Source organism: Ranitomeya imitator, chromosome 3 (assembly GCF_032444005.1).
Source record: "Ranitomeya imitator isolate aRanImi1 chromosome 3, aRanImi1.pri, whole genome shotgun sequence".
NCBI lineage: Eukaryota > Metazoa > Chordata > Amphibia > Anura > Dendrobatidae > Ranitomeya > Ranitomeya imitator.
The window spans coordinates 495,198,919-495,271,007 of NC_091284.1; the positions used below are offsets into that span (position 1 = coordinate 495,198,919).

Genomic DNA, 72,089 nt, shown 5'->3' on the forward strand with positions numbered 1-72,089 from the left:
AACCCTAACCCTAGCCCTAACCCTAGCCCTAACCCTAGCCCTAACCCTAACCCTAACCCTAGCCCTAACCCTAGCCCTAACCCTAGCCCTAACCCTAACCCTAGCCCTAACCCTAGCCCTAACCCTAACCCTAACCCTAGCCCTAACCCTAGCCCTAACCCTAGCCCTAACCCTAGCCCTAACCCTAACCCTAGCCCTAGCCCTAACCCTAGCCCTAACCCTAGCCCTAACCCTAACCCTAACCCTAATCCTAGCCCTAACCCTAGTCCTAATGGGAAAATGGAAATAAATACATTTTTTTTTTATTTTTCCCTAACTAAGGGGGTGATGAAGGGGGGTTTGATTTACTTTTATAGCGAGTTTTTTAGCGGATTTTTATGATTGGCAGCCGTCACACACTGAAAGACCCTTTTTATTGCAAAAAATATTTTTTGCAATACCACATTTTGAGAGCTATAATTTTTCCATATTTTGGTCCACAGAGTCATGTGAGGTCTTGTTTTTTGCGGGACGAGTTGACGTTTTTATTGAAAACATTTTTGGGCACGTGACTTTTTTTATCGCTTTTTATTCCGATTTTTGTGAGGAAGAATGACCAAAAGCCAGCTATTCATGAATTTCTATTGGGGGAGGCGTTTATACCGTTCCGCGTTTGGTAAAATTGATAAATCAGTTTTATTCTTCGGGTCAGTACGATTACAGCGATACCTCATTTATATCATTTTTTTATGGTTTGGTGCTTTTATACGATAAAAACTATTTTACAGAAAAAATAATTATTTTTGCATCGCTTTATTCTCAGGACTATAACTTTTTTATTTTTTTGCTGATGATGCTGTATCGCGGCTCTTTTTTTGCGGGACAATATGACGCTTTCAGCGGTACCATGGTTATTTATATCTGTCCTTTTGATCGCGTGTTATTCCACTTTTTGTTCGGCGGTATGATAATAAAGCGTTGTTTTTTGCCTCGTTTTTTTTTTTTTTTCTTACGGTGTTTACTGAAGGGGTTAACTAGTGGGAAAGTTTTATAGGTCGGGTCGTTACGGACGCGGCGATACTAAATATGTGTACTTTTATTGGTTTTTTTTTTTATTTAGATGAAGAAATGTATTTATGGGAATAATATTTTTTTTTTTTTTTCATTATTTTGGAATATTTTTTTTTATTTTTTTTACACATTTGGAAAAATTTTTTTTAACTTTTTTACTTTGTCCCAGGGGGGGACATCACAGATCAGTGATCTGACAGTTTGCACAGCACTCTGTCAGATCACTGATCTGACATGCAGCGCTGCAGCCTTCACAGTGCCTGCTCTAAGCAGGCTCTGTGAAGCCACCTCCCTCCCTGCAGGACCCGGATCCGCGGCCATCTTGGATCCGGGGCTCGAGCAGGGAGGGAGGTGAGGAGACCCTCGCAGCAACGCGATCACATCGCGTTGCTGCGGGGGGCTCAGGGAAGCCCGCAGGGAGCCCCCTCCCTGCGCGGTGCTTCCCTGCACCGCCGGCACATCGCGATCATCTTTGATCGCGGTGTGCCAGGGGTTAATGTGCCGGGGGCGGTCCGTGACCGCTCCTGGCACATAGTGCCGGATGTCAGCTGCGATAAGCAGCTGACACCCGGCCGCGATCGGCCGCGCTCCCCCCGTGAGCGCGGCCGATCGGCTATGACGTACTATCCCGTCCAGGGTCAGATAAGCCCAGGGCACCTCGACGGGATAGTACGTCTAAGGTCACAGAGGGGTTAAAATATAGAGAAAATCATGATCTCCCATGAAACGCAGACACCATCTCCTATTAACCTGCGATCATTTGATCACGTATTTTATATTTTCAGTATTGCAGTATATACTTCAGCAGAGGCAGTCAGAGATTGCACAGAGTCCCTGGGCAAGTAATGTCCCTGGGCCTCCTCTTCCCCAATACTGACAAAGTTACCCATGACACCCATTGCTGATCATAAATTTTGCTTAGGATTTGTACTGTCCATATGTATGGCATAGTATTGGAAAGCGTTAACCACTTAAGGATGGGGCTTATTTTGGCCTTGCAGATTATTTTGTATTTTTTTCTTCTTTAAATAATAAATAATCTTTATTTTTATATAGCACTAACATATTCCGCGGCGCTTTACAGTTTTCACACATTATCATCGCTGTCCCCGATGGGGCTCACAATCTAAATTCCCTATCAGTATGTCTTTGGTATGTGGGAGGAAAGCGGAGAACCTGGAGGAAACCCGCGCAAACACAGGGAGAACATACAAACTCCTTGCAGATGTTTTCCTTGGTGGGATTTGAACCCAGGACTCAAGCGCTGCAATGTTAACCCCTGAGCCACCGTGCTGCCCATGTGCTGCTTTGATTGTTTTCCAAAATCCCCTCACTTACTATCCAGTAATCACTATTTATTGCTGGTATGTCAACTAATGTCATAAGTCTGCTTATGGTAGAATCACTTTTAAAGCAGAGACAGACTGACGTATTTCTCGTGTGAGAATCGCACTGCACGGACTGGCCGGCACCTCTCCTGACCTGAGCAAGACAGCGTGAAGGATAACTATGCAGCTGTCAAGCTCAGGTCAGGAGAACCGACATCCAGTACGAGGTTTACGATGTGATTCTCACACGAGAAATATGGCAGTCTGTCTCTGCCCTTACAAGTCAGATTTCCATTCTCACTGATAAAGTAGGGTCTTGAGTGTGGATTACCCACAGAGATGCCTATATGATTAAAAAGTTTGGAGAGTAAATGTTTTCATTTTTATGCAAAATGATGGATGGATGGATTGATGGATGGATGGATGGGTGGATGAATGGATGGGTGGATGGATGAGTTGATGGGTGGACAGATGGATGGGTGGGTCCATGGGTGGGTGGCTGGATGCACAGGCAGTATTTTAGCCCCTGTATTTCAGGTATACTGTATATAATGAAAATCAAGGTTTCCTATGATGCCCAGCTGGCACTAGCTCGGTGTGAAGTGGGCTCAATTCCTGAACTCACTCTGTATACTGGCACTGTCATCCATGACAATGGTTGCCTAAATAGATGCTCACCAGGACCCAGCAACTCAGATTAGCAATTAACTGACTTACCATATAATATTCTGACAAATGCAAAAATAACTGCATTTACTGTTCAATATGCCTTGAAATAAGAATTCTGTAGTCAGAGAAAATTCTCTCTCACCCCGTAGTCCAGTCAGTAGGTCACTGATGGTATTTTTGCCTTTAACACTACAGGACCTGGGTTTGAATCCCACCAAACACAAGCTACAATGAGAGGCTGTAAATTAAATGTGTAAAGGCTTCCCGTTAGCAAAAATAGCACAATGGAAAATATTAGCATTTCGTTTTTTCTTTATTAGAAATTATAGACAAAAAAACAAGAGATTCATCAGAATTTGATTTTCTCCTTGAATTATTCAAGTATCCATCAAAGATGTGTCTGAGGATGGTCAGCTTCTCAGTCATGTTGCTGCAGAGAATCTTGCCTGAAGGTGGAGAATAAGAGACACCATTATATACTGAACCACTATGTAGCAAAGCAAAACAAGATGTGGTAATTTGGACCCGTGACAAGTTTTTAATATATTATGATAGGCATCCTATTAAACTACAGCCAGTCTTGCTGACGGGGCTAGCTGAGGGTTACTGTGGGAAAACAGCTCTATTGTAGGAGAAAATATAGTGAAGTACTGCAGCAAACTAGACTTTGAAATAGTTTCAAGAATCCTTTTTTCTTGGCAGTGAAATGTTTACAGACATAGGATACAGCACAGAGCGGAGTTATGTGTGCAAGTTTCTCATCACAGATTTTAAGTGCACAATATGCTCTTTTACATATTTAAGGCTTCCGTATTCATCTCTGATTAAGTTCTTATAAATGTAGAATATTAATGCCGGATATTTCTTATGAATGAAATCATCATAAAGGTGAATGTACCAAGTGAGAAAAGTTTAGTTTAAAAAATATATACAGTGTATATAAAAATTCCACATACTCCTGCTAAAATGCCAGGCTCTTGTTATGTAAAAAAATACCAAGAAAAGTCATTTCAAAATGTTTTCCACTTTCAATGTCATCTATGAGTTTTTCTAATCCATTTGAAAACAAACTGAAACCTTTTTGGGTGAAAAAGAAAAAGAAAGCGCTAAAATTATGTAGTTGCATAAATTTGCCTACAGTTAAACTAATACTTTGTTGAAGTACCCTTTGAATTTATGACAACATTTAGTCTTTTTGAATAGGAGTCTATCAGTATGGTACATCTTGAATTAGCAATCTTTTCCCACTCATCCTTGCAGTAGTGCCACAAAACTGTCAGATTGTGAAGTCATCTAATGCGTACAGCCCTCTTCAGGTCACCCACAGATTTTCAATCCGGAGCTTTTTTCGTTTTTGCGTTCTCATTTTTTCGCTCCCCTCCTTCCCAGAGCCATAACTTTTTACATTTTTTGTCAATATGGCCATGTGAAGGCTTATCTTTTTTGCGGGACAAATTGTACCACTGAACGACATCATTGGTTTTAGCATGTCGTGTACTCGAAAACGGTAAAAAAATTCCAAGTGCGGTGAAATTGCAAAAAAAGTGCAATCCCTCAGGCTGCCGTCACACTAGCAGTATGTGGTCAGCATTTTACATCAGTATTTGTGAGCCAAAACCAGGAGTGGAACAAATAGAGGAAAAGTATAATAGAAACATATGCACCACTTCTGCATTTATCACCCACTCATGGTTTAGGCTTACAAATACTGATGTAAAATACTGACCAAATACTGCTAGTGTGACGGCAGCTTCACTTGTTTTTTGTTTTTTTTGCAACATTCACTAAATGCTAAAACTGACCTGTCATTATGATTCTCCAGGTCATTAAGTGGTGACAAAAAATTCCAAAGTTCGCTAAAAAAAAACAACGCCATATTTCGATAACATAGCGTCTCCATTTTTCGTGATCTCGGGTTAGGTGAGGACTTATTTTTTGCGCGCCGAGCTGATGTTTTTAATGATACCACTTTTGGGCAGATACGTTCTTTTGATCGCCCATTATTGCATTTTAATGCAATGTCACGGCGACCAAAAAAACGTAATTCTGGCGGTTTGATTTTATTTCTTGCTATGCTGTTTAGCAATTAGTTTAGTCTTTTTTTATTGATAGATCAGGTGATTCTGAACATGGCGAAACCAAATATGTGCATGTTTGATTTTTTTTTTATTGTTTTATTTTGAATGGGGCGAAAGGGGGGTGATTTTAAACTTTAATATTTTTTATTTTTTTATATTTTTAAAACTATTTTTCTTTAAGTTTTGGCATGCTTCAATAGTCTCCATGGGAGGCTAGAAGCTTCCACAACTTGATTGGCTCTGCTACATAGAGGCGATGCTCAGATCGCCTCTATGTAGCAGAATTACAGCCTTGCTATGAGCGCCGACCACAGGGTGGTGCTAACAGCAATCCAGCATCAACAACCAGAGAGGTGTCAAGGAGAACCCATGACCACGATCATGTGCTGGACCGAGGGCCGGAAGCGCGCGATAAATGCAGCTATCAGAGGTTGACAGCAGCATTTAACTACTTATTAGGCATGGGTGGATCACGATTCCACTCGCGCCTATTGTGGGCACATGTCAGCTGTTCAAAACAGTTGACATGTCCCGACTTTGATGCGGGCTCACTGCTGGAGCCCACATCAAAACGTGGGTACTGCCATTGGACGTATTATCCCTTCCAATGGCAGTAAGGGGTTAAACGGAAGCTCCTATGGAGCTACTGATGTATTACTCAAATGCAAAGTGAACCCATCCGTAGACTAACTATTCTCAACCTGTGGCATAGAGGATACATAAAGTTCAAGATATTATTGTGTTACCATCAGTGGATTGGTCAGTCACAATGAACAGTGGATTGCAAAAGTATTCACCCCTGTGGCTTGTTATCTACTTTGTTACATTACAACCTGTGTTTAAAGGTTTGATGTGTGTGATGCATCAGCACGAAATAGTCTAAGTTGGTGAAGTCAAGTGAGAAATATGCAGGCAGAAATGAAATTTATGGGATCAAATAACGAAAAATTGGCATGTGCATATGTTTTTACCGCTTTTGCGATGAAGTCCCTAAAAATTAATGGTGCAAGCAATTACCTTCATAAGTCATATGCTTAGTGAAAAGAACTCCATCTGTGTGCAATCTAAGTATCACATGGTCTGTCAGTATATACACACCTTTTCTGAAAGACCACAGAGGCCAAAACACCATTAAAAAGAAGCCCCACTAACCAAACAACACCATGAAGACATAGGAGATCTCCAAACAAGTCAGGGACAAAGTTGTTGAGAAGTAAAAATAAGAGTTTGGTTACAAAATAAAATCCCAATCTCTTTTGATCCCTAGAAACACCATTAAATCTATTATTATCAAATGGAAAGAACATGGTTCCACAACAAACCTGCCAAGAGATGGCCGACCACCAAAACTGTCAGCGCGGGCAAGGAGGGCATTAATCAGAGAGGCAGCACAGGGACCAAAGGTAACCCTGAAAGAGCTGAAGAGTTTCCAAGCAGAGACTGGAATATCTGTCCACATTACCACAATAAGCTTCATAGATGTGGCCTTTATGGAAGAATGGGAAGAAAAAACTTTTAGTTACACACAAAAATAGTAAGTAACTCATTTTGAGTTTGCCAAAAGGCACATGGGAAACTCCCCAAATGTATGGAGGCAGGTGCAGTGGTCAGATGAGACCAAAATTTTACATTTTGGCCACCAAGGTAAAGGCTAGATCTGGTGCCAATCCAACACAGTTCATCATCCCAAGAATACCATCCCCACAGTGAAACATGGTGGTGGCAACATCATGCTGCGGGAATGTTTTTTGGCAGCAGGAACATGGAAAATGGTCCAACTCGAGGAGAAGATGGATGGTGCAACACTCAAGTGTTTTAAAAGGAAACGTAAATGTTTTGGAGTGGCCTAGTCAAAACCAAGACCTTAATCTAATTGAGAATCTATGGTTATACTTGAAGATTGCTGTTCACCAGAGGAAGCAATCTAACCTGAAAGAGCTGGAACTGTTTTGCTATGAGAAATGGGCAAAAATCCCAGTAACAAGATGTGGAAAACTCATAGAGACTTATCCAAAGTAACTTCAGCTGTAATTGACACCAAATGAGGCTCTACAAAGTACAGACTGTAGGGGGGTGTATAGTTATGCACATTGAAGTTTTCAGTCATTTTCTCCTATTTTTTGTTTGCTTCACAAAAAAAAGAAAACTAAATGTTCACAGCTGTAGGCATGTTCTTTACATGAACTGATGCACACCCTCAAAAACCCCACAGTGAAATTCTAGGTTGTGTGGTAGCAAAACATGAAAAATGCCAAGGGTGGGAGGGGTGAATACTTTTGCAAGCCACTGTATGTCTGCTATGCAGCCTGATGCACTGAATGGCATTGGCAGCTAGCTACAATGAGTTTTATGACATAATAAAGAAGAAAGTTAATGTCCAAAGCTTAAACAGATATGTATTAATTGAAATTAAAAAATATCTATGTGAAACTAATGTAGTGGGGTGAATTTTTGGTGCTTGATACAGTGGCATTCCTAGCATAAGTTTACACATGACTGCTGCTACATTAGCAGTACACTTATGCCATTTATTTAGACTAACAAGGGGCATTGGAAAAAGAATATCCTACTGGGTTACAAACACTTGGCACATCATTGGGTGTGAATCTGATGATAAATCCCTTTCACCTTACACAGGGTGTTTCAAGATTTGTCCATAGACTTAAAATTTAACAAAATGCTATAACAATAAAGGTTTTTTGTTGCTGAAGAAGAGCATATACCTCACCTTTATTTTCCTTTGAACATCCACTTGTAAACCCAAGGCGATTAAGACTGTTTTTCACTTTTCTGATTCCAAATGCCATTTTTTTTATTCACTTGTTCAGCGGCTTAAAAAAATAAGAAATGTGTTAATTTTTTTATATGCAAGGAAAAAAATGAAGAACTTAAGTGATTACTTAAAAAAAATAGAAATAAAAATCACATATAATGAATACCATTAAATAAAGGTGATTCGCTGAATTTGGCTGATTTCCGTTTGCTTGCAAATTATTTGCGCACCTCTTACTAAATGGGTGCAATTTGTAAAACCTTGAACTATATCTGTTATGAAGCCTCTTTACTTCATAATTACAGAACAAGCTCCACTTTTTCATGCAATTGAGTCAAATTGTTAATGCAAGTTCCTACAATCTCAGTAAATGTATTTCATAAAAACAACTCCAAATGTTCAAATTGCATCAATTTAGTGTTTGCAGGTCTCCAAACGTCTTGTAATTATCCACACATACAACCAGCCATCTTGAAATACAGTCTACTAGTTTTCTTAGGAAGAGTTGACTTTTTGATGCAATTTTTGCAGGTATTAATGCCAAATACAGATGAGCAAATATATTTGAGTAGAATCGAATACTACCCAAAACATTTTGTTATTCTCTTCCGCGTGGATTCAGCAAAATGACGGCTGCAGGACGCCATTTTTCTGAACCATAAATGTCAATCAAAAGGTTAAAAACTAAAATCCTTATACTTACCTCACTTCTCCGACCCTACTTTTTCTCATCACATCTTCATAACACAGCCCTTTGTGCAAAAATCTATGGGCATCCTCATCCTGGGCCAGGACTTCCAAATCTGATGAGATCTGATACTGTTTTGTGCATGAGCACATAAGGTGACGACCGTCACGAGCTTATGTAGAACCCACTCGGGACTCATCAGCTCAGGAAGTCCAGTGATTTCAGCATGAGAGGCGGTGATCAGAACATGCAGCGAGGACTGGGCGGGAGTCAGTGAGGAGCAGAAGGGCCGAAGACATGAACAATAAGGTAAGTATAAGGATTTTTTTTATATTTTTTACATCTTATATTTATTTTGCTCCGGAGCCTGAAGAGACCCCAGTGCATAATAAGGGATGAAAATTGATGGAGAAAAACTTCTCCGGGAAAAGTTGTGCAAATTTAAATTTTGCCTCCTCTGTAAGGTCAAATCAGCTTGATGTAATATGTTCCAGCCAATGCTGTACACTGGGTGCACCACAATGCACTTTTATCTGGGACTTGTATCCCTGATCTTTATAGTATTGTCTCAAAGTACTAGCTTGACTTTTTCATAAAAGAGTTTTGATTTCAAAAGTTTCCTGCAAAAAAGTGTTGCAGCAAGTAGATGGGTGCATGAATCTAAATTATAACATTGCCTTCTTGTTTGTAATTGGACGATTGTGCCTTCACATTGTGCACTCTTATGCTGTAATCTATTTTGCTGGGACAAACTTTTTTTGCATTCTGTCTACCCGTTTATTTATTTTGGGTCAAATTACTGAGTGATGTATCAGTTTTTACTGGTGACTATTACTCTTTGAGAGACATCTGAATTATCATTTTCTGTTTTTTTTTAACTTTTTTTGATTATTTTTTCTTTTTCTTCTTACAGCTACCAGGGTGTTTTTGGGACACTGCTCTTTTCTATCTCTATTGCAGGGATTCTAAGGGACCCTAGGGTCAACTACCGTTGAGTGGGGGCACCTATCGTTAAAATTTAGGGTGTCGACCTCCACTGCCAGGCAGGTGTGACTACAGGGAAGTGCTATAGGGCTCACCAGTATTCCTGTATTGCAGGGATTGTTTAGGGATTTAAAGGGTGAGCCGTCAAGGAGTGGGTGCGCCTACCACAGTAAATTAGGGTGCCAACCTCCACTTTCAGGCAGGATATATTGTAGTACTACTTAGGGTCCTAAGAGATACATAATTTGTCTTCCCAAATTTTTAGTGTTATTAAGAAAAATAGTCTTTTAACTTTCTCTATTTAAGGTTATATTTTAGGGATCCTTGTTGTTTTCTTGTTTTTTTTGGTGTTTTTCTAGGATTCTGATTTATTATATGTGTTTTTTTTAACTGTTCAGAGACACCTGCATTAATATGGCCTTCATTGAAAAGTCATCAGAAGAAAACTTCTCATGTGTCTTCATCATAAAAGTATTCAAAAGAATATCTAAACAGACCTGTTGGATTTTGGAAAAAAGTCTTGTGGACCGATGAGGTTAAAATAGAACTCTTTGGCCACAAGAATCAAGGGTATGTGTGGAGAAAAAAGGGCACAGAATTTCAGGTAAAGAATATTTGTTTATTTAATTATTTATTTATTTATAATTATTTATATAGCACCATTGATACCGTGGTGCTGTACATGAGAAGGGGTTACATACAAATTACAGATATCACTTACAGTAAGCAAACTAACAATTACAGACTGATACAGAGGGGTGAGGACCTGTCCTTGCGGTTTACATTCTACAGGATGGTGGGGAAGGAGACAATACGTTGAGGGTTGCAGGAGCTCCGTTGTTGGTGAGGCGGTTGCTTTGGTAGTGGTGAGGAGGCAGCGGGGTCAGTGAAGGCTGTAGGCTTTCCCGAAGAGGTGGGTTTTCAGATTCCGTCTGAAGGATCCGAATGTGGTTGATAGTCAGACGTGTTGGGGCAAAGAATTCAAGAGGATGAGGGATATTCGGGAGAAGTCTTGGAGGTGGTTGGGTGAGCAGCGAATAAGTGTGGAGGAGAGAAGGAGGTCTTGGGAGGACCGGAGATTATGTGAGGGAAGATATCGGGAGATTAGTTCAGACATATATGGAGGAGACAGGGTATGGATGGCTTTGTAGGTTAGTATTAGCAATTTGAAACGCTGAAGGAATGGGAGCCAGTGAAGAGATTTGCAGAGGGGGGAAGTGGAAGAGTAGCGAGGAGAGAGATTAATTATCGGGCAGCAGAGTTAAGGATGGACTGGAGAGGTGCAAGGGTGTTAGCAGGGAGGCCACAGAAAAGGATGTTGCAGTAGTCAAGGTGGGAGATGATAAGGGCATGCACAAACATTTTAGTAGATTGACGGTTGAAGAAAGGACGGATTCTGGAGATATTTTTGAGCTGAGGGGGACAGGAGGTGGAAAGAGCTTGAATGTGCGGTTTGAAGGATAGGGCAGAGTCAAGGATAACTCCGAGGCAGCAGACTTCCTGTACGGGGGAAAGCGTGATGTCATTAATTGCGATAGATAGATCAGGTGAGGAAGATCTATGAGATGAGGAAAGATGATGAGTTCAGATTTGTCCACATTGACTTTGAGGAAGCGAGAGAAGAAGAAAGAGCATATGGCTGATAGACACTCCGTGAATCTGGACAGCATGGAGGTGATGTCTGGGCCAGAAAGGTAGATCTGAGTGTCATCAGCATAAAAGTGGTACTGGAATCCATGAGACTTTATGAGTTGTCCCAGGCCAAGTGTATAGATTGAGAAGAGTAGGGGTACTAGAACAGAGTCTTGGGGGACTCCAACAGAGAGAGGGTGGGATGAGGAGGTAGTGTGGGAGTCGGAGATGCTGAATGTGCTGTTGAAAAGGTATGAGGAGATGCAGGATAGGGCGATGTCTTTGATGCCAAAGGAGGAGAGGATCTGTAGTAGGAGGCAGTGGTCAACTGTGTCGAAAGCAGAGGACAGATCTAGAAGGAGGAGTACAGAGTATTGTCCGTTAACTTTGGCTGTAAGTAGGTCATTAGTAATTTTGGTCAAGGCTATCTCAGTTGAGTGATGGGGGCAGAAATCAGATTGTAGATTGTCAAAGAGCAAGTTAGATGAGAGGTGGGAGGAAAGTTCAGCATGGATGTGCTGCTCCAGGAGTTTGGAAGTGAATTGGAGCAGCAATATTGGGCAATAGCTGGACATAGCTGTTGGATCGAGGGTTGGCTTTTTAAGGATAGGCGTGATTGTGGCATGTTTGAAAGCAAAAGGCAACGTGCCAGAAGTTATTGATAGGTTGAAGAGGTGGGTTAGGGATGGGATAAGAGTGGTGGTGAAGTTGGGGAGGAGGTGGGATGGGATGGGGTCAAGCGCACAGGTGGTGAGGTGCGATTTGGAGAGGAGACAATTAAGCCCCCCTTCAGTGATGTTGGATAGGGACGTTATGGGGTTTGGGCATTGGTCTGTTATACAGAGGGGTTGTGGTGGTTGAACAATGAAGACCTGCCTTGTTTGGTCGATCTGATTTTTAAAATGTGTCGAAAAGTCTTCAGCAGAGATGAGGGAGGTTGAAGGGGGCAGTGGGGGACGGAGGAGGGAGTCAAAGGTTTTGAATAACTGCTTGGGGTTGTAGGATAGGGAAGATACAAGGGTTGTGAAGTAGGCCTGTTTAGCCGAGGTGAGAGCAGATTTAAAAGCGAGTGTTGCCTGTTTGAATGCAGTGAAGTCATCTTGTGAATGTGTTTTCTTCCAATGACGCTCTGCAACCCTGGACACTTGCTGGAGCTTTTTAGTTATGCTATTGTGCCAGGGTTGTCTATTGATACTTTTGCCATGAACGAGAGGGGCAACCGTGTCAATAGCTGATGCGAGAGTGGCATTGTAGAAAGCAGTGGCACTGTCCGTGACGTGGAGTGAGGATATGGATGCCAGTGGTAGGACAGAGTCAGAGAGTGTGTGGGAGTCTAGGTGTGCAAGGTTTCTGCGGGGTTGTGCATGTTGCTGGACATGGGTGACCAGTGAGGAGGACAGGGATGAGAAGGTGAGCAGATGGTGGTCAGATAGAGGGAGAGGGGAGATGGTGAAGTTAGATAGAGAGCAGAGACGGGTGAAGACCAGGTCTAGTGTATGTCCGTCTGTGTGGGTGGCTGCACATGACCACTGAGTAAGTCCAAAAGATGAAGTAAGGGACAGAAGTTTGAAGGCAGTTGACTGAAGGGTTTCAGTGGGGATGTTGAAGTCACCCATGATGATGGTGGGAATGTCAACAGAGAGAACGTGAAGAAGCCAGGTAGAGAATTGGTCAATAAAGGCAGTGGCCAGGCCCAGGAGTTGGTGTATGATGGCCAATTGGATAATATATGGGGGCACACAGGGGCCAGTAGTAATATATATGGGCACACAGGGGCCAGTAGTAATATATGGGGGCACACAGAGGACAGTAGTAATATATGGGGCACACAGGGGACAGTAATAATAATAATAATATTTATTTACAATCTACAGTTGAAAAGAGGATGGCTTCTACAAATGGATAATTATCCTAAACACACATCAAAAATCCATAGTAAACTACCTCAAAAGGTGCAAGCTGAAGGTTTTACAATAGCCCTCACAGTCCCCTGATCTGAATATTATAGAAAATCTGTGGCTAGACCTCACAATAGCAGTGCATGCAAACATTTTCTAAGGAAGAATGGCTGAAAATACCTCAAACAAAAATTGAAACACTCTTATCTGGCTACAAAAAGTGTTTATAAGCTGTGATACTTTCAAAAAGGGGGAGCTACTGGGTACTAACCTTGCAGGGTGCCCAAACTTTTGCATCTGCCCATTTTCCTTTTTGCAATTTTTAAAATGTAAAAGATGTCAATATAGAGATGTGTGAAAAAGTGTATTTTTACATGAAGTTCTTTATTATTAAGGGAAAAAGAAATCAAAACCTACAGGGACCAGTGTGAAAAAGTCATTGCCCACTAAACCTAATAACTGGTTGAGCCATCTTTAGATTCAACAACTGCAATCAAGCATTTGTAATAACTGGCAATGAGTCTTTTACAATGCTCTGGAGGAATGTGGCCCACTAATCTTTGCAGAATTGTTGCAATTCAGTCACATTGGAGGGTTACCGAGTATGAACCGCCTTTTTAAAGATCATGCCACAGTATCTCAGTCAGATTAAGGTTAGGACTTTGACTATGCCACTGCAAAGTCCTGCTTAATTGTCCTGCTGAGTAACTCAAGTGCGCTTCAGCTTGAGGTCACTAACAGATGGCTGGATACTCTCCTTCAGGATTTTTTGGTAGGCAGCACAATTCATGGTTCCATTTACCACAACAAGTCTTCCAGATCCTGAAGCAGCAAATCAGCCAAAAACAATCACACTACCACCACCACCACCACCATATTTTACTGTTGGAATGATGTTCCTTTTCTGAAATGCTGTGTGTTAGGGCTGGCGGAAGGCACCGAGTAAATAATGAGATTATATAGGTGCGTTCGCAGCCCAGGGTCCACCATGCAGGAGTGGAACCTGCTGTTAGTATATGGTGGCACTATATGGCAGTACAACGCCTGAATAGACACGGGTTCAGACACTCGGTCTATATAGGAGCGAGCTCTGTTGCTTCACAGAGTCACCGGGATTAGGATAACACTGTGCCCTGTTAACCTCACAGAGGATCACAGCTAACTAACAGAGCAGGTAGCATACAGTGGTCATACAGTCAGCATAGCACACAAACAACTCCTCTCCAGAGGTGCCGGAATTCTAGTGGCTATACGCCAGCCCTAAATTCACATACACAAACTCCTCTCCAGAGGTGCCGGAATTCTAGTGGCTATACAGCCGATCCTGAACACACGCAGACACAGACCACAAGGTAGCTAAGTTCATAAACATAGGTTGATACTAGCGCATGGCCGTGCAGCCATGCAAACCTTTTATAGAGAGAGCTCTCCAGGACCTTCCTAGTGGTCCAATAGGAACCGCTTCAGGACCTGAGCATGTGACCCCCGAACTCCAATGAGAGGTCATCAACTGGACATGCTTAGTAGCAGAAAAGAAGGACTTAGTCCCAGGAGCATCTGCTCGCCGCAAATCAGTGCTGGTTACAATGGCTGAGCCTGGAAGATCAGCAGTAACCAAGTGCACAGTATCTGCCTGAACCAGACATTGGGACCGACATCTCCTCTGAGCAGGCTCCACTGCAGCTGAAGAAGAATGGGAGACCGCAGTGGAGGTGGCTCGAGATTCCCCTTGTGCAGCGACATCTAACACTGTGTTGCTTCTATATCAGATGTAATGGGACATAAACCTTCCAAAAAGTTAAACTTTTGTCTCGTCAGTCAACAGAGTATTCTCACAAAACTCTTGGGGTAATTTTTGGTCAGCTGGTCACTCCTGGGAAGGTTCATCACTCTTGCATGTTTTCACCATTTGTGGATAATGGCTCTCACTGTGGTTTACTGGAGTTCCAAAGCTTTAGAAACGGCTTTATAACATTTCCAGACTGATAGATCTCAATTACTTTGTTTCTCATTTGTTCCAGGCTGACCTTGCGTTCCAGAGAGTGCAGTTAAAAGAGACAGAAGGCATGCAAGGAATATTAATGAGATCTGCAGCCTTCTGAATGATGGAGGGATTCAACTTGCTAGTACAAGAAGGGCCGGGGATAGGAGAGATATCTCCTGGGAGAAGGAGAATAGAGAGAGTGAGCAGATGGTTAAATGATTTGTGAGAGCGTCTCTTGTGTTGTATGGTAGAAGTGAACGGATCACTGTGGTTCAAGATTGTGAAAAGAGCATGAGAGCTGTACATACGAGAATACAGGAGAGAAGCTGATATGCATTGAGTGCACAGAGTGTCAAAAAGGGCAGTAGATGTGAGTGATTATTACAGCAGCTAGAAAGTAAACAATACAAACACTGTACATGTGAATTTATGTCTACACGTACGGTGAATATGCAGCGACCCAGAGATCTGGTCGTTGCAGTAACATCGCTCTGCCACTAAGGGGAGTGATGGTACGTCTGATGGCACTAAAGGAGTTCTACTGACCAGGTATCACCAAGCACACACTACACTTCACACTCCGGCCACTAGGGGGAGTAAAAGGCTTTATTTATAGGGCCACTCCTCACATTGGTAAAACTAGGAGTTGGACAGGAAGTTAGGCAGAACGAAGCCTGGGAGAGCTCCAGGGAGGACCTGTCAGAACTGGGAAATCTGGTAGGTACCTAGCGAAAGGACAGATTGTTACGGAACCGCGCCTGCACTACCTTGCGGCGGTATCCTAAGAAAGAGACACGAAGCGAAGGATATTGTGGAACAGTGAGAAACGAGATCAGCACAAAGGAGATCCAGTAGGAGTCGTGCCCCGAGAACGGCAACATCCTACTGAGGCGCATAGCCGGTGGCCGGAGCACCGAGGAAGTAACAGTCTCCATGCATTACTTCAAACAGCGGCAGGACAGTTAATTACAGGTTGGCTGTCTACCATACAACACCTAAGAAGGACATAGGAGGCAATCGTGCGAGAGGGGCGACACTAGGGTTCCAGAATAACTCCAGGCCTACCTGTCATAAAGGTGCGTCCTAGCCATAACATACCTGGGGGACGGAGAAGACAAAGATCTAGAAAGAACGAGAACAGAAGTTGTGAGGACTATCCTGAATGCTCAGCAGAGAAGCACTACAACACACAGGCGCTAGTGGATAGACACTGATTTCAACCTGCAAAGGGAACTCTGGATGTGCCTTCGGACCGGCCGATCTCAGACAGCCCTGTTGACAGTGCCCTGGATTGAGGATCCTGAAACCTTCAGTAAAAGGTGAAGAAACTGAACCCTGTGTCCTCGTTATTCCTCGCACTACGCACCATCACCCTTTATTGGACGCCCCTTAGCAGGGTCACGGACCGGGTCCAGCCACCGTGACATCCCCAGAACTGAGCCAGCAGAGGACCGGTACAGAGTAACCCGTGGCCCTGCGTCTAGGGGCGATCCAAATATATTTTGCAAATGACTTGGAAACAAATTTCTTTGAATGTTTTGCATCTTACCTGCCTCCTCCCATGTCTATCTGCCATGTTTAGCTGTCCTGGCACTTTAAAAAATATTAACTGCTCTGGCACTTTGAAAAATATGGCACTTGGATAACGTCAGCATAAGTGCCCCCTGCATAAATGCTTCCCCTTAGCTCTGTCTGAATATATAGGAGGTATGCTCTTATATTTAGCACTAATTTAACTCTTTAAGCATTAATCACATAACGTAAGACAGCAGGAGGCTATAAAATGCAGATACAAACAAACAATCTTGCAGGCTAACATGGATCATCAATTGTAAAAGTAAGTGAGATGACCACAACATCAGGGATGAAAGAATTACATATACTGTATATACCATTGAATAGTGGAGCTTTACATACATGGGAGTGGGATGCATGCCTCAGAAGGGTTAAAACACAACAGATGAATGCAATATATACATATATTCCATTAATCTCACCAAATGATGGAACATATGCGCTTCCTCAGTGTCCGAGGCCTTGGTGTAACTGAAATCTCTGCTCGAATTATAGCTACATATAAATAAATAAATATATATATATATATATATATATTAATCAACCCAAGGCTATGTTCACACATTGCATTTTTGCAGCGTTTTCTTCATGCCAATTTTAAGTTGCGTTTAAGCTGCTTACAAAATGCAGGTTTTCTTAGTATTTCTGCATTTTGCAAAATGCAGCTCTTTGACAAAACAGTCAGGAAAAAAAAAACAAGGCATGTGCATGAGATTTCTGAAATGTCATAGACTTTGCTAGTACTGTGAAACACAGCTGAAAATGTGCTTAAAAAATACTGAAAAGGAAAAAAAAGCGCTACAAAAACGCAACATGTGAACATAGCATGGTCAAAGTCATTTGAGCACACAATTCTCCAAGGGTGGCCAAATTTTTGCATCCGACCATTTTCTTTTTTGCAATTTTTAAAATGTAAAAATGACATTATATTTTTGGGGGCTAAAATACAAAAGAAATGTGTCATCTTTAACTTTAGGCTCTTTAGAGATCATTTCATCTTCAACTTGCTTAACGGTTCACAATAACAATAACTTTGACCATGGGTGCCCAAACTCTTACATGCCACTGTGTTTATATATATATATATATATATATATATATATATATATACATATATATATATATCTAATATATAAAGCTGAATGTGTGTGTGTGCATGTGTGTGTGTGTGTATGTCCGGGATTGGCATCTGCACCGTCGCAGCTACAGCCACAAAATTTTGCACAGTCACACGTCTGGACCCCGAGAGCGTCATAGGCTATGTTGTTAGGTGAAATTTTAACCCCGCGCTTTCCAATTCACCAAACAATTTTGCCCCTATCTACATAATGGGGAAAAAGTGAAAGGAAAAGTGTTGGAGGCGTCGCAGCTACAGCCACAAAATTTTGCACAGTCACACGTCTGGACCCCGAGAGCGTCATAGGCTATGTTGTTAGGCGAAATTTTAACCCCGCGCTTTCCAATTCACCAAACAATTTTGCCCCTATCTACATAATGGGGAAAAAGTGAAAGGAAAAGTGTTGGAGGCGTCGCAGCTACAGCCACAAAATTTTGCACAGTCACACGCCTGGACCCCGAGAGCGTCATAGGCTATGTTGTGAGGTGAGATTTTAACCCCGCGCTTTCCAATTCACCAAACAATTTTGCCCCTATCTACATAATGGGGAAAAGTGAAAGGAAAAGTGTTGGAGGCAAATTGACAGCTGCCACATGTGAACAAGAGCGATGGCACCAAAGAGTGTATACCGTACAATTGCTAAGGTGGGGCCCCGACATGGGATACTCACCACACACGGGGATAAGAACACACACACAAAATGGGCCACACACTACCACGTGCTTGAACACATATACCACCCTCAGCACACATTTCACCACACATACACCAACCTCGCCACATAAAAGTCGAAACACAAAAGTCACCACTCAAAACTCGCCACGTGCAAAACTCGCCACATGCAAAAACTAGGCTCACGCAAAACTCGCCACAAGTGCAAAACTCACCTCATGGAAAACTCGCCACACACAATACTTGCACACGCGGAAAAATTGCCACATGCACAAAAGTTGCAACACATGCAAAAGTTGCCTCACACAAAACTTGCACATACTCAAAAGGCACCACACATAAAACTCGCCATGTGCAAAACTTGCTGCACACAACTTGCTACACTAACCTGTCACATGCAACTCGACACACAGTTGCTACACGCATGTTGCCACACAAAACTCATCTCACAAAAGTCGCTACATGCAAGTCGCCATACGCAACTCAACACACACAACTTGACAAACAAAACTCGCCCTAAAACACACAAAAGTCTGGTATTATCCTTCAAAAATAAAAATCTGATTAATAAGCAGACAAACTACAAGAGCAACAAATGTACCATATAGGAAATACGGCAGCTGTCAGTCACATGACCTGTCTATTATGTGTATGTGTGAGCTAATATATACTGCCAGGGGGAGGGCTTCCTGTTGGCTGGGGATTTATCAGGCTGCCAATTTAGCTTACAAATCCTGAGGTAAAAATACTGAGCAAATAACGTGTGAACGAGGTCTAATACAGGAGGAGATGACACACAGGTATATACTATATACAGGAGGAGATGACACACAGATATATACTATATACAGGAGAGATGACACACAGGTATATACTATATAGAGGAGAAGATGACATACAGGTACATACTATATACAGGAGGAGATGACATACAGGTATAAACTATATACAGTAGGAGATGACACACAGGTATATACTATATACAGGAGCAGATGACCTACAAGTATGTACTATATACAGGAGGAGATGACATACAGGTATATGCTATATATAGAAGATGACATACAGGTATATACTATATACAGGAGGAGATGACACAGATATATACTATATACAGGAGGAGATGACATACAGGTATATACTATATATAGAAGGAGATGACATACAGGTATATACTATATATAGAAGATGACATACAGGTATATACTATATACAGGGGAGATGACACACAGCAGGTATATACTATATACAGGGGAGATGACATACAGGTATATACTATATACAGGAGATGACATACAGGTGTATACTATATATAAGGGAGATGACAAACATGTATATACTGAGGTGAAAATGAGGGGTGTGAGGTGAAAATGAAAAGGTGTGAGTGCAAAATGAGAGGAGCTAGGGAAAATAGTGGAGTGATCGGAAAATGACAGATGTGAGGTCAAAATGACAAGTGTTAGGGGGGAATGAGAGGATTGAGGGAGAAAATGAGAGGTGTGAGGGAGAAAATGAGAGATGTGAGGGGGAAAATGAAAGATGTGATTGGGAAAATGAGAGGTGTGATGGGAAAATAAGAGAAGTGAGGTGCTATAACTAACCACAGATATTTCCTATGCCCAGGCAACGCCGGGCTCTTCAGCTAGTATATATATATATATATATATATATATATACACTCTATATGTGTACAGTAAAGATGTTTTTTTTAGAATAGACTAACCAAAAGAGCAATTTCATTTAAAAAATAATGAATTTCTAATGTATTAAACTATGTATAAATGAACACGTTTAATGAAAACCATATGTGATCTTTGTCTTTCTATTTCGGGGTATGTCACATGAATCTTTTTTTGCACTTTTGGAAAACATGATTAGAAACTGAATCAGAAATTATAATGTTTCTCGGTTTACAGTTTCAGAAATCCGATATATGGTAATGAAAGCTGATGAATGATGCTCCATTGATATTATTATTAGTGATTCCAGTTCTTTCAGGTTATAATCTGTAAAATAATAAGGTTAAAATAATGAGGTTAAAAGAGGTCAAAGAAAAATGCAATCCATGATTTGCCAGTTTCATTTTGCTAGTGGATTTTACAATAAATGCAATTGTTCTGTTTCTATTCCAGTGTGGTGACGGTGCCCAGCTGTTACTATTGTGGAGGCGTTTTCTGATGTACCATCAATAAGTGCCAAAATTTGTTGCTGTTACATTTTTTTTTACTTTCTCTTGATGGCAGTCCTGTTTCTAGTTTGTAATTCTGCTTACTTTTCTTAGCTTTCTCCTTCACATGAAAACACTTCCAAGCAGATGCAATGGATATACTTTTCTGTCTTATTCTAGCTGCATCTTCCTATCCATCAGGAGAATTGTTGAAATCCTCATTAAAAGGAACCTCTCACCAGGTTTTTGAAAGCTCATCTGAAAGCAACATAATATAGAAGAAGAGACCCTGATTCCAATGATGTATCACTCAGTTTACTGGGTGCAGCAGTTATGACACAATCTGAGTTCTAAGAAATAGCATGTAGCACAGCTGAGGAAGCTAGCCCTGTCCACACCATAGCTTTCTATGTACATTGTCTATTGACAGTGAGCTGTTTATCAGAGGAGGGGGTGTGGTCAGACCAGGGCTCATGGGAGCTGTTGTCCAGGCAGTGATAATCTCCTGGTGATAAAAACACTCATTGTATTGAAACAACAATACACAGCCTAATAAGTGACACATCCCTGAAATCTGTGTCTTACCCCTACCTTATGTTGTCCTCAGATTACATAGCAAAATCCTGCTGACAGATTCCCTTTAAATTCTTTATTAAAATTGAAAGAAGCTCTGAACTTTAAGGCCAGTCTCACACGTCCAGATAATTCCGGTACCGGAAAATTTGGTACCGGAATTATCCGTGTCCGTTTGTCCATGTGCTTACCGTGAACATCAGTGTGGCACACGTGTGACAGCCGTGTGCCGCCCATGTGCCAACTAGGTACCACATGGTATGGTACCGTGCAGGAGACAGCGCTACAAGTAAGCACTGTCCCCTGCATCTGGTGCTGAAGCCGCCATTCATATCTTCTCTCCAGCAACATTCGCTAGAGAGAAGATATGAAAAATCCTTTATTTTTTATTTTTCATGTTTAAAATAAAGATCCCTGTCCCCTCCTCCCTCCCACCCCCTCTGCGCCCGGCCGCTGTTACTAAAATACTCTCCCGGCTCCCTCGAAACGGCTTCAGCACCACGCTGGGGGGACAGCGCTTACTGTAGCGCTGTCTCCTGCATGGCACACGGACTGCACAAGGACAGCGTCCGTGTGCGGTACGTGTTTTACATGGACCCATTGACTTTAATGGGTCCGTGTAATCTGTGCGCTCCCACGAACACTGACATGTCTCCGTGTTTTGCACACGGACACACGGTCCGTGAAAACATGCTGACATGTGCAGAGACACATTGATTTCAATGTGTCTACGTGAGTCAGTGTCTCCGGTACGTGAGGAAACTGTCATGTCACGTACCGGAGCCACTGACGTGTGAAACCGGCCTAAGGATGTGTTGTTTTCAGCTAGTCATTAAGACACAATGGCATTTTTCTCAGCCCAAATGGTTGTATACATTTAAAGCCCCAATTCATCAAAGCTTTGTGAAAAGTTGTAGGGATTGCTGGTCCTACTATGCAAGTCTGAAGAAAACATTTTCCGATATACATCTTTTTTGTCACCTCCAATGCGATTTCATTATTAAAGACTTGTAATCATATCAGTTGAATATGATTTTCCCACTAAGCAGTAAAAGTTATGGCCATGTGCAAATTTTCTTCTTTAATACATTTAAAAAATATATATATTGATCTAAATAGTGGTCTAAATACTGAGCTAGAGGCACAGAGCAACCGATAGGCTTGACATCAAGATGCTTCTGAGAGAAAGTGATGAGGGGTTAAGAGTTTCTCAGGTTTGCTCTTGAACTATCACATCAGGTCAGGTTGGGGGGCTTTTCTTAATCACACACAGGTGAGTTAATCTGTTTGGTTTAGTCAGCAATTACTCCTCATGATCCCACCAAAGGAAACCCTTAAAAGTTGACCTATTGGGCATGTTTAATGACTAAAGTTGAGAAACTTTAGCTTAGAGTTCTCACCAGTAACCTGACCTTTAACCTCTCCCTCTATTACTTTCCCTACTCCATTGCCCTATGCTTCCTGCACTTCAGTACCAACATGGGAAAAAATAAATCACATTTTAGGCACAGCATTATAAAAATCCCCTGACCATAGCTTACATACAAGTAAAATATTTGTTATTAAACCTAGTATGTGTAGTGAAACTATTTCCATGCAAAGTACAAAATATTTCCCTAAAGGTTAACTATGAAATGTATGATTAATTATTAATATAATGCAGATTATTTCATTATACTATACTGTCTATGTTACATCTACAACAATAAGACCACCCAAGGTTTTGCTGATCCAAACTAGGTTTATCAAAAAATTAAGGGGGTCCACCTATAGTGACCATAATATTGAAGTGCAACAAATGACACACAGGGGAAAATGCCTAATATGGTGCCATACATCTATTTATATGGTGCCATACATCTATTTATATGGTGCCATACATCTATTTATGTGGTGCCATACATCTATTTATATGGTGCCATACATCTATTTATATGGTGCCATACATCAATTTATATGGTGCCATACATCTATTTATATGTGCCATACATCTATTTATATGGTGCCACACATCTATTTATATGGTGCCATACATCTATTTATATGGTGCCATACATCTATTTATATGGTGCCATACATCAATTTATACATCTATTTATAAATAGATGTATGGTACCATATAAATAGATGTATGGCACTATATAATTTGATGTATGGTACCATATAAATAGATGTATGGCACTATATAATTTGATGTATGGTACCATATAAATAGATTTATGGCACCATATAAATTGATTTAAGGCACCATATACAGTTAAGTCCATAAATCAACTCCATGCCTTTTATCTGCTTAATTGAGAATGACATAACGAAGGGATTGCCCACACCTGTCCATGAAATAGCCTTGGAGTCAATTGTCCAATTACTTTTGGTCCCTTTAAAAGCAGGGTGGCACATGTTAAAGAGCTGACACTCCTAAACCCTTCATCCAATTGTAATGTGGATACCCTCAAATGAAAGGTGAAAGTCTGAACTTCAACTGCATCTGAACTGTTTTGTTTAAAATTCATTGTGGTGATGTCTATAACCAAAATTAGAAAAATATTGTCTCTGTCCAAATATATGTGGACTTAACTGTAGTTAACCAGTCACAGAAGAAGAAGTAATCAGGCTCCTTGCATCTTCTCGCCCAACCACTTGCACCAGTGACCCCACTCCTGGAACGTTTGGTCAACTCCCGTCTTATCCGCTATCTCTCAGATAGCCTCTTCTTGACCTTCTACTATTCGGTTTCCGCTCTTTACACTAAACTGAAACTGCCCTCACTAAAGTCTCTAATGATCTACCAACAGCTAAATCTAATGGTCACTACTCCATGCTAATTCTCTTGGATCTCTCCGCACTAACACCATTTACAACAATGTTTATCAATACCAGACACAGACCGGATACAAAAGTGGTGCCGCATCTACAAGGAAGAAGCCGTGTGTTCAGTAATCCCTTACAGACCTTCCAATATTGTGAATAATCTGCTACATTAATAAGGAATAGTTGATATTATATCTTCTTAATATACAGTTGTGGCCAAAAGTATTGACACCCCTGCAATTCTGTCAGATAATACTCAGTTTCTTCCTGAAAATGATTGCAATCATAAATTCTTTGGTATTATTATCTTCATTTAATTTGTCTTAAATGAAAAAACACAAAAGAGAATGAAGCAAAAAGCAAAACATTGATCATTTCACACAAAACTCCAAAAATGGGCCAGACAAAAGTATTGGCACCCTCAGCCTAATACTTGGTTGCACAACCTTTAGCCAAAATAACTGCGACCAACTGCTTCCAGTAACCATCAATTAGTTTCTTACAATGCTCTGCTGGAATTTTAGACCATTCTTCTTCAGCAAACTGCTCCAGGTCCCTGATATTTGAAAGGTGCCTTCTCCAAACTGCCATTTTTAGATCTCTCCACAGGTGTTCTATGGGATTCAGGTCTGGACTCATTGCCGGCCACCTTAGAAGTCTCCAGTGCTTTCTCTCAAACCATTTTCTAGTGCTTTTTGAAGTGTGTTTTGGGTCATTGTCCTGCTGGAAGACCCATGACCTCTGAGGGAGACCCAGCTTTCTCACACTGGGCCCTACATTATGCTGCAAAATTTGTTGGTAGTCTCCAGACTTCATAATGCCATGCACACGGTCAAGCAGTCCAGTGCCAGAGGCAGCAAAGTAACCCCAAAACATCAGGGAACCTCCGCCATGTTTGACTGTAGGGACCGTGTTCTTTTCTTTGAATGCCTCTTTTTTTCTCCTGTAAACTCTATGTTGATGCCTTTGCCCAAAAAGCTCTACTTTTGTCTCATCTGACCAGAGAACATTCTTCCAAAACGTTTTAGGCTTTTTCAGGTAAGTTTTGGCAAACTCCAGCCTGGCTTTTTTATGTCTCGGGGTAAGAAGTGGGGTCTTCCTGGGTCTCCTACCATACAGTCCCTTTTCATTCAGACGTCGACGGATAGTACAGGTTGACACTGTTGTACCCTCGGACTGCAGGGCAGCTTGAACTTGTTTGGATGTTAGTTGAGGTTCTTTATCCAACATCTGCACAATCTTGCGTTGAAATCTCTTGTCAATTTTTCTTTTCCGTCCACATCTAGGGAGGTTAGCCACAGTGCTTTAAACTTCTTGATGACACTGCGCACGGTAGACACAGGAACATTCAGGTCTTTGGAGATGGACTTGTAGCCTTGAGATTGCTCATGCTTCCTCACAATTTGGTTTCTCAAGTCCTCAGACAGTTCTTTGGTCTTCTTTCTTTTCTCCATGCTCAATGTGGTACACACAAGGACACAGGACAGCAGTTAAGTCAACTTTAATCCATGTCAACTGGCTGCAAGTGTGATTTAGTTATTGCCAACACCTGTTAGGTGCCACAGGTAAGTTACAGGTGCTGTTAATCACACAAATTAGAGAAGCATCACATGATTTTTCGAACAGTGCCAATACTTTTGTCCACCCCCTTTTTATGTTTGGTGTGGAATTATATCCAATTTGGCTTTAGGACAATTCTTTTTGTGTTTTTTTCATTTAAGACAAATTAAATGAAGATAATAATAACAAAGGATTTGTGTTTGCAATCATTTTCAGGAAGAAACTGAGTATTATCTGACAGAATTGCAGGGGTGTCAATACTTTTGGCCACAACTGTACTTATACTATTGTTTCCTCCATGCCATCATCATCACACACTTTGTTTTTTGAAATAAATAATGTATTATCTTGAATGAGTGATATCAGAGGTTAGTTCTATACTCGCCGATAAGTATTTAATGAGCACAACCTAATATTCTGTCAGGTCTGATTCATTTTATATAAAAAGCAATGAGAGTACCAATAAAACAAAACCTTTAATAAACAACACTAAGAAGAGCCATGCTCATATAAACACACAGAATATATAAGTAGAAAAGTAGAAATGTTAAAAATGCAAAATATTAATACACAAAAAACTATGCTTTAGAATGCAAAAGCGCCCACTACGAAAATAGTGCAGTTAAAAAAACGCAATGTTCTCAGCCATATAATTGGTAGCCGATATAGAGCAAAGGAGAAGGAGCTGGAGGAAGGAGAAGAAATTCAGGTAACCATGTTCAAAACATGTCGCTTGCACTTGTTCCCTTCCACCATTTTTTAATTGTTTTTTGATGGAATAAAGATTACCCTGAAAATTTTACCAGAATTTCTTTTTGCAACACTAATATCCCCTGTTGTGCTCCATTCATAGACTGTTGCCCTAACTAGGGCTGTACCCAAGAATGGAGCTACTGTATAGGACATTCAAAGTCCCAATATGTTTCAGCCTCAGTATCAAGACCTCAACAGGGGAATCAAAAGTTCTGGGGGAGGGAGAAATTGCAAGTAGCATGTCATATGGTCAGATAGCATGGTCCTTTGTAGGGCCGTGCAGTGGCACTGTACCCTGTTGCATAGCTCCCAACCATCCCAGATCCTGCGGGACTGTCCTGATTTTGACAGTCAGCCCCGCGATCCCGGGCCGGACATTACTGTCCCGCACTGGTTGAGAGGTGTGTAATATCACCCGGTAAGCTGAGAGCTCCCTGAGTCCCTGCACCCGCAGAGCAGCACACCACATATTGGCTGCTCTGTGAGCACAGGACCTGTGATGAGGTCACAGGATGGGAGGAGTCAGGGGTGACATGATCGAGAGGACCTCCGTGTACAGGACTCTGCTCTGCGACCCATGACGCCGGACGAGGGTAAGGGTAAGGCTGTGTGCACACGTTGCTGTTTTTTCGCATTTTTTTCGCATTTTTTTCCGGTAAAAATGATATAAACTGCAAAAAAACAGCATACAATAAACATCCCATCATTTAGAAAGAATTCCGCATGTTTTGCGCACATGATGCGTTTTTTCCACGAAAAAAACGCATCGCGGTAAAAAACGCAGCATGTTCATTAATTTTTTTTGCGTTTTTTTTGCGGATTTCCCACTACAACATGCATTGGGAAATGTCTGGAAAAAAACGCATCAAAAACGCGGCAAAAATGCATGCAGATTTCTTGCAGATTTCTTGCATAAAATTTCAATTTTTTTTCAGGAATTTTCTGCGAGAAATCCTGAACGTGTGCACATAGCCTAAGTGTGAGGTCAGGAGGTGCTTACAGTGTGGATGTAGCAGAGCCGTGTGTGTACGAGGTGTATGGATCAGAGCAGCGTGTGAAAGGTGTATGGAGCGGAGTCGTGTGTGTACGAGGTGTGCAGAGCAGAGCCATGCGTTTACAAGGTATACGGAGCGGAGCAGCGTGTGCAATGTGTATAGAGTGGTGCCGTGTGTGTATGAGGTGTACGAAGCAGAGCCATGTGTGTGCAAGGTATACGGAGCGGAGTAGCATGTGCAATGTGTATGGAGTGGAGCCGAGTGTACAAAGTGTACGTAGCGGAGCCGAATGTGCAAGGTGTATGGAGCGCAGTCATGTGTCTACGAGGTGTATGGAGCGGAGCCGTGTGTGTACGAGATGTACGGAGCTGAGCCGTGTGTGTACGAGGTGTATGGATCGGAGCCATGTGTGTACGAGGTGTACAGATCGGAGCCGTGTGTGTACGAGGTGTACAGAGTGGAGCCGTGTGTGTATGAGGTGTATGGGGAGGAGCCGTGTGTGTATGAGGTGTACGGAGCGGAGTCGTGTGTGTACGATGAGGTGTACGGAGTGGAGCCGTGTGTGTACGAGATGTACGGAGCTGAGCCGTGTGTGTACGAGGTGTATGGATTGGAGCCGTGTGTGTACGAGGTGTACAGATCGGAGCCGTGTGTGTACGAGGTGTACAGAGTGGAGCCGTGTGTGTATGAGGTGTATGGGGAGGAGCCGTGTGTGTATGAGGTGTACGGAGCGGAGTCGTGTGTGTACGAGGTGTATGGAGCGGAGCCGCATGTGCAAGGTGTATGGAGCGCAGTCGTGTGTGTACGAGGTGTATGGAGCGGAGCCGTGTGTGTGCGAGGTCTACGGAGTGGAGACGGATGTGCAAGGTGTATGGAGCGCAGTCGTGTGTGTACGAGGTGTGTGGAACGGAGCTGTGTGTGTACGAGGTGTATGGAGTGGAGCCGCATGTGCAAGGTGTATGGAGTGGAGCCGTTTGTGTACTAGGTGTACGGAGTGGAGCCGTGTGTGTACGAGGTGTACGGAGCAGAGCCGTGTGTGAACGAGGTGTATGGAGCGGGGCCGTGTGTACAAGGTGTACGGAGCAGAGCCGTGTGTGTATGAGGTGTACGGAGTGGAGCCGTGTGTGTATGAGGTGTATGGGGAGGAGCCGTGTGTGTATGAGGTGTACCGAGCGGAGTCGTGTGTGTACGAGGTGTATGGAGCAGAGTCGCATGTGTACGAGGTGTACGGAGCAGACGCTGGCTGAGTCGGGTCGGAGCAGATATTGCTCCTCGCTTTGACACTGACTGGCACAGGAGACACAGAGAGGTCTTTATCAGTGGCGTATCACAGCTGCAGCAACGTGAGCAGTCAGCGGCGCAGCTGGATGACACCATTCATTGCCGTGGGAGTGGAAGCTGCCGGCTGCTGCGAGGGTGTGCGGTGAAAGGTGTGTGTGTAGTGATGGAGAAGGAAATGATGGGGGTGGGGGTAACCATGTGTGGCCATTATACTGTACCCAGCATTGTGTGGGGCCATTATACTGTACCCAGCATCGTATGGGGCCATTATAATGTACAAAGCATCATGTGGGGCCATTATACTGTATGGACCATCACGTGGGGCAAGTATACTGTACACAGCATCATGTGGGGCCATTTTACAGTATGGAGCATAAAGTGGCCATTATGCAGTATGGAGCATTATGTGTGGCCATTATACAGTATGGGGCACTGTGTGGCCATTATACAGTATGGAGCATCATGTGAAGCCATTATACAGTAAGGAACATCATGTGTGGCCATTATACAGTATGGAGCATCATGTGTGGCCATTATACAGTACGCAGCATCATGTGTGGCCATTATACAGTACGAAGCATCATGTGGGGCTATTATACAGTATGGAGCATCATGTGTGGCCATTATACAGTACGCAGCATCATGTGTGGCCATTATACAGTACGAAGCATCATGTGGGGCTATTATACAGTATGGAGCATCATGTGTGGCCATTATACAGTATGGAGCATCACGTGGGGCCAGTACACTGTACGCAGCATCATTTGGGGGCCATTATACAGTATGGAGCATCATGTGTGGCCATTATACAGTATACAGCATCATGTGGACTCATTATACTGCATGGAGCATCATGTGGGGCCAGTACACTGTGCGCAGCATCATTTGGGACCATTATACTGTATGGAGCATCACATGGGGCCAGTACACTGTACGCAGCATCGTTTGGGGCCATTATACAGTATGGAGCATCATGTGTGGCCATTATACAGTATGCAACATCATGTGGGCCCATTATACTGTATGGAGCATCACGTGGGGCCAGTACACTGTACGCAGCATCATTTGGGGCCATTATACAGTATGGAGCATCATGTGTGGCCATTATACAGTATGCAACATCATGTGGGCCCATTATACTGTTTGGAGCATCACGTGGGGCCAGTACACTGTACGCAGCATCATTTGGGGCCATTATACAGTATGAAGCGTCATGTGTGGCCATACAGTATGGAGCATCACGTGGGGCCAGTACACTGTATGCAGCATCATTTGGGGCCATTATACAGCATGAAGCATCATGTGTGGCCATTATACAGTAGGGAGCATCATGTGGAGCCAGTACACTGTAAGCAGCATCATTTGGGGCTATTATACAGTATGGAGCATCATTTGGGGCTATTATACAGTATGTAGCATCATGTGTGGCCATTATACAGTATAGAGAATCATGTGGGGCCATTATACAGTATGGAGCATCATGTGTGGCCATTATACAGTATGGAGCACTGTGTGGCCATATTTTTTTGTCTATAATTATTGCTTACGAAACATTGTGATCAGAAGTGCTAAATGGATGTGGTTGGGGCGTGACTAGTTGTGAAATGGGTGTGGTCAGAGGTGTGGCTTAAAATTTGCCGTGGCGCGCTGGGCGCGCCGCTAACTTTGTCCCTCTTTCCCTTCCTCAAAATTTGGGAGGTATGCTGTTAGATGCTTAAGAGATCTAGCTTAAAGAGTTCCTAGTAGCCTCTGTGCTGCATGATGTAGTAACTATTCCAAAAGAGAGATTTGTGGTCACCAACATTGGTGGTCACAACTACCTGACTCATCAAATTTGACTTATTTATTGACACGCTCACGCCCTGACTGGTGGGCGTGAGCCAGGGAATTGTGGCCCCACTGTGCCACAAACCAGACTACCCTGGAAGGGGCGTGACTAGGACAGCTGCCTTGGTGTTCGCTGGAGCCTCTGATGGTGAGGTCAGGCTTGTGCGGCAGGCAGCTGCCAGGTGCCACGCCAGGGCGGTGTCTGTCTGTGGCTGCTGATCCCACTGGGAGAACAGGAACACTAGGACAGGTGCAGGCGTCAGGCACGACTAACAGATGAGCACGGCTAAAACTCATATGAGTAGGCTGGCATGGCTAAGATACAGGGCTGGCAGGCACGGCTGAGACAGGGTAGGCAGGCACGGCAGAGACACAGGGCTGGCAGGCACGGCTGAGACACTGTGCTGGCAGGCATGGCTGAGACACTGGGCTGGCAGGCACTGCTGAGACACAGGGCTGGCAGACACGGCTGAGACACAGGGCTGGCTGGCATGGCTGAGTCACAGGGCAGGCTGGTGTGGTGTATGAAGGAACAGGTAGAGCCCTGCTGTGCACACAGGAGATGCAGGTACAGATACAAGCAAGAAGGAATGAAATAAGGCGGAACATGATGGGGCCTGTTCACACAGGAGGTGCAGGTATGGATACAAGCAGGAGGGAAAGAAGTATGAAGGAACAGGTTAAGACCTGTTCACACAGGAGGGGAACTGCAAGGCTGTGGATAAGAGCTGTAGAGCAGCAAGAGATTCTGCAGCAGCAGAAGTAAAACAAAGCAGAACCACAGGGCACACGGAGAGGAGCTGCAGCAAGAGATTTCTGCAACAGTAGGAGCGGAGCATAGTGGAATAGAGCAGAACCGCAGGAGTGTGGAGCAGAGGTAAAGCTGCAAGAGAGCGAAGCACAGGCAAAGTCACAAGGGTACAGGGCAGGCAGAGCCACAAGAGTGTGGAGCATAAGCAGAGGACACAAGGAAAGACACAGCAGGGAAAGAAGGCACAGACAAGGAGACAGGGAGACAGAGGTAGGACAAAGTTCAGACAAGGTAATGGAACGAGACAAGGTGCAAGAACAAAGATACAGGGACCAGGATATTCTGCCTCCTGAAGGGTGGAAAACAAGATCAAGGCAAGGCTGGAACAAAGACACTGAGACCAGGATATACAGTCTCCTGGAGGGCAGACAAACAAGATCAAGGAGAAGCCTCCAGAGAAGGAGGAACACAGAGCAAGGCCTGGCAGCTCAGAAGCTAGACACCAACTGAGTTTATATCCCAGAATAGAAGAAAGACAGCGCCACAATGGTCAGTGATGAAAACATTACGTGTTTAATCTGCCTCCTGCGGCGACGTTTCGGTACAATAACCTTTATCAAGCTTGATAAAGGTTATTGTACCGAAACGTCGCCGCAGGAGGCAGATTAAACACGTAAGGTCTTCATCACTGACCGTTGTGGCGCTGTCTTTCTTCTATTCTGGGATATGGACTTGCAGCCGGGCTGGACCCCTTGGCATTGACTTGCGCCAATATGCGTATGGAAGCTGTATGGACATAGGGTGCGGCTTTTCTCTTTTTGGATTTCTACCAACTGAGTTTAGACATTGCACAGGCCCAGTCCACAGGGTGGAGCTGCCCTAAATACTGGAGGCCTCTTGGCAATTGGTCAGGAACAGATTGGACAGGTGCACCCTGATTCCAGAAGAAAAAGAGAGTTCTGACGCCGCCCCCCTATGCACACAGCCAGGAAGCATGCAGAGAGCAGAGGCACAGAATATGGAGCTGGCAACAGACAGAACACAACATGACATGGAGCAGTGAGTAAGATGGTATGTGAGGGATGGGAGGCCATGTAGCGATGCCATCAGAGTTGATACATTTATCAAGGAGTGAGCCCCACTGCATATGTGTAATTTGAACATGGCATTGGTCTTCTGAAAGTCTACACAAGATCTTAAAAACACATATGTTCTAATTTGTAGAACAGTAAACCATGTTACTATGTAAAGCTCCAGAGGACCCAAGAAAATGCAGCACTCCCACAGCAGAAAACATTGTGTCAATATCAATGAAATCCATCCATGAGACATTCCTGGTCTTTACTGGTTAGTACATGAAAAGTAACATTTTAGATTTGTTTGTCATCTTATAACATGGCTAAATGATTACTCCACATATCCAGTATGACTATACTGAGGGAATGAAGTGAGAAATGTAAGTAAATCTAAGATATAAGACATTTATTACAGTAACAATGAGCAGAATGTTTGCAAATGTTATTGAGTTTCCACTGATTATATAAAGTATAGTGGTTTATATGCCTCAAGTAAATAGAATAAAAGTCATTGAGCTCCCGAGTATCAGAGTAGGATCCCATAGCTCCATAAAATCCCTGAGAAACTGATAATGAGATCAGAAAAGAAACTGACAGTTTAATCCCTCAGCCATAGCTCATCCCCTTCATAGACACAGAGCAATATAATTATTTCCAAGTAATGGGTGATCAAATTCTTCAGACATTATGTATTGATTTCAAATGTGCCACATACATAGAGATAATTCCTTGGTTCAATGAATACGGTCATGTTGCAAGCTAAAATTGTGGCACATGTTGCCAAGATTACTCAAATGAAATCATGTTGCTTTATTTAAGAAAAATGACCATTCGTTCTTTCCTGATAATTCTTATATTCATGTTTATAATTTCCTGCAGAAGTAAAGAGTAGCAGAACGACTGTCACATGTACTATTAGAAGTCATTGGACATTTGGTGCTACGAAAACCAAGTGTTCAAATAGTTTTAAGTGGATGACAATAGTCAACATCTTTGTTAGGCTATACTCATACAAAAATAGTAGAGCATACTTCCACTTAGTTAACATATAGAACAAATGGAATATATGTCCTTTAAATATTATACACATGTGGACAAAAACGTTGGAACCCTTCTGTTAAAGTGAGAAAAGCCATATTGATCACTGAAAAAAACTTGAAAGTGACAAGAGTAATTTTCAACTTAATTTTAGTGAATATCAACTAATGAAAATCAGACATTGCTTTTGAACTATGGATCAACTGAAAAAAATCTCAACCAACTAATAAAAATGGTCAGGACAAAAATTATAGTATTCCTAGAAAAAATTGAAAAAATGTGACTACAGGGACAGGTTAAACTAAGGTGTGTCCATGTAATTAGTGTCACAGGTGACTACAAAAACCTGTAATCAGTCTTACTATTTAGAGGGTGAAAAGTAGTCAATGTACTGTTTGGCATCGTGGAATGTACCACACTAAACATGGACCAAAGAAAGCTAAGTGTCAAAGACACCGCATCGAACTCACCAGGTGCGCCATGTGGCTGCAGCTGTGAGTGAGCTGTAGGTGAGCAGGACCTGTGGCATGTGACCACCGGGGAAGTGGCTGGAGGTGAAGTCACGCCCCAAACCCCCAAGGATGTTAGCATGGGCCAGCAGAGACGAGAGAAGTGTCAAGCAAGCCGAGGTCAAACCAGAGGACAGTGGAGTAGCCAGAGAGAAAGACAAATAGTGTAGTTAGAAGCGAGCCGAGGTCAGAAGCCAGAGACAGCAACGTGGTATCAGAGGGACAAACTAGCAAAAAGTCAGGGGACATAGCCGAGGTCAAACCAGGAGAGACACAGGAGGTACAGGATCAGAAGACAGATATCAAACGTGAAACAGACCAGGTCATGCACAAGCAAACTTACAGGAACAGGCAGTACACATAGATATATGGGGTCAGTTGCTCAGCCGAGTACGGAAGTATCACTGACGAGGATCTCGACACAGAGGCAGGTACATATAGTCCACCCTAATTCAAAGGGAGGCCACACAGAATTAACCCTAAGAGGATGGACAACGGAATCCCATCTATGACCATGACGCTAAGAAGAGAGTTGTCTCAGATTATAAAGATATTATTATAGATTATAGGCAAACATGTTAAAGGTAAAAGATACAAGAACCTCTCCAAACAGCTTGATGTTTCTGTTACTATAGTTGTACAAATTATTGAGAAGTTTAATGTCTATGGGACTGTAGCTAACTGTTCTGGATGTGGCTGCAGGCAGAAAATTGATACATAAGTGTCAGATTGCACCAACTGCTGCTGCCTTGGACAAAGTGGACTTTATGGAAGAAGACCACTGTTGAAAGAAAATCATGAAAAAAAACAAGAATGGAATTTGCCAAAACTGAACCTTTTTTGTCAAGTCACATCAGAAGCAATGTTCACGGAAGCAAAAATGAAGCATACAAATAAAAGAACATTGTACCTACAATGAAACATGGAGGAGGCTCAAACATGTTTCAGGGCCTCGTTGCTGCATGTGGCACAGGGTATTTTGAATCTGTGCAGGGTGCAATGGAATATCAGAGAATTCTGGAGCAAAGTGTACTGCCCAGTGTCAGAAAGCTTGGTCTGAGTTGTGGGTCCTCCAACAGGATAATGACATAAAATACACAGCTACAAACATCCAGGAGTGGTTAAAGGGACTCTGTCACCTGAATTTGGAGAGAACAATCTTCAGCCATAGGGGCAGGGTTTTCGGGTGTTTGATTCACCCTTTCCTTACCCGCCGGCTACATGCTAGCTGCAATATTGGATTGAAGTTCATTCTCTGTCCTCCGTAGTACATGCCTGCACAAGGCAATCTTGCAATCCAATATTGCAGCCAGCATGCAGCCGGTGGGTAAGGAAAGGGTGAATCAAACACCCGAAAACCCTGCCCCTATGGCTGAAGATTGTTCCCTCCAAATTCAGGTGACAGAGTCCCTTTAAGATCAAAGCACTGGCCTATTCTGAATTGTCTTCTATGAGCCTTGATCTAAATCAGGGATGTCAACCTTTAATACATAAAGGGTCAAACTTTAAAACTTGGACAAAGTCAAGGGCCAACCTTGATATTTATTTTTAAAAAATCTACAATTGATGGAGTTTTTCAATAGCATCAAATATAATGATGAACATTTTCATATGGAAATAAACTTAAAGTAGTTGTCCCACAAATAAAGTATATTATAATGAATAAATCTTAGAGTAAAATAAACACATAATCATAAATGAGGCACGCTAGAATAATACAATATGTTACATAAGTAATAGCATGTAGCCTAATTACCTAATTTAATATGTGAAAGTGTAAAAAACTTTGAATTAATAAATAATACAGAAAATAAAGCATGATGCTAACAAAAGTGCCACCCACAGTATGATACCTCCAGTGAATTCCTCCACAGTACCCTCCACATGCAGAGTATGATGACCTTACTCTACTCCTCAGCAAAGTATAGTGATCCCAACACAATATGATGCTCCAACTGTGATCCTCACACAGTATAATGGTGATCATATAGTCCACCATAGAGTATAATGACCCAACATAGCCCATAATACAGTAAAATGTACCCACATAGTGCTCCATACAGAATAATGGGCCCCACATAGTCCTCCATAGAGTACAATGGCCCCACATACAAAAGAAAGAAAAAATTGTGTAACCCTCACCATGTAGTGAAGATAATGTTTGCTTGTATATGCATTGCTTCAATCCATAAACCGCTGACCATCGTAAGTATACAAAAAAGTATAATGGACCCCACATAATCCTCCATACAGTATAACGGCCATATGTAATCCACCATACAGTATAATAACCCCACATAAAAAAAGAAAAAACTCACCTCACCCCAGTCCCAGCTGCCCCAGTCTCCTCAGCATGGCTTTTGCAGCTCTGAATTGCTCAGCACAGCGGGCACAAAATAGTGACATCATCGCAACCGCTGCAATGCCTGATGCAGAGGGAGAGTGATGATGGAGGGAAAGATCCAGAATGCTGATACAGTTGAAAGTGAGATGATGGGAAGGAGGAGGTGTAGGTATCAAGGGCTAAATATAATCATCTTGATCATCAGATTTGGCCCGTGGGCTAGAGTTTGACATGTATGATCTAAATCCAATTGAACATTTGTGGGAGGAGCTGAAACATGCAGTCTAGAGAAGGCGCCTTCAGACCTGAGATAGCGGGAGCAGCTTGATCTTGAGGAGTGGTCCAAAGCACCTGTGGATAGGAGCAAAAGTCTCATTGAGAGTTACAGAAATCATTTGTTTGCAGTGATTGCCTCAAAAGGTTGTGCAACAAAATATTAAGTTAAGAGCGCCATCATTTTTGTCCAGGCCATTTTCATTAGTTTATTTTTTTTAAATTTTTCTGTTGAACCACAATTCATAAGCAATGTCTGATATAATCATTAGAGAACAAAAGGAGCTGATCAGATTGATAAACATTTTGTGGGAAAAGTTTCAATAAAAATCCATGGTGTCTGTCTGTATATGAGTCCAGTGGGCGGTCCTACTCAGTGATTGACAGTCTTCCCTGTGTGACTGTACGTGCAAAGATAACTGTCACTCACGAATAGGACCATCCAATAAATACAAACATTGGGGATTTCAATGAATGCAATACAAATTATACTGAATCTGCTCAGCTTCTCTTTGTTTATACCACAGTTCAAACTGCATGGCCAACGTGACAAGTGCCCTTTAACACAGGCCATCAGGATTAGATGAGTGGGGGTCTGACTCTCAGCAACCCTGCAGTTCTGTTGATTCAAGGGTCTTGTGGCACTAACATGAGCACAGTAGCCCCTTTAAAGAGAGCCTATCAACAGGTCTAAAGTTTTCACTCTCATTTTATTCTTGTTGCTCCCTAGAGCGTTCCTTTGTTTTTTTCTTAAAGAGCGTTCTTTTGGGTTTTTTTTTTAAACGGTTCCGGAGCTTTGTGACTTTTACTTAGTGCTAATTTTTATGTCCTCTCCAAGGGATGGTTGCTCACAGGATTATATAGGGGTTTGTCTTTAGGCTGTTCTGTATTATTACCCTGTGACCCACGCACCCTTGGTGTATACAATAAAAATTAGAATGAAATAAAAAGCCCCATATCTCTGAAACGTCATGACTGGTAAGGAAGGAGTACTCAGGGGAGCAGTGGAAATAAAATAACAGCAAAAACTGGTCACTTTTGACCTGGTGAGAGTTGTCTTTAATGTTTTTTCTCAGCATAGATTGGCAGGATTGAACTTGCCTACATGGTACTTTTTATATTGTTTGTGCAAGGCCTTCACCTTGCACCACCACCGAAGTCTTAACAGTAGTGCTGCAACCTCTTCAAACGGCTGATCAGTGGGGGTGCCAAGAGTGAGATCTTTATAGATCCAATATTTATAGCCAATGCTAAGGCTGGATAACCTTTTTCAAAAAGGATCGCATATACCAAGGGACATATCAAAGTTCAACAGCACTTGGCTATGTCTACCGAATGGTCACTAAACTAAACTAACGAAGAAGGTTTAAAGACGTTATCTCATGATGGCCATCGTTAAGCATAAAATGACATCTTAAAATATTTGGGATATTGTTCCCTAATCCTGTCTAACTAGAGTGACTTAGTGTCGGAGGTAGTGTGAATAGTGAGTTTTTACTATCGCATGCAATCGCTAGGACATGCATAAACAATAAATGTGATAACTACCTTCATCCAGTTTTAGAGATAAACTTACATCCATTCAGGTTAATAGCATACTTCTTTCTTTTCGACAGATGATCTGGAAGCAGTCCCAATCTTTCTGTAAAATACATTTTAAACATTCGTAGACATTAAAAATATGTCATCACTCAATTTCATACTCTTGCTTTTCCAATTATGACATTTTATTTAACTAATAATTGTATGTATGAGACTCACCTTACTAATAAGGAGCATCTGGATATTTCAAATCATTATTGGCGGCAATATGTTTCCAAGTAAAAAGAAAATAAACATACATACTGTACATAGAAAATAAGACTGAAAGGGGGAGCAGAACTTTACTGATTTATGTTTACAACAGTATGCAAAAAGGAACCCATCAGGAAAAATGCATATTATATGATAGCATATGTGGTTTGATAAACAATCATGGCCAAAAGTGTTGGTACCCTTCTAATTGTTCCAGAAAATGAAGTATTTCTCCCAGAAAATTATTGCAATGACATAAGTTTTGTTATACACATGTTTATTTGCTTTGTGTGTATTGGAACAACATAAAAAAGAGAAAAAAAGACAAATTAGACATACCGTATATACTCGAGTATAAGCCGAGATTTTCAGCCCAAGTTTTTGGGCTGAAAGTGCCCCTCTCGGCTTATACTCGAGTCACGGTAGCGGTGGGGTCGGCGGGTGAGGGGGAGAGGGCGCTGAGGTATACTTACCTAGTCCCAGCGATCCTGGCGCTCCCTCTGCCTGTCCCACGGTCTTCTGTGCTGCAGCTTCTTCCCCTCTTCAGCGGTCACGTGGGACCGCTCATTAGAGAAATGAATAGGCGGCTCCACCTCCCATAGGGGTGGAGCCGCCTATTCATTTCTCTAATCAGCGGTGCCCGTGACCGCTGATAGAGGAAGAGGCTGCAGCACAGAAGACTGTGGGACAGGCGGGGAGCGCCAGGATCGCTGGGACTAGGTAAGTATGTAATATTCACCTGTCCACGTTCCAGCCGCCGGGCGTCGCTCCATCTTCCCGGCGTCTATCTGCGCTCTGACTGTGCAGGTCAGAGGGCGCGATGACGCATATAGTGTGCGCGGCGCCCTCTGCCTGTTCAGTCAGAGCAGAGAGACGCCGGGACCGGATGCCGAGAGCTGCAAGCAAGAGAGGTGAGTATGGCTTTTTTTTTTTTTATTGCAGCAGCAGCGGCACAGATTTATGTGGAGCATCTATGGGGCAATATGAATGGTGCAGAGCACTGTATGGGGCACAGCTATGGGACAGTATGAACGGTGCAGAGCACTATATGGGGCACAGATATGGGGCAATATGAACGGTGCAGAGCACTATATGGGGCACAGATATGGGGCAATATGAACGGTGCAGAGCACTATATGGGGCACAGATATGGGGAAATATGAACGGTGCAGAGCACTATATGGTACAGCTATGGGGCAGTAATGAACATGCAGAGCACTATATGGCACAGCTATGGGGAAATAATGATCTATTTTTATTTTTGAAATTCACCGGTAAATACTGCATTTCCACCCTAGGCTTATACTCGAGTCAATAAGTTTTCCCAGTTTTTTGTGGCAAAATTAGGGGGGTCGGCTTATACTCGAGTATATACGGTAATTTCACACAAAACCTCAAAAATGTGCTGCACAAAATTGTTGGCACCCTCAACTTAATATTTGGTTGCACACACTTTGGAATAAATAACTGCAATCAATCACTTCCTATAACCATCAACAAGCTTCTTACACCTTTCATCTGGAATCTTGGACCATTCTTCTTTTGCAAAGTGCTCCAGGTCTCCCATACTAGAAGGATGCCTTGCCCCACCAGCAATTTTAAGATCCCTCTACAGGTGTACAATAAGATTTAGATCCGGACTCATTGGTGGTCACTTCAGAACTCTCCAGCACTCTGTTTCCATGCATTTTGGGGTGCTTCATGAAGTATGTTTGGGGTCATTGTTCTATTGTAAGACCCATGATGTACAATGCAAACCCAACTTTCTGACACTGGGCATTACCTTGTGACCCAAAATCCATTGGAACTATTTCAGATTTCATGATGCCTTACACACAGTCAAGCCACCCAGTGCCAGAGGCAGCAATACAACAAGGAAGAGTTACCAGTGTGAGACATGTAACTAACACAGGACAGTAGAGCTGAACCTTGTCTTCTTACAAACACATTTGCTGCAGCTCTCTCAGGTCTGCTGTATTGCAATGCTATTACCACACTGGCTGCCTGTGAGATGGAAGGTGAAGCAGTGAGATGAACTTGCAGATATGTCAGTTATAATCACACACAGTCCATATAGATGGCTTAGGAAGGTTGGACCTACTGACTGATTTCCTTTAAGGGAATCACACTAAAATGGTATCCATGGTGAATGCAATATTTGAGTGTTAGCGGTGTAAGCCACTCCTGTCTTGAGAATTATGTTCCCAGCTTGCAAGGCATCCTCCATTTACTTCTATGGTAATTAAAAAAAAAAACATCTAGCATACTTGCTTGGAAATTTTTAGAGATCTCTTAGTTTTAAATGGAGGAACATGTCATTGACCTCTCCCAGAGGCACAACACAGTTCCCCATTCTTAAGAATAGGGAGCATTCCACAGTTGGGATCCACCTCTATCAGATATTTATGGCATAGTCTATAAGTAAGTTATAAAAGTATAAGATAAGAATAACTTTCTAAATCACTAAAATGGACTCCTCACAACATCTAGAATGCTCTCCAGACTACATCTGGCCAACTTCCCCCTAGTCATTACAGGGTGTCCTCCTTCTAATCCAACAGAAATATGAGAACCTAATTTACATACACTTCTAATAATTTGTATATGAATACCAAATTGTAATCCTGTATAAACTTTCTCTTTAGTAAATGCTCTTCTCATGCTCTTGCCTTTTGGCACCAGTCAGTATGCCTACAGATGAATCCAGACATTTTTTCTTAAAGAGACTCTGTCACCCCCTCCAGCTGTTAGAAACTAAAAGAGCCACCTTGTGCAGCAGTAATGCATTATGCACAGTGTGGGGCTGGGATTCACAGGCAGGGCGGCCGCACAGGTGCAGTCTGCGAGACTGCATCTGAGGTCAGACGGGCAGCGCTCACTGCACCTGCCCCAGGCAGAACAAAGCGCAGGCGCCGGATTTGATTTGAAAACAGCGTGGAGAGGGCGGCGCCCGGCGCCGAAGAAGCCTTGAGCGACGGCAGTGTGGCGTGTGCAGCAGGGGGGTTAAGACCTGCCTCCACGACTAAAGACAGGTATTTTTGCGAAATTATAAAACGCTTTATTTCTGCTTTGACTGCACCAATAACTAAAAGAGCCACCTTGTCAGAATGCAGCATTACTGCTGCACAAGGTGGCTCTTTTAGTTTCTAACGGCTGGAGGGGGTGACAGAGTCCCTTTAAGACCACCGCCATAATGCAGGCAAATTGTAGTCTGTCATACATCTGCAGCACCAAACCGCCTGCTGTCCAACAACCAACCAAACCTAAATCATGTCGGGGGGTTTGCAACTGGAACATGGTTACAGAAAGCATTACTGGTATCTGCAGGTGGCCTTGGGTTTAAATGTTGTTCAGTATTACAAGCGTAACACTTTACTGTTCAATTGACATTAATGATGACAAAATCTCCATCTGCAGAATTATTGTCTAATAAAGTCGAATAAAGAAAATGTGTATTCAGAAAAAGACAAATAATGACTGAAAATCAGCTTTTTTGTTCAATTAATTTTTTCAAAATTTTGGTAAGGGCTTTTTTTTTTTATCACAAATTGTATTAACGAATAGAAATCTTGTCATTTTCATTTGAGCAATTTATACTTAATGTTCCTTACAGAAGACTTTTCAGAAGTCTCATTATCATCAAAGGCAGGATTACAATAACACCTCTACACACATCTAATAACACCACATTCATAATGTCACAGCTGACCCTGCTCCCTCTCACTCAGCAATGAACTTTGCGCCTGCTTATTAGACACTTCAATGCAAACTTTAGGGTCTGAATCAGTCTGTTGCTGCTAATGTAAATGTGAACTTCCTAAAATAACATGAAGTATGAGTCTAGAATAGCACAAGTGGCCAGTGTGAACATTTCAAAATTTTTAATTTTTTTTTAAAACAGATTGTGATTAGTGTTGATCTAGCACTGAAATGTTGAAGCACGTTGGACACGATAGAGCATAATGGAAGTGACTGGCAAACATGAGCATCTTGCTGGTGGACAAAAAAACGTTATCTCCCTCAGTGCGGCGTCCAACCTCAGATAATTCAAGTGAGCCTCTTCCGGGACACGACGTGATACTCGCCGCTGCTCCATACCCGAACAGGCACCGGATGCTCAATCGAGTATCCAGCAGTGCTGCGCACGCTCGCCCATCACTAATTGCGATATGAAAAACTAAATAAAAATATTTATAAAAATACATTTACCATAACCTAATTTAGACACTAGATTATTTTCTGAAGGTGTATTCCCTTTATAACAGCTGGATGGCAGCCCTTAGAGGTCATTGGTCAAATATGCAAATCTCACTCAGATTTTGTGACCATATCAGCAAACGATAACGGCTTCTTAGTTACTTGGCAAAAAGCGATAGAATGAATGTAAATTCACAAAGAACGACGTTCTTGTGTGTAACTCTATAAAGTCACTTCAATGTGTTACAAATTAAGCCGGACCACAAAAGGAAAGGGCGGACCCCAGAACAGGAGAGTCTCAATACATTGACTGTTTATATTTGTATGACTGGCTTAAATTCGATGTTTACAGTTCCCAATGTAAGCAGCAAGCGGGAGACTGAACTTTTTATTTCAAATAAACTATTTCGAGAAAACATTGAATCGCTTTAAACAAGTTCTAGTCTTGCTCCTCTTTATGTTAAACCCCAGTGAGTGCGGCCAGACAGTAAGTCAGAAAATGAAACAGCACATTGTGTGAGTCATCGGCCTTTACACGTATTCACACTGCTTCATCTGCGGAGAGGCATCCGATTGTGTACAGCACTAACGGGAACTCGCGGGACGGCACCGGCCTTGGGTAAATAAACTTCTGAAGTGTAGGTGCATATCGTGTATACAGTGCCTGTGTAGCATGAAGCACATGACGATAACACATTTTAGGTGTGCACATATACAGCTAAATGGAAAACAGATTTAAATGGCCAAAGCTTCTGGAATTCAATTAACCATCTATATGCATTCACAAACCTAGTGTATAAGTAGAAGCGCCTGTGATTGGCCATAATCCATGACCTGACTGTTTTGTGCTTTGGCCTTGTGTATAATTTCAATTTGTACAATTTATGACCTCATTTTGTCCCACCCATCACTAATTATTAGATATGATCATTGTTGGGGAGTTAGAATTTATCAAGGCTTTGGCACCAGTTTATTGGTAACAAACATTCACAAATTTTGTCAAAAAAATGTATGCTCTTTTGCCATTTTACATTACTTTCGCCACTTTTAACCCCTTAAGCCCTGAGGGTGGTTTGCACGTTAATGACGGGCCAATTTTTACAATTCTGACCACTGTCCCTTTATGAGGTTATAACTCTGGAACTCTTCAACGGATCCCGATGATTCTGACAAAGTTTTCTCAAAACAAATTGTACTTCATGATAGTGGTAAAATTTATTTGATGTTACCTGTTTTTATTTGTGAAAAAAACAGAAATTTGGCAACAATTTTGTAAATTTTGCAATTTTCCAACTTTGAATTTTTATGCCCTTAAATCGCAGAGATATGTCGCACAAAATACTTTGTAAATAACATTTTCCACATGTCTACTTTACATCAGCACAATTTTGGAAACAACATTTTTTTTGTTAGGGAGTTATAAGAGTTAAAGGTTGACCACCAATTTCTCATTTTTGCAACACCATTTTTTTTAGGGACCACATCACATTTGAAGTCATTTTGAGGGGTCTATATAATAGAAAATAACCAAGGGTGACACCATTCTAAAAGCTGTACTCAAGGTGCTCAAAACCACATTCAAGAAGTTTATTAACCCATCAGGTGTTTCACAGGAATTTTTGGAATGTTTTTAAAAAAAAATTAACATTTAATTTTTTTTCACACAAAACTTACTTCAGCTCCAATTAAAATGGACCCCAAAAGTTGTTGTACAGTTTGTCCTGAGTACCCTGATACCACTATTTGGGCGCATGGTAGAGCTCGGAAGGGAAGGAGCGCCAATTGACTTTTCAATGCAAAATTGGCTGGAATTGAGATGGGACACCATGTTCCGTTTGGAGAGCCCATGATGTGCTTAAACATTGAAACCCCCCACAAATGACACCATTTTGGAAAGTAGACCAAAGTGGTGAGCACTTTGACCCACCAAGTACTTCACAGAAGTTTATAATGTAGAGCCGTAAAAATAAAAAATAATATTTTTTCACAAAAATGAACTTTTCGCCCCCAATTTTTTATTTTCCCAAGGTTACCAGAAGAAATTGTACCCCAAATGTTGTTGTGCAATTTGTCCTGAGTACGCTGATACCCCATTTGTGGGGGTAAACCACTGTTTGGGCACATGGGAGAGCTCGGAAGGGAAGGAGCGCCGTTTGACTTTTCAATGCAAAATTGGCAGGAATTAACATGGGACACCATGTTCCATTTGGAGAGCCTCTGATGTGCCTAAACATTGAAACCCCCCACAAGTGACACCATTTTGGAAAGTAGACCCCCACAAGTGACCCTATATTGGAACCTAGACCACCCAAGGAACTTATCTAGATGTGTTGTGAGAACTTTGAACCCCCAAGTATTTCACTACAGTTTATAACGCAGAGCCGTGAAAATAAAAAATCATTTTTTTTTCCACAAAAATGTTTTTTAGTCCCCCAAATTTTTATTTTCCAAAGGGTAACAAGAGAAATTGGACCCCAGAAGTAGTTGTCCAATTTGTCCATAGTACGCTGATACCCCAAATGTTGGGGTAAACCCCTGTTTGGGCGCACGGGTGAGCTCGGAAGGGAAGGAGCACAGTTTTACTTTTTCAACGCAGAATTGGCTGGAATTGAGATCGGATGCCATGTCGCGTTTGGAGAGGCCTGATGTGCCTAAACAGTGGAAACCCCCAATTCTAACTGAAACCCTAACCCAAACACACCCCAACCACACCCCTAACCCCAACCCTAACCACACCCCTAACTCCAACACACCTCTAACCCTAATCCCAACCATAACCCTAACCACACCCCTAACCCTGACACACCTCTAACCCTAATCCCAAGCTTAAATGTAATCCAAACCCTAACTCTAGCCCCAATCCTAACCCTTGCCCCAACCCTAACCCTAGCCCTAACCCTAGCCCCTACCCTAACCCTAGCCCCAACCCTAACCCTAGCCCCAACCCTAACCCTAACCCCAACCCTAGCCCTAGCCCCAACCCTAGCCCTAACCCCAACCCTAGCCCTAACCCTAACCCTAGCCCTAACCCTAGCCCTAACCCTAATGGGAAAATGGAAATAAATACATTTTTATTTATTTTTCCCTAACTAAGGGGGTGATGAAGGAGGGTTTGATTTACTTTCATAGCTTCTTTTAGCAGATTTTTATGATAGGCAGCCGTCACACACTAAAAGACACTTTTTATTGCAAAAAATATTTTTTTGCGTTACCACATTTTGAGAGCTATACATTTTCCATATTTGAGTCCACAGAGTCATGCGAGGTCTTGTTTTTTGCGGGACGAGTTGACATTTTTATTGGTAACATTTTCAGGCACGTGACATTTTTTGATCGCTTTTTATTCCGATTTTTGTGAGGCAGTATAACCAAAAACCAGCTATTCATGAATTTCTTTGGGGGGGGCGTTTATACCATTCTGCGTTTGGTAAAATGGATAAAGCAGTTTTATTCTTCAGGTCAGTACGATTAGAGCGATACCTCATTTTTTTTTTTTTTATGTTTTGGCGCTTTTATACGATAAAAACAATTTTATAGAAAAAATAATTATTTTTGCATCGCTTTATTCTGAGGACTATAACTTTTTTATTTTTTTGCTGATGATGCTGTATGGTGGCTTGTTTTTTGCGGGATAAGATGACGTTTTCAGCAGTATGATGGTTATTTATATCTGTCTTTTTGATCGCGTGCTATTCCACTTTTTGTTCAGTGGTATGATAATAAAGCGTTGTTTTTTGCCGCATTTTTTTTTTTACGGTGTTCATTGAAGGGGTTAACTAGTGGGACAGTTTTATAGGTCAGGTTGTTACGGACACGACGATACTAAATATGTGGACTTTTTTTTTAATTTATTTATTTATTTAGATAAAGGAATGTATTTATGGGAACAATATATTTTTTTTCTTTATTTAGGAATTTATTTTTTACACATTTAAATATATATTTTTTTACTTTATAACATTGCCCCTGGGGGGGCATCATGTTATAGGGTCAGATCGCTGATCTGACACTTTGCAGAGCACTGTGTCAGATCAGCGATCTGACATGCAGGGCTGCAGGCTTACCAGCGCTTGCTCTGAGCAGGCGCTTGGTAAGCCACCTCCCTGCAGGACCCGGATGCAGCCCCATGGCCATTTTGGATCCAGAGCCTGCAGGGAGGAGACACTCAGTATAAGGTGAGCACATCGCCTTGTACCGAGGGTCTCAGGGAAGCACACAGGGAGCCCCCTCCCTGCGCGATGCTTCTCTATGCCGCCGGAACACTGCGATCATGTTTGGAAATGCATAAATAAGTGGAGGGCACCGCAAAGGGAAGGTTCACCATGGGCTTGTGATTAAACATGAAAAAAGACAAGAGAAAGATCATGCCCACATAAATAGGAACACTATATATATGGAAGTGTTCCTATTTATGTGGACATGATCTTTCACTGCGATCATGTTTGATCGTGACCGCTCCTGGCACATAGTGCCGGATGTCAGCTGCGATAGTCAGCTGACACCCATCCGCGATCGGCCGCGCTCCCCCCATGAGCGCGGCCGATCGCTATGATGTACTATCCCGTCCCTGGGAATTAAGTCCCAGGTCACCTTGACTGGATAGTACGTCATATGGGATTAAGGGGTTAAAAAGTGCAGTTAACTATGCAAATAAGGTTTAAGTGAGATTTATGAGTTCAACTCCAGTTAGGGGTAACATAAAAAGTAATCTAGTAGCACAGCCACAAAAGAGGACTGAAAATCCTCCAAAAATTCAAAAATACAGCTACAAAGCACCCCTTACCTGCCCAGGTCTCTGAATAAATGCACTGCAGGATGCAGCCAACCCTTGTAGCAAAGATGTTGGCAACACAGGTGCAAAATACTAAATAGACAGTCACTCATAGCCTACCAATTCATGGAGGGGGGACTGCTTGGTATATGTTTGCACAATAGAGAGGCCTGTATAGGTCTCTGTTCACAAGTAGGTAATGCATTGTGTCTGGTTCTTAGCCTATTAGTCACGCCCCTACTATTTGATCAGGTGGGCTGGCCAGCACTCTCTCAATGCATCCTATATGAGCACTCCTGTATACAAGACCTGACGTGCTGAGCTTGGCTGCACCCTGAAAAATAAAGAGCACAAAATACATATAAATATATGAGGTATTGGTCGATATTTTGGCCAATGTCAAGGGTCCTCATGCTTGCAAGTTCTATCACTAATCTAGTAGCAAAGCCACAAAAGAACTGAAAATCCTCCAAAAATTCAAAAATGCAACTGAAAAAGGGGCAGCACCACTTCCCTGCCCAGGTCTCTGAACAAATGCACTACAGGATGCAGCCAGCCCATAAAGAAAAGATATTGGCAACACAGGTGAAAAATACCAAACATTTTGGTATTTTGCACCTGTGTTGCTAACATCTTTGCTACATGGGCTGGCTGCATCCTGTAGGGCATTGAATGAGCGCTGCAGTTTCTTCAATGTTTACATCGGCCTGCAGGCTGGAGCGTACCTTGGTTTAGTCTGTGTATTGCAGTGTTGTCCCATTCGATTGGATAGGACAACGCTGCAATATCTACTACTGCCGCTACAAAAAGCTGTTTTGAACAGCTGAATTGTGCCTCTAACAGCCGTGGGTGGAATCGCAATCCACCCGCAGCTGTTAACTAGTTAAATGCTGCTGTCAAGCTCTGAAAGCGGCATTTATCGGTCGCTTTCCAGCAAGCATGCCGGAAATCCCACCCCATCACGTGATTGCAGGTTACCAATGGTTTAGCATGACCAGTGGTCGGTGCTCATAGCAAGTGAGCAATTTTGCAACATACAGGTGATCTGATCATTGCCGCTATGTAGCAGAGCCGACTGGACAACTGCAGCTTATAGTCTTCCATGGAGACTATTGAAGCATACCAAAAGTAAAAAAAAAATTGTTTTTAAAAATATAAAAAAAAAAATTAAAGTTCAAATCACCCCCCTTCTTCCCATTCAAAATAAAACAATAAAAAAATCAAACATACACATATTTGGTATTACCACGCTCAGAATCACCCGATCTATCAATAAAAAAAAATTAACCCGATCGCTAAGCGGCTTAATGAGAAAAAAGTAAAAACTCCAGAATTACGTTTTTTTTTGGTTGCCACAACATTGCATTAAAATGCAATAACGGGTGATCAAAAGATAAAAAAATGGTCCCTCACCCTACCCGAGATCTCGAAAAATGGAGACGCTACAGGTATCGGAAAATGGCACAATTGTTTTTTTGTTTTTTTTCACCATTTAAATAAAAAAGAATCTAGACATGTTTGGTGTCTATGAACTCGTAATGACCTGGAGAATCATAACGGCAGGTCAGTTTTAGCATTTAGTGAACATGGTGAAAAAAAACCCCAAAAAACAACTGTGGGAATGCACTTTTTTTTTGCAATTTCACCGCACTTGAATTTTTCCAGTACACAATGTTAAAACTAATGGTGTCTTTCAAAAGTACAACTCGTCCCACAAAAAACAAGCCCTCACATGGCATGGCCATGTTGACCAAAAAATAAAAAAGTTATGGCCTTGGGAAGAAGGGGAGCAAAAATTGAAAATGCAAAACCAAAAATACCTCTGGTTGTTAAGGGGTTAAAATCAGAGCACCCACCAAGGGAGGGTGCAGCCAAACCTTAGAACGGGCCATAATTTTTAATTTATGATAAAACTTTTACGAATGTATAGTCTTACAACCACTATTGCAACTCTTGATTACATATTGGATAGCTTCCCAATCATCAAAGACTTTAGAGTGATGTTGTTACTTCAAAATTTTATCTAGAACAAAAGTTGGGTTAAAAAAAAGTAAAAAACATGTGGTATGTCTAATGAAAGGGGATTACGTACAGTGGGGCAAAAAAGTATTTAGTCAGTCAGCAATAGTGCAAGTTCCACCACTTAAAAAGATGAGAGGCGTCTGTAATTTACATCATAGGTAGACCTCAACTATGGGAGACAAACTGAGGAAAAAAAATCCCGAAAATCACATTATCTATTTTTTTAACATTTTATTTGCATATTATGGTGGAAAATAAGTATTTGGTCAGAAACAAAATTTCATCTCAATACTTTGTAATATATCCTTTGTTGGCAATGACAGAGGTCAAACGTTTTCTGTAAGTCTTCACAAGGTTGCCACACACTGTTGGTATGTTGGCCCATTCCTCCATGCAGATCTCCTCTAGAGCAGTGATGTTTTTGGCTTTTCGCTTGGCAACACGGACTTTCAACTCCCTCCAAAGGTTTTCTATAGGGTTGAGATCTGGAAACTGGCTAGGCCACTCCAGGACCTTGAAATGCTTCTTACGAAGCCACTCCTTCATTGCCCTGGCGGTGTGCTTTGGATCATTGTCATGTTGAAAGACCCAGCCACGTTTCATCTTCAATGCCCTTGCTGATGGAAGGAGGTTTGCACTCAAAATCTCACGATACATGGCCCCATTCATTCTTTCATGTACCCGGATCAGTCGTCCTGGCCCCTTTGCAGAGAAACAGCCCCAAAGCATGAGGTTTCCACCACCATGCTTTACAGTAGGTATGGTGTTTGATGGATGCAACTCAGTATTCTTTTTCCTCCAAACACGACAAGTTGTGTTTCTACCAAACAGTTCCAGTTTGGTTTCATCAGACCATAGGACATTCTCCCAAAACTCCTCTGGATCATCCAAATGCTCTCTAGCAAACTTCAGATGGGCCCGGACATGTACTGGCTTAAGCAGTGGGACACGTCTGGCACTGCAGGATCTGAGTCCATGGTGGTGTAGTGTGTTACTTATGGTAGGCCTTGTTACATTGGTCCCAGCTCTCTGCAGTTCATTCACTAGGTCCCCCCGCGTGGTTCTGGGATTTTTGCTCACCATTCTTGCGATCATTCTGACCCCACGGGGTGGGATTTTGCGTGGAGCCCCAGATCGAGGGAGATTATCAGTGGTCTTGTATGTCTTCCATTTTCTAATTATTGCTCCCACTGTTGATTTCTTCACTCCAAGCTGGTTGGCTATTGCAGATTCAGTCTTCCCAGCCTGGTGCAGGGCTACAATTTTGTTTCTGGTGTCCTTTGACAGCTCTTTGGTCTTCACCATAGTGGAGTTTGGAGTCAGACTGTTTGAGGGTATCCACAGGTGTCTTTTTATACTGATAACAAGTTTAAACAGGTGCCGTTACTACAGGTAATGAGTGGAGGAAAGAGGAGACTCTTAAAGAGGAAGTTACAGGTCTGTGAGAGCCAGAAATCTTGATTGTTTGTTTCTGACCAAATACTTATTTTCCACCATAATATGCAAAAAAAATGATAAAAAAACAGACAATGTGATTTTCTGGATTTTTTTTTCTCAGTTTGTCTCCCATAGTTGAGGTCTACCTATGATGTAAATTACAGATGCCTCTCATCTTTTTAACTGGTGGAACTTGCACTATTGCTGACTGACTAAATACTTTTTTGCCCCACTGTATATATACCTAATCACCTTTTGTGTGTGTAAATATATATATATATATATAATTGAAAAAATTTTGAACAGCACCAAACAAAATACCTTTACAAAGTGCACGCATCCCCAGCCAGCAGTCACAGAAGGCTCCTTTAGATAATGAAAGAAAAAGGGGAAACAGCACAGCAGACTTAAAAAAAAAGTGATGTTTAATGCCCCTACTGTATATGTGGGTATATGCAGCATATATATTTATATATATATATATATATATATATATATATATATATATATACATACATATACACATATACACACATGTATCTTTTCAATTTAAGATTCCATTTTAAGTAACACAGAACAGTGCAGCAGATTGTACATCAAGAGCAATTGGAATATGGAATGGAACCTAAATGCCAGTGTGACCATGGCCGTACATAAATTGCATTAAAACCTATCAGTGCATGTCCAACTCTATCAGTACATTAGAGGTCAATACAAAATGTTGCAGTCTATATGCAAGTTGGATTGAAAGATTCTGTGTTCTTCTTTTAAGACACATCCAAACCTAGAACCCCAGAACACACCCAGAAATGGTGCCAATGACCATGCTGAAGGCTCTGTGCACTCATTTTCTAACTTAAAAGCACAAAAGCACAAACTGTTGAGACTAGGGCCAAGCATTAGATCGCCCATGAGGAAGCATGGTCATGTCCTGTAGAAGCCTCAGAGTGGGACAAAGTACATAAGGTCATATATGTATCTTCTGCATAGTACATGGTCACAACATTGCCTCTCGGGTGCTAGGATTTAGGGTTCTGGTGGTGTGATGTAACATTTACAATTGGTAGTATTTTTCCAAGTCGATGTGCTAAATTCTGTACATCTCACACCTGTAGACCACCAAACTGCATAAGAAGTAAGATTTAAACTTAACTTAATATTTTTTTAATTTTTAAAACACGAGCACATGTCACATTACCCACTTACCACCTCCTGGACGTCACCTAAGAGAAATAAAAGGAGCAGAACAAGGTTGCTTCAACCATTCTTGACACATTGAAAGTATGTTAGAAGAAAGACAAGGCATAGAGGGTTAACGTCTTGAGCATAGTACTGTCAGGACAGCCCTGGGAACATCCTTGAAATGTCTGCCGTAGCATGAGTCACAATTTAGGCTCGTTTTACATCAATTTTTCAAAAAAATGGGGATTAATTCTAGGGAAGGAGGCCATTCCTAGACCTTTCTTCAAGGAAGTTATTACCTAAGCTGGAATCTATTCCCATTTTTGTAAGAATCGGACAAGTATAAAAAGACATAAACTGGGCCTGACACAATCTACATTTGCACTATTAGATATTTGGATGACCTTAATACTTTTTGTACATTTCTTCTAAAAAGTTAATATTGAAGAAAAAAGTGTCTGTGATATCTTAGCTGCACACAGGATGATTTTTAGTTATTATTTTGCCACATCATATATGGAGGTTGTGGAAACAATAATGATTCAGTTTGTGCCTTCAACCCAGACTTGCAAGTAGATGTTCAGGAATAAGCAGATAACAACTTTTTTTGCTTTATCTTTATATGTATGAGTGAGAAGAGGTATAAATGTAAAGTAAACTGCCTGTGGCAGAGTATGGTATGTATTGGTGTAGTGGTACGAATATGGTGGGTTGCAGAATATGGTAGCTTTTTTTAATTACAGTAAATCTCTCAGAGAGACCATGCCAGGCGTTTGTCACCTAGATCTGGATAGAATCTGAGATTCTGTTGTCCAATTTATCATAATCAGTTTTGCTCACAAATATATAAAAAAATAATTGTGTAGACGAGTCCTAAGCAGATCTATGTTTCCATAGCTAAGCAAAGCCTTGGAGTATTTCTTTATTCCTTTATTTCAGTATGGAGGCAACCATGGATAGGCATTGAGAATGTCCTTGGTCTGCTCGTTTCCCGATAGAGTCTTTCTGTACAGCTAGCATAGCTAGCCTAACCAAATACCTGCCCGGAAGACACGTCTGCACGACCAATAATAGTGTTCAGTTCATTGGGCAGCTTACACCAAGGCAGACAATGAGTTAAAATATGATATCAATGATAATTGTTATGATACATGAGTTTAGCATTTTTATCAGTTTACACATTATATGTATATCTATATATATATAAATTCTTTTTCAAGTTTCAAAATGTTGCAATATTAAGACAGGGGAATGTCCAGGTTTGTCAGCACATAGGGGAAATCATAAAGAAACCTGGTACATATAAAATCCAAACTTTATTTAAATTGCCTTAAAAAAGTCAAAAATATGACACACCACATCCAAAGGACAAAACATACACAGGCTGTTACATAGATATCCACATATATGTTGCCTGATTTTCGGCACATGGCAAAAAGTAAAGGGCGAAACATAAAATAGTATGGAAAAAAAGTCATAAGGAAATCTAAAGTAATAATGTGTTAAGCACATAAATGTATAAAGTGTATAAAATATAATGCAAGAACTAATCAATGTAAAAGCTAGTGCTCGTAACATATTGGAAACTACATTCCGTTTATTTAGAAGTCTTGAGAAAAGCAATATTAGCAAGCAGTGAACACTTCTTTCTTGTAATCTCCAGACTGCTGCCCCGTAAGTCTCCTTCCATCTCTGCATCATCTATTGAACAGAGGCCACTTTCTACATATCGAGGGCATTGTCTGAGACTCCTTACACAACAGGGTGATTATATTCTACATAATGTGGCCACTGTACCAGGAGTAATCCCATATTTCTCCTATCATGCAGGCCTTCTCTACAAATAATATAGGACCATAGCAGGAGCTCGAGAGACTAAAAGTTTTGGTTGACTTTCCTCACCAATAAATGGCTTTGTGTCGCTTACAAGTAGAGGTGTAACGTGAAGCAGAGCCTCCCAGCTACCATGTGCCAATAATAAGACGAACAATGACTTCTTATGTGTCAAAGTGCCATTGGATCCCTTTATGCAGCAGGACCCCATAGTGACGGCAGTAGGGCAGAATATATTTCTTATAAGATGAAGCTTTTAGATTGTTCAGGGTTTACGCACATCTTCTGGTTTTGCCGTTAAGAATAATGTAGTTGTGAAATATTTGTTGACACAGCACTACATTTTTCACCATTAGTAATTTTGTGAAAATTTGTTTTCCACATTTTTGGTAAATATGTTATTGTTGGGTTGGGCTCAGGATGGATTTGTGGGCATTTTAGAGATCCTCGATTTGACAAATATGTTTCCCCAAATTAAATATTGCACAGCATAACTCAAATATAATGCTATTTCTGATCTAGGTATGGGCAGAGAATGCATTTACAATATGTTTTATTAACACCTGTAGGTTCCTAGATGCCAACCAATCAGATTGCATGTACCCCAACGTCTCATTAGTTCCTATAGGTCCCAAATTCCCACAATCAAAAGACAATGAAATATTGACTTCCCCTTACGGTGCTGTAATAAATAAAGAACATAAGAAGGGAGACTTTTCATAGACAATCTGTCTCACTTCTTTACAGATTATGTTTTACAAAGTCAGTTTCCACAAAGGATAACAATTTTTGTCACTTTTTATTCTATGTTTATCCTTTATGCCAGTAAAATAACAATATTGAAAAAAAGGATGTTATATGTGTATAATAAATAAATAATAATAATAATGTGTATATATATCGTCACTGTTCTATGTGCTTGGTGTACCCGGATCTCCAATTTTCTTGCCAGTTACCCTCACATGAACAAGTTAATTAGATATAGGTACGTGTGTTGGTTTTCTAATCCTGATAGCGTTATTGATCATGCAAGAAGCCCATCTGATAAGAATCACAGTCTCAAAAGGAATCCATAGCTATCATTCAAGCCCAAGTCACGAATACAGACTAAACGACTGCAGAACGCCATTTACACAAACATAATTAAGGCGTAAAATGTCTTAAGCAACTCATTGTCTCCCAAACATTTGTATCAGTCTTGAAGTAAGGAGGATCGTCATATTAAAATATGCTCAACTGCAATTTTATGGAAAATGAACATGGGGGGAAAAAAAAAAGAATCTGCCAACTACTTAAAAGGCCTATAGGGATGTGAATCACAGTATTTAGTAAATATTGGATTTCACACCATTGTCAATGATATTAAGAAGATACCAGACACAAATGGAATAAATCATGTTATGTCTTTTTACAAATGTTCTCACCAGAAAGTGTAATAAAAGTACTCGTCACTTGTGTGGGAGGAAAAGCAGCCACAGTATACTGACAGAAAGTACATCGTCTGCTTACTAAGGCAGCCATACTTTCGGATTTCGAATACCCATTACCCCTTAATTATAGCCAATAAACATATAGAGAACATCTAATATCTATCATCTATCTATCTATCTATCTATCTATCTATCTATCTATCTATCTATCTATCTATCTATCATCTATCTATCTATCTATCTATCTATCTATCATCTCTCTATATATCTATCTATCTATTTATCTATTTAATATCTATCTATCTAATATCTATCTATCTAATATCTATCTATCTATCTATCTATCCATCATCTATCTATCTATCTATCTATCTATCTATCTATCTATCTATCTATCTATCTATCTATCCATCTATCTATCCCATATCTATCTATCTATCTATCTATCTATCTATCTATCTATCTATCTATCTATCTATCTTCTATCTATCTATCTATCTATCTATCTATCTTATATCTATCTATCTATTATCTATCCCATGTCTATCTTCTATCTATCTATCTATCTATCTATCTATCTATCTATCTATCTATCTATCTATCTATCTATCTATCTTATATCTATCTATTATCTATCCCATGTCTATCTATCTATCTATCTATCTATCTATCTATCTATCTATCTATCTATCTATCTATCTATCTATCTATCCCATGTCTATCTATCTATCTATCTATCTATCTATCTATCTATCTATTATCTATCTGTCTCTCTATCCATCCATCTATCCTATATCTATCTATTCATCATCTATCTATCTCATATCTAATAACTATCTATCCACGTATATGTGTATATATATTAATTACATTTATATTACAATTACAATATATATATATTAATTACATTTCTTTTGCATGTCTTGATTATATATGTAGTATATATATATATATATATATATATATATATACAGTATATATATATATATATAAATATATATACAGTATATATATATATATATATATATATATATATATATATATAAACAAATACAATAATGCCCATGTTACTGCTGCTTGTTACTGTCAGTGACTACTAAAATTAGACTATGGTGTTTCGGTCATGTCTATAATTCTGCCAGTGTAATAATGCCTATATACATGTAGGGTGATCAGCGGTAATCATTTGTTAATATGATACTAGCAGCCTAAATATTGATCTAAACAGTTCACTGTATAGAAACCATATATCATGTTGTTTCGGCTAGTACCCTGTAACAGAGTCAGATGTATAATGAAACTTTTCCAGATATAACACTCCCAGGCCTACCAGTCACGGACAAAACCATTCTAATTTTATACACTTTTTTCCCCCCCAAGCATGGAAATGTACGTGTCAGGCTCTCGCTGCGGAGCAGATGATACGCTGCAATCTCACATAGGGAAAGGTGTCCAATTAGTAAGTGGATGACGATTTCATCTTCATGTGCTTTGTGTTGGGAGTAGAAAGAGTTAAAACTGGACCCACAAGCACACAAAGAAGACGGCATGCAACACATAATGAAGAATAGCAATATATGTAATAGAGTAAAACATGCGTGTGACATGTGCACCGTGTGAATGAGGCTCGGTCTAGTTCACATATGGAGGAGAACAATGACAACGAACAATTAAACACCTTTCCTTAGAAAACCCTCCATGCTTGAACTTACCCCAGAGGTGCAGTTGTCCTGGATTTTCCTTACACAATCAGAGACAAATGCACACACTTAGGGCCTGGGCTGGTGGGGCTGATTGCTGCAGAGAAGGGCACCAGGCCGGGAAACGCAGCCTCCAACTGTGTGCCCAGCATTGTGATGGAAATGAGCCCGCTACCCCTCTCATCCCCTGCGCCACCATCGGGCCCTATTTGTCATCTCGTATTGTCAGCGCAAATGTTTGCAGCTCCACTCAGGGATTGCAATCACAAGGTAGTTTCAAATGTCGCTGCTTCTCTCCAGCACCTTTCAGATCCCCCAGTCTAAGTGAAGCTCCAGCCCACATCATGTGGATAATGCAGGCAAAGTACATTAAATATTCATAGGGAATAGTTCATTTCTTAAAGGAGAATTACCAAGTCAGAGAAGTATGCAAAGTTATGGGAAACTAGGAATAGTCCGACATTCTCGCCGTTCCCAGCGTTCAGGTTATTAGATTAAATGACAACACAATATTTTATTACAAAACGTGTTCTCTTTTAAGATGGCCATACATTTTAGCAACTGTTTATAATTGCCACGGCGGCCAATAATCAGCGCGTCAAAAAGATCTGACACCAGCAAGTTAAATTCAGCAATTTTTCATTTTTAAAATGATAATTGATCACTAATGACAACTGATAATGATTATGGATAATTCACCGGGTTCACAATACCGGGCGTGCGTAATTGTCCACGTTGTTGGGATTGATCATCTCATTTACAGGACAGTAAGTCATTTTGAAGCGATCATGTGCTAACGCCGGGCCATTTATTATTTTTACTGTTGTTTGTCATGTCTGTGGCCTCGTTTAGACAGACGCATTTAACTGTTCGTATTCCTAAAGAACTAAACTGTACTTACAGCACCATAGCGATCTGTGGAGGGGCGGACAGGGCCCCGGTGCAGTCCTATAGCTCATCATGAAACATAGTTCCACCTGCTTAGGAGATGGAAGAGGCCCCCTTACCCCTTGAGCCCCTCTGCGGCTGCACAGGTTGCCCCTGCATCTATGGCGGGCAGATACTATATAGATCAGAAACCGTTTAACCGCATGTACTATATGCCTCTATGAATTAGGCTTGAGGCCTTTGGGTAAAGACATTCTTAAATTAAGATATTAATAGATTCTGTCATTTTCTTTCCTTTTTCTATGCTTTCTTACTATCTCTATAATGTAGTGTGTGTGCATTAATATACTTACAGATTGCCATCTTGCACAGTTTCCAGCGCTGCTCTGGTCCTTTTCAAGGTCACATGATCACTCCTCTTCTTTGCCGGCTCACACAGGGACGGTGATACTTTTTTTCAATATAAGTCTATGGAGATGCAGAATAAGGCTCCATGTATTTTCACCGAGAAAGCGACTTCTTGGCTACCGATAACCCCCCTGCCTGAATTCAAATCACATGACCTAGAAGAGGACCGGAGGAAACCATGGAAGACGACGATCTGGAAATATATTAATGCACCTACAATGCATTACATAGATAGCTAGGCAGGATTAAGGAAACAATGTTGGGAGCACTGCTTTATAATATAATATAATATAACATAATATATAATACAATATAACGGTAATAGACTGAAGATAGAAAACCTGGCAAACCTCAGCAAAATAAATCTTAGATTTCAATGGCCGACGAGCACTCTAAACTGAGTGTGCATGCCCTCGTCAGATCGCAGATGATATTTTAATGGTTACTTTAAAGTGTTTGGGTGTGAAACCATATATAATATGTGTGAATTTTGCCATACTGTAGTTTTAATCTCAAGGAGATTAGAAAAAGGATTTGAGGGATATTTTGAAAAGAGATATTTTGTTTTATTTAGCAGATCACATCTTAATATCTCCTAATATATGTAGCATATGGAATTCTAGTATATGGCCTCCTCCACAAAATCTTAAAGGGGTTGTCGGGAGATAATAAGTTATCACCTATCCACAGATTAGCTGCTGTGATGGTCCCAGTTGTCACCTGTCCTTTGCATAGGTGGTGAGACAGCCCCTTTAAGAAACAATCTGCAGGTGTTATACATGGTACACAAAGGCTGGAAAAGCTCAGCACGGAATCGAAAAGGCACGGGAGGTTTAAAAATTAGCTTCTCTCTAAAATCTGTTTCCTGACCTTCCACCTCTATTTGCAGTTAGCCTGGTTAACAATAAACGAGACGCACAACTTAGCAGAGGGGAAATCTGTTCTAATAAGCTATGCACAGCAGCTCCCTGTGTCTAGTTACCTAGTCACATACATTGGGGGCAACATATTTACCAATACCTGTGCTAAAAAGAAACCTAAGCCCTGTTTATTCGGATGGGGAATTTAACCTGAGTGTTTCCCGCTGGTTGAGAGTTCAGCGCCAAATAGTTCTAAGGGCATCAGCGCCATCTACTGGTGAGAGGATGCTGCATTGTTGAAAGTAAAACTGCAATTTTGGGATTGACTCTGATTTTAACCCTTACAATAGCCGATGTCTGCAGATCTCTTTGGCCACAGATTTGTGATTATTCTTGAGTAATATGCGCTCACCCATCAACATTTTGCCGATAAATATACACAGGATTTATTTCGGTTAAAAAAATGAGGTTGACGTGAATATATTATAAGGAAATACATGATTCAGGCATAGCCTTAAAGTCGTGCAGAAATGCTGTGTTCTTTCTGCTGCATTTTTCTGCATGTGTTCCACACTAAAATACGCAATACCAATGTGCTCTATTTCTTGCTCTTTTATGAATTTTTCTTTTTTTCGATGCGTCTGTAGGGTGCATTCGAGGCAGCGTTTTTTAACGTGGAGAAATGTTACAGTTCCGAAACGCAACTTCAACTTTATATAAAATTTTGCTTGCTATTTTTTCAGCCCCCCTTCTCCCATAGAAAGAAAAAAAAAACCCAAAAAACACTCATCTAAGGTTACGGTCCCGCAATGAGAATTTGGTGAGTTTTAGGCTCTGCATATTTTCACTGTGCCAAAAAAAGGAACATTTGTAGAAATGACATGGCCACTGTGCTTTGCCAAAAAACGCAACATTTGTAGAAATGAGATGGCCACTGTGCTTTTTTTTTCACACGGCGTAAACTGATCTGAGCTGTGTTTTTGAGATCTGCAACATGTCAGTCCCTCTTGCGGTAAACTCTGACAGTGGCATTTAACATGTACACGCAGGAAGCACGTCATTACCTTCTCCCATTGGCACCTCTGTCACCTGACCGCGGGTCGCTGATGGGTTGGCATGACAATCTGGGGTCAGCAGGAGACCTGTGGTTATCATAGCAGGATAGCTATGAGCGCCTCCCAGTGGTCGGCGCTCATAGCAAGTGAGCATTTCTGCTACATAAACAGGGCTGCAGCCCTGGTCTATTTAGTACAAGCGATCTAGTGTCCCATGGAGACTATCGAAGCAAGTAAAAAGTAAAAAAAAAATGTTTTAAAAAATATTAAAAAAAATAAAAAATATATGAAAGTTCAAATCACTCTCCATTTGCCCCATTCAAAATAAAACAATAAAAAAACAAACACATATTTGGTTTTGCCATGTTCAGGATCATCTGATCTATCAATATATAAAAAGAATTAATCCAATCGGTAAACAACGTAGCGAGAAAAAAAATCAAAATGCCAGAATTACGTTTTTTTTGGTCACTGTAACATTGCAATAAAGGGTTATCAAAAGATCATATCCAGACCAAAATGGTATTAATAAAAGTAACATATAGGTGCACAAAAAATAAACCCTCAATCGGCCCCAGAGCATGAAAAATGGAGACGCTACGGGTCTCGGAAAATGGCAACATGTTTTTTTTTTTGCAAACGTTGGGATTTTTTTTCACTACTTAAATAAAGCAGAACCTAGACATGCTTGGTGTCTATGAACTCAAAATGACATGGAGAATCATAATGGCAGGTCAGTTTTAGCATTTAGTGAACATGGTAAGAAAAAATCCAAAAAACAATTGTGGAATTGCACTTTTTTGCAATTTCACCACATTTCGAATTTTTTTTCCCGTTTTCCAGTTCACGATATGGTAAAATCAATGATTCCGCAAAAAACAAGCCCTCACATGGCATATTGATGCAAAAATATAAAAGTTATGGTCGTGGGAAGAAAGGGAGCAAAAATGGAAACGCGAAAATGGAAATACCCCTGGTCCTTAAGGGGTTAAGAAGGAAAATACTGTTTCTTTTTGCCGAAGATGTCAATAACCAGTGGAAAAAGACTAATTAAATCTAAAAAAGCATAGCTAAATTATTTTTTATAGGATAGATAGATAGGTAGATAGATAGATAGATAGATAGATAGATAGATAGATAGATAGATAGATTTTCTTTCTGCAGACACTCCACAGTGCAAAAATTCATTTTAGGAACCTGACCGAATCCCACTTACATGCACAATTTCAGTCACCACAGGCCTTTCCATGGTAGACATTTCCAACTATGCTGGATGATTTTTTTTCAGGCCATTCAATAGTTTTTTTTTTATGCACAAATAAATACAAGAAACACTTGTATCAGAAAATGTGATTTTTAATTTCTTTTATGTTATATGGTCTAATACTTCTCTAAATTGTACAATAAACTTTATTTAAAACTGAAGATACTATAGTAATACATTATATCACTGTAATCTTAAGCAATCAAAATGAACAATGATACAATGTGTACCATATATCTTACCTAAGAGTATTAAGAGCTGTTCCAAAATGGAGTTGTGTAATTGCCACTTTTTCTTTTCTATTGAGGAAGAGTTCTCATCTAACAAAAATACCTGTTAAATTCTCATTTACACATAGCTCTATTGCCCTAAAGAAAGCGTTTAGGAAATCTATTATTTTTTTAATGTTCCATTGTAATATACTTATTGTTGAGACAATAGGGTCATTGGGTGCTCTCATCTGCTGGCCCGGCTGTCTTTAGAAAGACTGCATGCACCAGGCCTCATCCCACTGAACACCCACTCTCTTTTTCCTTGGGCAGAACACTACTCAGACATCACAGGGTGAGGGTAAAACAGTGTGCCAATAATTTATTAATCCACCAAAAACAATAACATATAGAACAGTCCCAGCAAATACCCAAGATGGTGCAAATTACAGAGTCTCACCTTACCGCTGACTCACTAGGATTAGAGCAACTGCGACTTTGGGGCTTCCAGGGCCAACTACCCCCCATCAATGGCAACCCACTCTTTGCAGGTACCAACAGAGAGGAGGTAACGATAGGAAGCTGACCGTGATCAATGAGGTATGTGGCTAGGTGACCTGATTGTCTAAACCTGGTTTTCCAAGACATCTGTGAGGGTTCAGCGATTGTCAATGGAGCAGATCTGTATTCTTTCAGCTTGTGCCATGGTCCACTAAACTGACATCCTGTAGAATGTTCCTGACTGTGGTTTTGTAAAGTTTCTCTGATTATTCTTGCAGAACTATAGAAATCCCTTATTATACCCATATCTGTGGCTCAGGTCATCATCCACAGGTCAGGGGGAGGTAGAGTGAGTTTAACTCTCATTGTTTGAGTATTTAATCAATCAGCATAGTTCATCCTTCTCTGCTTTGCAGGTCAACAAACTAGCTGGCCTGGTACAATGTGTAATCAGCATATTAACTAACATCTATTAACTTACCCTATGTCCCTGTCCCTCAAAGATAGCAGGCAATGAGTTGCAGCAAACAGCAACTCAAAAGTCAATATGCAGGCTCATACAAACAATAGTCTGTGTTCCTTGATCAACCAAAGAAAAACACATAAATTTAATAGTCAACATAAAGATAATAGCCTATATCTCCTGCCATACTGACATTTATGTCTAGCATAATTAAGAAGAAATGCTGTTTCGTCACACTTATTAAGTTTGTTAGAATGGAAATTTTATTTCACTAAATACTACAGTTTTAAAGCTAAGTCTAAATTACATAATTTCTTTACATTTGACTCAAAGATTAATGTGACAGTATTGCTACACATGACAACACTAAAAAGGTTAGTATAGTGCCATGAACGACAAGGAAAGGAGAGTAGACAGGAATGAAGACTTATTGACCCCAGTAATCTCGATATCTTAAAAGGATGGACAAGAGAAAGTTGGGGTCTCTTAGCCTCACACTACCATCTACCCTCAATTTTGGTACAGAATATGTTGACATGCTATGACTATGAGCATTCTGTATTATATGTTACAGCTTGCCAGGTGTTTCCCTTGCCCTAAACAAAATTATTCTGTTAGGTTACTTGTATGTCTGCTGCCTCATAGTTGATAAGCATAACTTATATATATCTTATATTTTTCATGTTATTATTTAGCTGTAAGAAATGTGATGGCTTGATACTATCAAGATAACATTGGAAAAGACCACGGTGGAGTCTATCTATACTTCCACAAGGTCGATCCTCCTACAAATCGTTCATCCATCAATCAATCAATCACCCTGTATCAAGATCATGCCGAGGGCCATTAAACAATAAATAAACTTATAGTCATTAACATTATATATACAGTATATACAGTGGGGCAAAAAAGTATTTAGTCAGTCAGCAATAGTGCAAGTTCCACCACTTAAAACGATGAGAGGCGTCTGTAATTTACATCATAGGTAAACCTCAACTATGGGAGACAAACTGAGAAAAAAAAATCCTGAAAATCACATTGTCTGTTTTTTTTAACATTTTATTTGCATATTATGGTGGAAAATAAGTATTTGGTCAGAAACAAAATTTCATCTCAATACTTTGTAATATATCCTTTGTTGGCAATGACAGAGGTCAAACGTTTTCTATAAGACTTCACAAGGTTGCCACACACTGTTGTTGGTATGTTGGCCCATTCCTCCATGCAGATCTCCTCTAGAGCAGTGATGTTTTTGGCTTTTCGCTTGGCAACACGGGCTTTCAACTCCCTCCAAAGGTTTTCTATAGGGTTGAGATCTGGAGACTGGCTAGGCCACTCCAGGACCTTGAAATGCTTCTTACGAAGCCACTCCTTCGTTGCCCTGGCGGTGTGCTTTGGATCATTGTCATGTTGAAAGACCCAGCCACGTTTCATCTTCAATGCCATTGATGATGGAAGGAGGTTTGCACTCAAAATCTCACGATACATGGCCCCATTCATTCTTTCATGTACCCGGATCAGTCGTCCTGGCCCCTTTGCAGAGAAACAGCCCCAAAGCATGATGTTTCCACCACCATGCTTTACAGTAGGTATGGTGTTTGATGGATGCAACTCAGTATTCTTTTTCCTCCAAACACGACAAGTTGTGTTTCTACCAAACAGTTCCAGTTTGGTTTCATCAGACCATAGGACATTCTCCCAAAACTTCTCTGGATCATCCAAATGCTCTCTAGCAAACTTCAGACGGGCCCGGACATGTACTGGCTTAAGCAGTGGGACACGTCTGGCACTGCAGGATCTGAGTCCATGGTGGCGTAGTGTGTTACTTATGGTAGGCCTTGTTACATTGGTCCCAGCTCTCTGCAGTTCATTCACTAGGTCCCCCCGCGTGGTTCTGGGATTTTTGCTCACCGTTCTTGTGATCATTCTGACCCCACGGGGTGGGATTTTGCGTGGAGCCCCAGATCGAGGGAGATTATCAGTGGTCTTGTATGTCTTCCATTTTCTAATTATTGCTCCCACTGTTGATTTCTTCACTCCAAGCTGGTTGGCTATTGCAGATTCAGTCTTCCCAGCCTGGTGCAGGGCTACAATTTTGTTTCTGGTGTCCTTTGACAGCTCTTTGGTCTTCACCATAGTGGAGTTTGGAGTCAGACTGTTTGAGGGTGTGCACAGGTGTCTTTTTATACTGATAACAAGTTTAAACAGGTGCCATTACTACAGGTAATGAGTGGAGGAAAGAGGAGACTCTTAAAGAAGAAGTTACAGGTCTGTGAGAGCCAGAAATCTTGATTGTTTGTTTCTGACCAAATACTTATTTTCCACCATAATATGCAAATAAAATGTTAAAAAAACAGACAATGTGATTTTCTGGATTTTTTTTCTCAGTTTGTCTCCCATAGTTGAGGTCTACCTATGATGTAAATTACAGACGCCCAGCGTCGGACTGGAGCACCTTGGGCCCACCAGAGAAAATCATTCTTGGGGCCCACTATGTAGCTACATAGAAATAGATACAAGACCACCAATTGTGCGGTAAAAAGCGCTAATATCAGGGTATAATATAAGGTAGTTCACGTCTTAATAATGTAGCAAGGGTTGGGGTAGCCCCCTCACAGAATATAATGTAGCCCCCTCATAAAATATAATGCAGTCCCCTCTCATAGAATATAATGCAGCACCCCACAAAATATAATGCAACCCTCTCAGGTATGACGCAGTCCCCACCATAGAATATAATGTAGCACCCCATAGGGTATAATGCAGCCCCCCCATATAGTATAATGCCACCCACCACAGAATATAATGTAGTCCCGAGAGAATGCAGTTCCACCACAGAATATAATGCAGCCCCCCCATAGAGTATACTGTAGCCCCCTCATATAGTATTATGTAGCCCCCATAATATTATGTAGTACCTTGAGTATAATGCAGTCCCCCCACAGAATATAATGTAGCACCCCAGGGCCGTATTTAGAGTTTATGCTGCCCTAGGCACTTTTAGTGCTGCCTCCCCCTTTGGTGAGTATGACACTATTGGCATAGACTTTGGCAAGAATCGCTGATGTGAAAGTCGCCTTTTGCAGCAGATCCTACAGTTTTTCTGCATCTGCCGCGTAACGGATTACTTACGGCAACACTGCGTTCGGCCTCATTCATTCCCTATGGGATTTGCGGCACTTGCCGTGATCTGGCAAATGTGATACCATACCTCCCAACTTTTGAAGAAGGGAAGGAGGTATAACGTTTACGGCGCGCGTAGTGCGCCACGGCAAATTTTAGGCCATGCCTCTGACCAGACCCATTTCACAACTAGTCACACCCATATCCACGTCCCAACCGCAGCCGTTTAGCACTGCTGATCACACTGTTTGCTTATAATTATTGTATATAAAACAAAAATATGGCCACACAGTGCTCCATACTGTATAATGGCCACACATGATGCTCAATACTGTATAACGGCCACCACACATGATGCTCCATACTGTATAATGGCCACACATGATGCTCCATACTGTATAATGGCCACACACAGTTCTTCATACTGTATAATGGCCACACATGATGCTCCATACTGTATAATGGCCACACATGATGCTCCATAGTGTATAATGGCCACACATTGCTCCATACTGTATAATGGCCAGACAGTGCTCCATACTGTATAATGATCCCACATAATGCTCAATACTGTATAATGGCCACAAATGATGCTCCATACTGTATAACGGCCACACATGATGCTCCATACTGTATTATGTCCATTGGCCACACATGATGCTCCATACTGTATAACGGCCACACATGATGCTGAATACTGTATAATAACCGCACATGATGCTCCATACTGTATAATCACACTGCATCACCAGTGTGACGGACTCAGTGCTACAGGACCCTTGCAGACTTCGCCTACTCCAGACTGCTTCTGCACCTTTTTTACCCTCCATTAGAAGTGTGGTTTTGACAAAGACCAGCCTTGGTCGAAACGTTAACCGTAACTTAAAGTATCCGTCATTTTCTCTGAACACTAATAAGCATTTGGTGATGCCTGTACTAATAATAAAAAATACAACTTTCACGTAAAAACCTGCAAGTCTTGAGTGTGCGGCTGTTTTTTCTATAGACACCATACTGTATAATGACCCCCCTCCTGTATGCATGGCTCATCTCCCTCCTATCCCATATACATAGCTCATATTACCCCCCCCCTGTATGCATGGCTTATATTCCCCCTGCATGGCTCATATTCCCCCCTGTATGGCTCATATTCCCCCCTGTATGGCTCATATTCCCCCCCGTATGCATGGCTCATATTCCCCCCTGTATGCATGGCTCATTCCCGCCTGTATGGCTTATATTCCCCCCTGTATGGCTCATATTCCCCCCGTATGCATGGCTTATATTCCCCCCTGTATGGCTCATTCCCCCCTGTATGGCTTATATTCCCCCCTGCATGGCTTATATTCCCCCCTGCATGGCTTATATTCCCCCCTGCATGGCTTATATTCCCCCCTGCATGGCTCATATTCCCCCCGTATGCATGGCTTATATTCCCCCCTGCATGGCTTATATTCCCCCCTGCATGGCTTATATTCCCCCCTGCATGGCTCATATTCCCCCCTGCATGGCTCATATTCCCCCCTGCATGGCTCATATTCCCCCCTGCATGGCTCATATTCCCCCCTGCATGGCTCATATTCCCCCCTGCATGGCTTATATTCCCCCCTGCATGGCGGCTTTTCTCTCTGCACCAGCACCCGCTCCTGCTCCTGCTCGGCGCGCCGGCTTATGTCCTCCTTCATCCCCTCCGTCCCCCCCGTCCCTCATACTCACCTGTTCCACTGCACGGCCGTGCCGACATCCCTCGCGCTCTGTCCCGACTCCAGGCGGCGGCGCCGGCGCAGCAGCTTCTTCCTGCTTGAGCGGTCATGTGACACCGTTCATTAAGATCATGAATATGCGCATATTCATGATCTTAATGAGCGGTGTCACGTGACCGCTCGTTCAGGACGAGCTGCAGTGCAGACGCCGAGACCATCGCTGGAACAGGGTGAGTATTCAAGGCGGGCGGCGGGGGGGGGGGGGGCCCTGGAGCGGGGGGTGGGGGCGCTGGAGCAGTGGGGGCCCTGCCAGTAGGTGTCAGTGCCAGGGCCCACCGGAGGATCCTCCGGTTCCCTGGTGGGCCAGTCCGAGCCTGCAGACGCCTCTCATCTTTTTAAGTGGTGGAACTTGCTGACTGACTAAATACTTTTTTTGCCCCACTGTATATAGACAAGAGTGTTGAGATTGTGGATCCTGCAGTTTTTTTACTAAAATGTATTAAATATATGCATTCAAAAAAATTGACTATTGTCACCATTGCATGTGATGAGTTGTCGAGCTAAAAGAATATCTTTGGATGTGTTTAGAATAGAAAGCTACACAACATACTAATATCATTGGGATGCAGTATGTGAAAGAGGCTGACTGACTGGCTCATTTCAATGGCTAGACAAGCCAGTTCTCTCTCAAGACTGAAGCATAGATGGCTGGGGGGTGGCTACCCACTATCACGATACCTGTTTTATCAGTTCAGTGCCTTCTATTAAGTAAAAACAATTGATTCTCCCCTCTTGTAGTGGTGCTATTCTCCGTGGGTTTTGTCTTTTTGTGTCATGTGACTACCGCAGCCAATTAGCAGCCGTTGATCGGCTGCAGCCCTGCCGTATTCTGTTAGAAAAGATGTTCACTGTTTCAGAATAGTAAAAGCTTCATCCGATCATTTGTTTGATTGCAGCTGTTACATAACTTAGCAATGCCACAAGACCTTCTGAGAATAGCAGTGTGACATTGCATAGATGGGGCTGATTTGGAAGGTCAGTATTGATTGTTTTTATTTTCATTGGGGCACTGGAGTGATTAAAAACAGGGGTTGTCCAGTATTGGACAATCCTTCTAACTATTAAAATAAGCCAGTCAGCCAGCCCTTTTACATGCAGCACCCGCCAGATGACAAAGCAGAAAACAAACTCCTGTTTTGAACGGAAACAAGAATGAGAGCTGATGTTTGATGAGCTAGACACAGGGCCGGACTGGCCATCGGGCAGTTCTGGTAAATGCCAGAAGGGCCGGTGGCAGTAGTGGACCGCTCGAGTGTGCCGCTGTCGGCACACTCCCCCCACTGTCGGCACACTCCCCCCGCTCTCGGCACACTCCCCCCGTTGTTGGCACACTCCCCCAACTGTTGGCACACTCCCTCCGCTGTTGGCACACTCCCCCCACTGTTGGCACACTCCCCCCGCTCTCGGCACACTTCCCCGCTGTCGGCCCACTCCCCCCGCTCTTGGCACACTCCCCCCGCTGTCGGCACACTCCCCGGCGCCCCGCATTCAACTATACTGGCGTCTATGACGCCGGTACAGTTGAATGCAATGATGGAGGAGAGAGCGTCTGCTGTCGCTCCCTCTCCCATCATTCCCTGCTCTGCCTTTGACACTGCGGGTGCGCGATTACGTCATATCATCGCGCACCTGCTGTGTGTCGGGTGGGCAGACTGCAGCTGCTGAGACTGGAGCCTGGAGCAGCGCGGGGGGGGTCTGCATTGCATTCTATGAGGGCTGTGCTGCATTACATTCTATGGGGGCTGGCTGCAATACATTCTATGGGGGCTGTGCTGTATTACATTCTATGGGGGCTGGCTGCATTACATTCTATGGGGGCTGTGCTGTATTACATTCTATAGGGACTGAGCTGTAATGCTGGATACAGCTGTAATTATATGTTATATAGTTGTGTTATACTCCCCTCACTTCTTGTAACCTACAAGTGTACAAAGATATTATACAGTCACTATGCGACAAGTGGGCCTGTGTAACTTCAAATGCCAGGGCTGAATTTTAGTCCCAGTCCGGCCCTGGCTAGACAATACCTTTGATAAGTATATGGTTAACTGACAGAATTCTGTCTGCCTTCAGTCTCCAATATAGGAATTATAGAGATTACCTCATACTGATAATACAGTACATTTAATTCAATAAAAAAAATATATATAAAAAACAATATACAGTTATATGAAAAAGTTTGGGCACCCCTATTAATCTTAAGCTTAATGTTTTATAAACATTGCTTTTTTTGCAACATCTATTTCAGTTTGATATATCTAATAACTGTTGGACACAGTAATGTTTCTGCCTTGAAATGAGGTTTATTGTACTAACAGAAAATGTGCAATCTGCATTTAAACAAAATTTGACAGGTGCATAAGTATGGGCACTAGAGTTGAGCGACCTTGACCTTTTTAGAGTCGAGCCGGGTTTCGCGAAACCCGACTATCTCAAAAGTCGGGTCGAGTGAAATCGGCCGATTATGACGTAAAGTCGGGATCGACCGAAACACGAAACCCAATGCAAGTCAATGGGGCAGCATAGTCGGCAGTGAGTGGGGGCCAGGAAAACACCTAGAGTGCCCATTTTAATGTCAAAACCATCCATTCTTCTTAATGAAGCTTGTCAAGCGTAATTTACCTTATAATAATTGGAAGACATTTGAAATTGGGGGTCATTTGGCTAAAGTTGTGGTGGGTAGGGCTGGTTCAAGTAATTAGTGGGCCCAGGAAATCTGGACCACGTCACGGCAGTGGAGCAGGGAGAGGTAAGTATTTAAACTTTGCAAGTGCTGTGAACCTGAGCAAGCAGGGGGGGCCCACTCGTTGGCATTGGCACTGGCACAGGGCCCCTCAAAGTACAGCGGTGTGTTTGCATGGCGGGGGCGCCTCCCACCGGCAGCAACACTTTTGCGTACTATGAGAGGCCCTGTGCCAGTGACGTCGCCAACTAGTATTCCTCCCCCCACCTGATGAAGGAACCTGCACTTTCATCTGCACCTTCCTCTTTGTCCCCGTGTAAGGTGGTATGGTATGCGGGAAGAGCAAACTGACTTTCAGCAGGGTCACAATGTTGTTGCGTTATGGGTCAATGTACCAGCAGCCTCATCTATCACTGGCTGGGCAATGGGCAGGATGAGGAGGAAACACAGATATAGGCCCAAAGAATAAAGTTGGCTAAATGCAGTTCAAAATTGGTAACACAGGAATAACCAGGGGGCATTGCAGTGGAGGACAACTGGAATGAGAGGCTGACACAGAGAGTAGGCCCAAATCAGTAAGTAGTCGAAATGCAGTTCAAAATTGGCAACCGTAGTAAACAGGCGGCACAGCTTTGTTCAGTGGAGGAGAACAGCAAGGAGTGGCAGACACCGATAGTAGGCCCCAACCCAACTAGTAGGCCAAATGCAGTCTAACATTAACAACTACTTAACGAGCGCCTGAAAACGGAATTTCAGGACAGGAAACCAGGAGAACAGCAAGGAGCGGCAGACACTGTTAGTAGGCCCCAAACCAACTAGTACGCCAAATGCAGTTGTTCCATTTAACCACAATTTAACGAGAGCCTGAAGATAGAAGCTCAGGAAAGGCAACCTGGAGAACACCTTGGAGTGGAACACACCATCTCTCTCCACCCCATACCCATTTTGTAGGCCTAATGCAGTGTAGTTTTCTACAACTACTAAACGAGAGTCGGAAGACCGAAGCAATGGCAAGGAAACCTGGGGAACACCTTGGAGTGTAACACACCATCTCTCTCCACCCGATACCCATTTTGTAGGCCTAATGCAGTGTAGTTTTCTACAACTACTAAACGAGAGTCGGATGATCGAAGCAATGGCGAGGAAACCTGGAGAACACCTTGGAGTGTAACACACCATCTCTCTCCACCCCATAGCCAATTTGGAGGCCTAATGCAGTGTAGTTTCCAACAACTACTAAACGAGAGCATTAAGATCGAAGCTCTGGAAAGGCAACCTGGAGAACACCTTGGAGTGTAACACACCATCTCTCTCCACCCGATACCCATTTTGTAGGCCTAATGCAGTGTAGTTTTCTACAACTACTGAACGAGAGTCGGAAGACCGAAGCAATGGCAAGGAAACCTGGGGAACACCTTGGAGTGTAACACACCATCTCTCTCCACCCGATACCCATTTTGTAGGCCTAATGCAGTGTAGTTTTCTACAACTACTAAACGAGAGTCGGAAGACCGAAGCAATGGCAAGGAAACCTGGGGAACACCTTGGAGTGTAACACACCATCTCTCTCCACCCGATACCCATTTTGTAGGCCTAATGCAGTGTAGTTTTCTACAACTACTAAACGAGAGTCTGAAGACCGAAGCAATGGCAAGGAAACCTGGGGAACACCTTGGAGTGTAACACACCATCTCTCTCCACCCGATACCCATTTTGTAGGCCTAATGCAGTGTAGTTTTCTACAACTACTGAACGAGAGTCGGAAGACCGAAGCAATGGCAAGGAAACCTGGGGAACACCTTGCAGTGTAACACACCATCTCTCCCACCCGATACCCATTTTGTAGGCCTAATGCAGTGTAGTTTTCTACAACTACTAAACGAGAGTCGGAAGACCGAAGCAATGGCAAGAAAACCTGGGGAACACCTTGGAGTGTAAAACACCATCTCTCTCCACCCGATACCCATTTTGTAGGCCTAATGCAGTGTAGTTTTCTACAACTACTAAACGAGAGTCGGAAGACCGAAGCAATGGCAAGGAAACCTGGGGAACACCTTGGAGTGTAACACACCATCTCTCTCCACCCGATACCCATTTTGT

General features: G+C 41.9%; 1 long non-coding RNA gene across 3 annotated transcripts; it reads right to left on the reverse strand.

The window, feature by feature from the left end:
- Window positions 1–3,341: 3,341 nt before the first annotated feature.
- LOC138670370 (uncharacterized) lies at window positions 3,342–57,098 on the reverse strand. 3 transcript variants are annotated; one of them, XR_011319325.1, is made up of 6 exons: window positions 56,785–57,098; window positions 37,955–38,048; window positions 36,439–36,484; window positions 16,150–16,206; window positions 7,854–7,956; window positions 3,342–3,493 (listed from the first exon to the last, which is right to left on the reverse strand). It is a non-coding gene; the product is annotated as an uncharacterized lncRNA (long non-coding RNA). The 3 variants fall into 3 exon arrangements; XR_011319323.1 differs by lacking the exon at window positions 16,150–16,206; XR_011319324.1 differs by lacking the exon at window positions 16,150–16,206 and having other exon boundaries at window positions 36,108–36,484.
- Between the last annotated feature and the right edge of the window lie 14,991 nt (window positions 57,099–72,089).